This window comes from Henckelia pumila, chromosome 1 (assembly GCF_033568475.1).
Source record: "Henckelia pumila isolate YLH828 chromosome 1, ASM3356847v2, whole genome shotgun sequence".
NCBI classification, from domain to species: Eukaryota; Viridiplantae; Streptophyta; class Magnoliopsida; order Lamiales; family Gesneriaceae; genus Henckelia; species Henckelia pumila.
In genome coordinates, this window is record NC_133120.1 from 77,983,442 (window position 1) to 78,034,004 (window position 50,563).

A 50,563-nucleotide genomic window follows, 5' to 3' on the forward strand; every position below is an offset into this window, starting at 1 on the left:
AGTGCAAGAAATACAAGTATTATTGCACGAGATTCATGCAGAGGGCATGATTTTAAGGGAGCCCTTCCAAGTTGTTGCACTAATAGAGAAACTATCCCTGTTGTGGACGGATTTCAAGAATTATTTAAAGCACAAGAGAAAGAAAATGAGCCTGGAGGATCTGAATGTAGGATTAAAGATAGAAGAGGAAAATCGAAACACCGAGAAAAGCAACAACAAGTTGACAACAAAAGTGAATATCATGGATCAAGTGACAATAGGGGAAAGAAGAGAAAGTTCATGTCCGAAAAATAAAAGTATAAATCAAATCAAAAGAAGTTTCAAGAAAATTGCTAGAACTGCGAAAAACCAAACCATAAGGCAAAAAACTGTAGGCATCCAAAGAAAAAGAAGCAACAAAGCCAACATGATTCAAGAAAGGTCAGTACCGATTTATTTATCTGATTTAGATTTGACACCTTTTGTTTTTGAAGCAAACATGGTGAACATCCAAAATGATTGGTGAGTTGATAAGGGTGCTACCCGTCACATATACTCTGATAAAGAGATGTTCTCCACATACTCTTCAACTTCCAGGAGAAAGTTATTTATGGAAAACTCTGTCACATCGGACATTATGAGGTTGAAAGATGTACAAATCTTTTACAGTTAATTCACATAGACTTATGTGATTTAAAATTTATGCAAACAAGAGAAGGAAAAAGGTACTTTGTGATGTTTATAGATGATTGCACAAGATATTGTTATGTATATATTTTGAGAAGTAAAGACGAAGCACTCGAAGCGTTAGTTATAAAATCGATGTTGAAAATCAACTTGGTAAACACATAAGAATATGCGAAGTGATAGAAGTGGTGAATACGGAGCACCATTTGATGTATTTTGCTTTTCATCGAGCATCATTCATCAAACTTTTTCACCATACTCACCTCAATCAAACGGAGTTTCAGAAAGCAAAAATCAAACCATGAAGGAAATGATGAATGCATTGTTAATAAGTTCAGGCTTACCCCAAAACTTGTGGGGGGAAAGCGATATTATCGACTAATCACATTCTGAATAAGATATCCCACAAGAAGAGTGACAAGATACCGTATGATGTTTATTATTTAGTTTATTCATTTAAATGAAATTAACTATTTCGTTTACTTATTTAAAAAATTACTTGAGCTAATTGGATAGTTATTTAAATGATTTTAACTGTTAAACTTATTTATTTAAATATTTTGATTGTCCAATTTATTTATTTTAAATAACTTAATTTTAGCGATTAACCGCCTTAAATTATTTTAAATGTCTAGCTTATCTAATTAAACGTTTTTTTAACTGTCCGAGTCATTTTAAAGGTTTTATTCCGCTTGTGTATTTATTAATGACTTTTAATCGTGCGTCAAATTTGTTTAAATTATTTTAATCGCTCTGTTTATTATTTAAATATTTTATTTATCGATGTGACATCAAAATGTTTAAGTATTGAAAAATTTGCATTTTCAAACACGCTAAATAGAATTTAAGTATTTAATTCTTGAATTTTCAAATTGATTATTTGCGAAATTTGGGCTTAACACTTATAAAATACTACATATTATATTTTATGATTATGTTTCTTGACCACTTAAAAATATGTGTTGATCCGGCCCAAAGGGATTTTCACCCGGCCAAATTAGCATCGTCCCAATCTCTATTTTCCTAGCCCAAATCGCATCCCATTAAAAGATTTCCCCTCACTTCCCCTAGCCCATTCCATCGGCCCATTCTCCTTATCCTCTTCTCCAAGTATCAGTCGAGACCTTCTCATTTTTTCCTCCTCATTTCCCTCCGCGATCGGCCTCACCAGATTTCCCCTTCCATTCCCTTCAGCCGTTGGCTGCCACAACAGCTCCATCTTTTCCCGGCGAGGCTTTCCTTCAGGCGAGCTGCACGAGTTCTATCTCCCCTTTTTCCGGCTCGATTTTCAATTGGCCGAGCTCCACCATTTCTGACTTTTTTAGCGTGAGGCCAGATTTATGGGTTTTTTTGGCCACCAAGTGGATTATTATGCCGCGTGTTTGTATTTCTTTATCGCATTTTGAATTTTATGTGAATTTATGAAGTTGCTCGTTCTTTTCTGTAGCCGTTCGTTGCTCCTGTTTCTTTTCTTTGTTAGTTGCTCGGGGCCCTTTAGATTTCGTTGGAGATTCTGATGTGTGCTTATGGTTGTTATATAATGATCCTTGTGTTGAATGGGGCTGTTTTTGTGAGTCTCGGTCTTTTTGTTGCATTCTCTGTTTTGAGATTTCTTTTGCCGTGTGCTTGAGTATGCGTTGAATGAGTCTTGTTTGTTGATTGGATGGTGAAATAGGGGCTACCATGGGTGACAACGTAGCTCACATGGTAGCACCTAGGTTGTGAGAGATGGCTGGCAAGATTTGAGGCGAGGGGCTGTTGATTGGGTGTTGTAGGAGTTGGGTTTCCTGGGGCTGGAACAGGGTTGTTTTGAGCTGGGAATTGGCTTAGGACAGGGGGTGAGCGAGCTGGGAATTTAGTTTGGGAGCGAGGGGTCGGTCTCAAGGTTCGTGCGAGTCTAAGGGGCTGGCCTTGTGAGTTGTTAGGCTTGGGAGAGCCGTTCTAGTGGTTTGAATGGGGTCTTTGGGTGGTTATATGCTGGATTCTTAGTGGAGCATGGGTTGAAGGTTTATAAAGGGTCCTAGTAGGAAGAGCATGCACTGTTTTCTGCCAAAAAACAGGGCTGTCCGGGAATGGTGGTTTATGCCAGTGTTATACTCATGTTTTGGTTAAGGGCTCGGGTTTGGTAATAGCCTAGGATGCTAGGGAAATGACGTTTCAAGCGAGAACTAAGTTGGTTAAGTTTTGGTAGAGTTCTAGGCTATTGAATGTTAAGGTGCAGGGTTTTAGGTGTTAAGTGTTGCATCCCGGAAACATTGTTGCCAGAAATTATTGGATAAGATTTGAACCTCGAGGATGACTTCCTAGTTGAGTATAGAGTGCATGGGAACTATGTTTTCGCGCGAAAGACGTTTTGATTAAGAAATGTGTATGTTATAAGCATTTACAAGTGGATTGCTCGAGATTCGTCCTAAGTGTCAAAAAGGAGAGTCTAGATTCTTAGCTATGATTTGCCACCTAAATCATCATCCATGTCAACCATCTTACTTCATTCATTTGAGAATAGAGTAATCATTTTGTAAAGAAGTCTTTTTTTCTCGAGTTCAGTCTAAGTCTCCGAGTCAAGTCAAGAAAAGAAACTATTCCGAATAAGAAAAGTTGATTGTGCCAAAACGGGCAATGTCGGTTGGGGGATGTCTCAGCTCACTTTCCAAATGACGGGTAGTGTACGGCCGGGAGACATCCCGGAACCCCTACCAAATCGATGGGTAGTGTGCGGCCGGGAGAAATCTCGGAACCCCTACCAAATCAGTTATAAGGGGCAATGTCGCGTCGGGAGAGATCTCGGCGTCTTGCGAGCATAGTATACTGCAGCCATTGATCGATCAAAAACAAAGGGTTACAATCAATGATCTCATTTTACAGTTCAGTTTATAGTTCAGTTTATCAGTTTACAGTTCAGTTCATTAGTTCTCAGTTTAGTCTTTTTTAGTCCTCATGTTCGGTCTTGCTATGCTCTTTCAGTTTGAGTTTAGTTTCAGTCAGTTAGATTCAGTCATGCATGCAATGTTTTCAAGTACTCCTTTTTGCTAGAGATTCAGTTAGGAAAAGACAATGTATTTTCAGTATATGATATTTTTAATTGTGTGTGCATGTATATTTATTATTCGTTATTTCACCTCATATTTTTGTTGAGTCTATAGGCTCACTACATCTGCTTGGTGCAGGTGAGGATGATCACCCAGTGACTGAGGGGCAGGATCACCAGGGTTGACGGCATTCGGCGGAGCACACCCATGACCGTCGCTTCCATTTTTCTTTTCAGTACTGAGTTGTTTGTAATAAAGAATTATTTACACTTGTGTATTTTTCAGCTGTTTTAGCAGGATGAGATTCCATGCTTTATTAATTGACATGTAAACTCGTTATTCGCTTTTCTCCCTTTGTAGCTGGGATTATGCTCTTTCAGGTGTTTATGTTATCTTGTTACGTTTCTATCTCTGGGGAGTCTTTCTTTATAGTTTGAGCTGCTGTGTTGAGACAGGTCGGAATAGATATTTATAGATAGGTCATGGTGAAATTTTTTGTAAAATTTTCTATAATAATTCTATTATAATATTAATAAGATCCCGAAATTTTCTTTTTCTCATTTAATTAATTAAAGTAGAGGTTATGGTTGTTTCAGTTGGTATCAGAGAGACGGTCCTGCTTTGGGTTGTGCCTACTGCCGATTGCTGAAATTTAGGGGATCTGGCCTCAAAGTCTGTAAGTTTTAAGAAATTTTATATGTTAGGCGCATCTGAGTTATTACTTTAAATATTTTGATGTCACCTTCTTGTAAAAATATTTTCAAAAACTAGTGTTTTAATTTATGTAAATGTGTAGTTCAGTGTGAATTTTTCTTTGAAACTTCTTTTAGTAGTTTAAAGTATACCAATAAAAATTTTATTTTTTTTAGCATGCGACTTCAAGTTAAACGGAGTTGGTATACCAACATTCCTTTCAGTTTTAAATAGTACTTGGAAATTAATTGAGTTATTAGTGTTCAAATTTTTGATGAGATGGTAAGAGTTTGTCGAAAAATGTTAAACTTGAGTATTATGAGATATTAATTGTGTGTACTATTATGAGTTATTTTCTTATATTTGATTTTAATCGGTTACGACTAGGTGCATAGTTTTCTTAGAAATTGATAGACATATGTTTTGTCAGTTAAGTTTATGGATCGAAACTCGTGCGAATATTTGGGGTATGTGTTTTGTATTATTTATGAATAGCCTAAGTTTACTTTTGTTTAGGGGACAAATTGGATTTTGGATAATAGGGAATCGGTTACAAATGAGCCTTTCGATTATATGAACTATTATTCTGAACATTATTTTCTTTTCTTCTTTTGGTGCTTGTATCCATTGCAACATATGCTTTCGAATATCCGAAGTGTCTTTGCACTTTCTTTGTGCATTTATGGAATCATATGACATCAGTCAAAGTTGTATTTTGATATTTTGACCTTGGATCAACTTTTTAATAAAATCTTGTTTATATTTCACACTTCTTGAAATTTTTTTTGGTTCTAGAGACACATGTTGATGTGAGTAAGATTCACCTTGTCTTTTTTTGGTGATCTGTCTATGTTGTGGTTGACATCTGAATATGTCTTAGGACCATTGTTTCTCCTGATTATTGACTTGTGTTGAATTCTCTCGACTGAAGCCACGCTGATTGCCTTGGTTGTGCTTTGATTGTTTGGGCATGATGTCATCATCCATGGATGAGTGATCATGAGATTGGATATCTTGTTGACTCATATTCATTATTTTTGGAGTCTCCATTATTATTCATTCATCACTAGAATTGAATTATGAGTGAGTTGTTTTCATTTACCTAGATTTTTATTTTATTTTCATCTCGTGTGTTTGTAATGCTTGCGTTATTTCATTTCGTATTTTGCAGCGTTACTTGTATGTTTGTTTCCTTTCATGATCCATCATGATGTGAAATTGGGTGGATTATAGTTTCAATTATCATTTCGATTTTTTGAGTAGAGAATTGGCTCGTAACCGCATAGTAAGTGTTTAGACGGTTGGAATTTAGTATTAGTACTAGATAAAACCCTAAGTTATTGTTGTGCTCTGAGGAATGACGACTACTAATTATATTTATCTCTAGCGAGAAGACTGCGAGTTAATGAATTAATTGAATGGGTTGTTTCAACTTTAAATAGGATCGTTAAGAGTAAATAGACGACCTTGGTAAGCTGAATGAGTGATCAGCCTCGAGATAGGGGAAATAGAGTTGTCCCTATAATACTTTTGGGTACCTTACGTTAGTATCCCAAGATTTTACGAATGTCAATCGGTGAGACTAATGCACCAACTATGGGCATAGAATGATGAATAAAACATTTATGAAGTTTTCTGGATGAGCTGTATATTTACTTACCGATGAAATGCTAAGGTACTGTAGGAACAATTATAAAGCATTTACGATCGGGTTACAAACTCTTCGAGGTGTCTAATTGTATACCAAGTTCTTGGAATATGAATTCAGGTTGTACCATATTTTAATTTGGAAATTTTTGGAATTTTCAGACTTGCTGTCGAGTTGAGCTAGAGGTAGGAGATATGTCATCAGGTGATATGTAAGAATTATTTGGTACTTAGGGACGATCTAATTCCATAAACGGTTAATAGCTCATGGTATGCTTTGGCTTCAAGAGTAAATATGATTTACTTAGTCGTTGCGTCTGAGATAGAGAAATGTGGATAAATCTGCTGGGAGATTTTAACTAAAAATTTAACTTTCGATAGAACCAAAAATGCCAAAGGGACGAAAATATGAATTGGTAAATAAATAATTGAGATCTGTTTAGTTGTCTATTTGGATCCTGTATCTTATCGGATGATATCTTAGAACCGAATAAAATTTTAATGGTTATAATTTTCTCATTAAGGATTATATTAGATTTATTTATAGGAATGAGTCAATCAATTCTAAGTGAAAAGATCCACTTGTTCCACTTGAAGGTTTAACGGAACTAGAGTCGTGGCTTGAGGAAATTTTTAATCATCCTCAGAAGCGTTGTGAACTATAGTAACTAAGGAGGGGATGAACATAGTACAGGATCATTAAGCAAAGCAGACGTAGGCCTTTGGAATTTCAAAATGGTTATTAATTTGTTCTTGAAGGTATCATCGTTCAGTAATACTACTGATTTGGGCATAAAGGTAGATTAACTCATTTTGGCGGTCCATATGAGATTGTTGAGGAGATTAGTAATTTGTTTTATTATTTGGGCATGACGCAGAGTTGTTAGTGATACATGATGGGTTTCATGTGTCGATGTTGTGGAAGTATGAGTCAGATTCATCTCAAACCTTGAGGTCTAACAAGGTAGAATTTTATAGTCCCTTAGCTACTCTATTTAGAAAAGTTAGTGTTTAGTTGCTAATATTTTAAGAACTTGTGAATTTTTTAAGAGCTCGATTCTATACTATATGTGTTTAGCTTAATTAGTAAATAGACACTAAGCGTAGTTTCGTTGTGAGGAAGCTTTTAATTTTTGATTGTGGTCGACATAAATCATTTATTGGTTTTGGCGGACTCTATTGCTAGAAGTTGTGATTAGCGGTTTCAAGCTATCAAACTAAGGAAAGTATCAAGTATTTTAGGGGATTAAGTGGCGAACTGGAAACTCTTGATTACAGTGGAACAGTGATTAGAAATTTCTCCTAGGATACCTTCACTTGGGAATAAATTAGAATCGTGGTTATAAATTGCAGTAAGAGTTAGTCAGATCCTTGATGATATAGATATCAGTAAGCATTAGAGTGTGGGGGAAAAGCTAATTAGGGTCAACTCATGTGGGTGCCAGGTAAGAAAATTTAGTGTCGTTATGGTCTAAGTCATTCGAACCTAGTTAGTAAGTCTTGAATTTCGAGAACGAAATTTTATTTAAGTGGGAAAGGAATTGTAGTACCTAAAAATCTAATCTGCTGAATCGCATGCATTAGATTTTAATAAATATTAGGATTTATTATTTTTAAGTTTAATTGATTTAAACTCTTTATTTGAATTTCGTGTTAATAAAATATTAATTATTTATTTAAAGGACTTTATTTTACTAACTATTAAATTAAATTTTTTAATTGTTTAGGTTTATTAATTTAAATTATTTTATTATACTACTTATTGGTTTTAAAGATTTTAAAGGCTTAAGCCTGCTTATTTAAATGATGTTAATTATTTAGTTTATTCATTTAAATGAAATTAACTATTTCGTTTACTTATTTAAAAATTACTTGAGCTAATTGGATAGTTATTTAAATGATTTTAACTGTTAAGCTTATTTATTTAAATATTTTGATTGTCCAATTTATTTATTTTAAATAACTTAATTTTAGCGATTAGCCGCCTTAAATTATTTTAAATGTCTAGCTTATCTAATTAAATTTTTTTAAATTGTTCGAGTCATTTTAAAGGTTTTATTTCGCTTGTGTATTTATTAATGACTTTTAATCATGCGTCAAGTTTGTTTAAATTATTTTAATCGCTCTGTTTATTATTTAAATATTTTATTTATCGATGTGACATCAAAATGTTTAAGTATTGAAAAATTTTCATTTTCAAACACGGTAAATAAAATTTAAGTATTTAATTCTTGAATTTTCAAATTGATTATTTGCGAAATTTGTGCTTAACACTTATAAAATACTACATATTATATTTTATGTATTATGTTTCTTGACCACTTAAAAATATGTGTTGATCCGGCCCAAAGGGATTTTCACCCAGCCAAATTGCATCGTCCCAATCTCTATTTTCCTAGCCCAAATCACAGCCCATTAAAAGATTTCCCCTCACTTCCCCTAGCCCATTCCATCGGCCCATTCTCCTTATCCTCTTCTCCAAGTATCAGTCGAGACCTTCTCATTTTTTCCTCCCCATTTCCCTCCGCGATCGGCTTCACCAGTTTTCCCCTTCCATTCCCTTCAGCCGTCGGCCGCCACAGCAGCTCCATCTTTTTCCCGGCGAGGCTTTCCTTCAGGCGAGATGCACTAGTTCTATCTCCCCTTTTCCAGCTCGATTTTCAATCAACCGAGCTCCACCATTTCTGAATTTTTTAGTGTGAGGCACGATTTATGGGTTTCTTTGGCCACCAAGTGGATAGTTATGCCGCGTGTTTGTATTTCTTTATCGCATTTTGAATTTTATGTGAATTTATGAAGTTGCTCGTTCTTTTCTGTAGCCGTTCGATGCTTCTGTTTCTTTTCTTTGTTAGTTGCTCGGGCCTCTTTAGATTTCGTTGGAGATTCTGATGTGTGCTTATGGTTGTTATATAATGATCCTTGTGTTGAATGGGGCTGTTTTTGTGAGTCTCGGTCTTTTTGTTGCATTCTCTGTTTTGAGATTTCTTTTGCCGTATGCTTGAGTATGCGTTGAATGAGTCTTGTTTCTTGATTGGATGGTGAAATAGGGGCTACCATGAGTGAGAACGTAGCTCACATGGTAGCACCTATGTTGTGAGAGATGGCTGGCAATATTTGAGGCGAGGGGCTGTTGATCGGGTGTTGTAGGAGTTGGCTTTCCTAGGGGCTGGAACATGGCTGTTTTGAGCTGGGAATTGGCTTTGGACAGGGGCTAATCGAGCTGGGAATTTAGTTTGGAAGCGAGGGGTCGGTCTCAAGGTTCGTGCGAGTCTAATGGGCTGGCCTTGTGAGTTTTTAGGCTTGGGAAAGCCGTTCTAGTGGTTTGAATGAGGTCTTTGGGTGGTCAAGTTGTTAGGTTATAGGCTGGATTCTTAGTGGAGCATGGGTTGAAGGTTTATAAGGGTCCTAGTAGGAACAACATGCACTGTTTTCTGCCAAGAAACAGGGCTGTCCAGGTATGGTGGTTTATGCCAGTGTTATACTCATGTTTTGGTTAAGGTCTCGGGTTTGGTAATAGCCTAGGATGCTAGGGAAATGCCGTTTCAAGCGGGAACTAAGTCGGTTAAGTTTTGGTAGAGTTCTAGGCTATTGAATGTTAAGGTGCAGGGTTTTAGGTGTTTAGTGTTGCTGCCCGGAAACATTGTTGCCAGAAATTATTGGATAATATTTGAACCTCGAGGATGACTTTCTAGTTGAGTATAGAGTGCATGGGAACTATGTTTTCGTGTGGAAGGCGTTTTGATTAAGAAATGAGTATGTTATAAGCATTTACAAGTGGATTGCTTGAGATTCGTTCTAAGTGCCAAAAAGGAGAGTCTAGATTCTTAGTTATGGTTTGCCACCTAAATCACCATCCATGTCAACCATCTTACTTCATTCATTTGAGAATCGAGTAATCATTTTGTAAAGAAGTCTTTTTCTCGAGTTCATTCCAAGTCTCCGAGTCAAGTCAAGAAAAAAAAATATTTCTAATAAGGAAAGATGATTGTGCCAAGACGAGCAATGTCGGTTGGGGGATGCCTTAGCTCACTTTCCAAAAGACGGGTTGTGTGCTGCCGGAAGACATCCCGGAACCCCTACCAAATCAACGGGTAGTGTGCGGCCGGGAAAAATCTCGGAACCCCTACCAAATCAGTTATAAGGGGCATTGTCGCGTCGGGAGAGATCTTGGCGTCTTGTCAGCATAGTATAATGCAGCCATTGATCGATAAAAAACAAAGGGTTACAATCAATGATCTAAGTTTACAGTTCAGTTTACAGTTCAGTTTACAGTTCACAGTCAGTTCATCAGTTCATCAGTTTACAGTTCAGTTTATCAGTTTACAGTTTAGTTCATTAGTTCTCAGTTCAGTCTTTTTCAGTCCTCATGTTCGGTCTTGCTATGCTCTTTCAGTTTGAGTTTAGTTTCAGTCAGTTAGATTCAGTCATGCATGCAATGTTTTCAAGTACTCCTTTTTGCTAGAGATTCAGTTAGGAAAAGACAATGTATTTTCAGTATATGATATTTTTAATTGTGTGTGCATGTATATTTATTATTCGTTATTTCACCTCATATTTTTGTTGATTTTTTAGGCTCACCAAATCTGTTTGGTGCAGGTGATGATGATTACCCAGTGACTGAGGGGCAGGAACACCAGGGTTGACGGCATTCAGCGGAGCACACCCATGACCGTCGCTTCCCTTTTTCTTTTCAGTACTGAGTTGTTTGTAATAAAGAATTATTTACACTTGTGTATTTTTCAACTGTTTTAGCAGGATGAGATTCCATGCTTTATTAATTGACATGTAAACTCGTTATCCGCTTTTCTCCCCTTGTAGCTGGGATTATGCTCTTTCAGGTGTTTATGTTATCTTGTTACGTTTTTATCTTTGGGGAGTCTTTCTTTATAGTTTGAACTGTTGTGTTGAGACAGGCCGGAATAGATATTTACAGATAGGTCATGGTGAAATTTTTTGTAAAATTTTCTATAATAATTCTATTATAATATTAATAAGATCCTGAAATTTCCTTTTTCTCATTTAATTAATTAAAGTAGAGGTTAGGATCGTTTCAAAGTATATAGTTGATGGAACAGTTGAAAAATACAAGGTTAAATTGGTGGCTAAAGAAGGATGATAAATTATATTTGTAGACAGTTTATTATATAAATTTTTTTTATTTTGAAAATTAATTTTAAGATTTTCTCTAAAAATAACTGATTGCTTATTTATTTGTTTATTAATTACACAAGAAAGTTGGTTTATATTAGGTATGTGTTTAAATTTTAGAATGATTGGAAAACTTACTAAAGAATATGAAGGATAATATTGTCAATATAAAAAATAAAAAATAAAAAATTAAAGTGGAGTGTGATTAGCATTTTTTGGAGTGTAAACAACACTCTTTATATATATATATATATATATATATATATATAGAGTTCTTTTATGGTGCCCAACTCATATGCCCAACTCCATGCCCACCATGTACAATATGTGAGTTGACCAACACAATTGATGAGTTGACTTATCACATATTGTACATGGTGGGCATGGAGTTGGGCATATAGAGTTGGGCACCATAAAAGAACTCTATATATATATATATATAATTATTATAAATAACTCAATTGTTACATGGTTAAAAAAATCTATATTTTACCTCTAACTTAAATTGCTTTTAAATCTAATTACTTTTATTATATTCAATCAGTTACAAATTTTAATTTTAATTTTTAAAATTATTTTTTTAAAAATAAGATAATATTAATTTAAAAATCATATTATTTGTATTACAATTATTAATCAATAAAAATGTTTATATTCTCAAATATAATAATATTTATAAATATATAATAAGCTGATATTTTTTCTCCATCTATATCAAAGCATCAAAATTATATATTTCATATTAATAAATTACAACTCAATGAATAAATTATAATCATGGCTAAAATATAGTATCTTATATTGATAAAATATAATAAAAATAAATATATTTTGTATCTGTATATATAACTTAAAGTAAATGTTTTAAAACCAGGAACCTAATAAAAAAATGTTTAAATCGAGCGCAGAAATTTTCGGTCATCAAAATCACATAAATGGTGACAACGATGGAGATTTTTCACGTGCATCGGCACCATGCGATCGTTTTTATTTTATTTTTTTTAATTGTTTGTCTTTTCAGGATTTACAACTTTTATATTGAACAAATTTTTTGAATCATCAAGTAATCAAAAAGAACACGGTGAAAAACCAAAACGGTGATTAAAGTTGTTTCAATTGTCCGAAAACAATGTTCTAGAATCCGATGACATTATTTATTTTATTATATTGTATCACCGTGTTAAAATATTTTTTATTTGTATATATGAATTATTTATTGAGTTGTGAATTTGTTAATATATAATATAATATAATATTATAATATAATATAGATTATTTTTAGTGCAAATTGCTCAAAAATCCCCAATGCAAACATGTTTTGCTCTGCACTTCTTAGCCACTTTTTTGTATCACAATTTTTGTTAATTTGTATCACATCTTATATGGTTTTATACCATATCTTGTATTATTTTATATCACATTTTTTGACTAAGCACCCCAAAACAAAACACGTTTGAATTTTGAGGATTGTTGAGAAAATTGCCTTATTTCTACTGCCATCCCGCTTTGGGATGTCATTTCCTGCAACTATTTCGCACAACACAACGCGAGTCAGCTCCAACCCCCGATCGCCATTTTACTCAAAGGTTATCTATTTATTTTTTTCACTCTTTTCAATTTCAATAACTAAAACTAAAACTGAGATTATTTATATGCTCTAGTGTAATCACTGTGGTATATTTAGTAATTGAATTTGTAATTTGCATTCACCCATTTGATCTCTTTATCGATCCTTTGAATTTTACCCCAGCTCGAAACACTCTTTGTTTTTCATTCGCATTATTTGGAAATAAATATAAAATCATTGTAAAGGTCTGATTTTTCTGGTTATTTTTTACGGGTTTTGTTTCTGGATTTCAAGAATCAAGTCCCCTGATATAATTGGGGGAATCCATTTTCTTGATTATGTGGTTCAGCTGTTATTAGCTAACGATTTGCTGATTCCTTGTTTCTTGTTTGGGCCCAAAAAAAAAAAAGGAAAAAAGAAGAGGAATTGCCCCTCAACTGAATTTGTCACTGGGTGGGAGCTGTTGTAGGATTAAATTTTGAGATTCCATGGTTCCATGTAGATGCTCAAGTCCCTTATCTTTGCTTATGAGTAGTTAAATGAAATAATGATAGATATTGGTTGTATTTTCTTATTTGTTTACTTGTGTTTTTTGGCAAGATTTTCACTTGAAGATTATTTTTCTGCATGTATAAATTTACTTTTGCAAGATTGAAAATGGTAGAAAAAAATAATGGCTTATTGTAACTTTGTAAGCTTGGTGGGAAAGAGGTGTTTCAATTCTTGGAGATTGGCACTTGGTTCTTCTCCTCAATTAATGTGTTGAGCTTACTAGCATTGCGGTTCTGCGTGTTTATTTCTTCTTGGTGGTGATAAAGTGTGTGGATAGTTAAGAAAACAAAATTGTTTGGGAATCTACTAGATTTTGCATCTCTAACGAATTCTTGATTGCTCATTTGCATATTGGGGAAATCATATATTAGCAAACGGAGTCTAAATCATGAAAATGGGTCATCGAGAAGAGAAGCCCCATTGGAACGTATTTGATGGTGTGAAATCCATTTCCACTTCTCCTGAGGCACTTATGGCTGATATCAATTCCGCAATTACATCTCTTGAGCATGCTCGTGCTAGTTCTTTTTTAAAGTCACCAGTACCAACTTCAAAGGATAAAAACATCAGCAAGAAATCGATTTCTCCTCGGTATGATGCTCGAATGGCTGATGAAGCATACAAGGCAGGGTTGGCATCCATGGCTGCAGGGAAGCTGGACGATGCTGTCCACTCCTTGAACAACGCCCTCTCCAAGTGCCCACCAGACAAGACTTCGGCTGTTGCTAAGCTTCAGTCTCTTATTTCTCTTACATCGCAGCAGCTCCAAAAGTCTTCGAATTGATCCAAGTGGTACACACACGACTCAATTTTCAATTGATGTCATAATGATTTGCTGTCGTACGTCGGAGTAGATATTGTCTTTCTTTTTTCATCAAGAAATTTGTGAATGAGCATCATTCAAGTTTTGTACAAAAATAGGATTGCCATGTAATAATATGATATTTCTTGGTAAGAAATGCGTGAATATATCTGTGTGGCTGATGGATTTCCAATATGAAATTTCATCTTGTTTCGCAATTTTTTTAATCTACATTGCCCTAGTATGCTTCGTGTTTTTATCGTGATCAAGTGACTTCGTTTATCACTGCATTTCCTTTTCTTTTCTTCCGATAACAAATCATTTGATTGCCGAATTGTGAGAGGGAAAGCTCATGAATCGCTGTTAGTTTCAAACATAAAAAATAATAATATTCGAGAATTTAGTCTGTTTTTGTTCACAGGTTTGGAGGTGCATTTTGTTAAAGAGGAATTGAGTGGAATCATGCCAATCCTTGTGATACTTATTTATGATTCCCATTATCCCATTTCAATTTGTTCTACCAAGACATGCCACCATTATCGAATGTTTATTCATGAATTCAATAAGTTTTAGGATTAGGGAATACCTATCTGGGTAATAGAATTTTCTTTTCGAGACAATAAATTGTTTATTTCAATCTTCACGGATTTCTCGTGAATCTTAGCGTCAAATCTCGAGAGATTTCTCAAAGAATCACGGTTTCTGCGCAATTTTTCATCAACCACGCCGTCTCGCAATTTCAATGTGTCAAGCCAACGAGTTCGTTACCGGTCCGAATTACTTGTATGTTCGAGGCGGGATGGGGTCATGCATAGTCCCTGTTTACGTCTTGGATAGCAGCGTGGACAAGAATAAAGAAGCAATTTGCTCCGAACTCGACCAGACGATCGGTTTATTCAACATTGGATTTGAATATCTGCGGCAGAACATGCGAGTTATCGCTTAAAAATCCGTTTATACACAAACTTGTTGAGCAATTGTTGTAATAATAACTTTTTTTTGTACATGGGATAAGAACTTGGTTTTATCAGTGTCAAATCAAATGTAGCTCTTTGCCTTCCGTTGTTCTTTTGAGTTGCAGCTCCTGCTGTTTGCTTTTGATATCATTCTAAGGATAAGGTCGATGCTAGCATGTGTGTCCATATGCTAGATCTAACGGTCAGTATTTTTTGCTAGATCTAATGGCTAGTTCTGCACGTGAGATGTTCATGTCCTTTTAAGAGTAAAGTCGATGCTAGCATAAGGGCAGTGCTCATATGCTAGATCCAACGTCTCATCTTCACATCTCGCGTGCAGAAAAGATGAGCCGTTAAATACCTCATTGAACACTGCTCCAATGAGGTAGCATCCACCAATCTCCTTTTGAGGGCTAGCTTTAGTTCAGTAAAAGTACAGAGATCTAGAAGATTTTTGTTCTTGTGATATCATTTAGCTCAAACCTTTTTTTCCTTGCCTTTTACTCTTTGTGTATCTTAATGGCTTTTTTTTTGTACCGCTGGACAATTATTTTTTTAGTCATTTCCATTTTTGGCATTAATATGATATCTCCTTTTCCCCTTACTTTTGGGTTTTCGAGTAAGGGTTTTATCTATGTTAGTATATGGATATTGTCTATGTGTTAGATCTGACGGTTCTTTATTTTTGGCATATGAGATGTTCACATAAACATCTCGTGAACAAAAAATTGAGTCGTTGTAGTACTCGAATGAGATAACATCGACAGTCAAAAGATCCCTGAGTCAGTGAACCTTGTACATTGTTTTTGTTTATTATTTTAATTAATTGAACTATTCATTCGGTGAAAAAGGAAAAGAAAAAAACTAGATGGACGGAATTCATCAATACAAAGGGATACAAATACTCACGGATATATTCCATGTTTTAATAATTTCAAATTCCATTGTAAAGTTACGCAATCACGGACTATAGCTATGTTTTACTCGAATGTAGGTGCAATTAATATATATATGCATAACCCCACCCGTGTATATTTTGACAGTATTTTTCTAGTTAGGTGTCATATCCTTGTTACCCTTATTTTCAGGATTAAGGTTGGAAACTAAAAGCTGCCCAAGTTATATAGTAATAATTAAGCATGCGATAAATAATACAGCATAACTTGTATTCGTATGTGATATTTATTGTTCTTTCATGGGCAACTATATGTTAATATAATTGTGAGTTATGGCTTGTTTGACTGTAAATTTCAATTGGCTTATTATTTTAATAGCAAGAATTTGACCAAAGTAATATGAATAAATGCAAGTATAATGTCATCTCGTAAACCTTTATGTCTACATTTTTTTACCTTTGTCTTCACCCCAAAGAATTGCAAAGAATGTGGGATAGGATGAGAGGCCACTGTCACAAGAAGGGATTTAAAGTAGAACAAAGCAAATTCCTCCAGAGGCTGCCAAGTTTCCCTTGTCCATAATGAGCATATTTTATCGAGAGGAAGAGACTTCAAATCCCTCCAACAAATGCAAATGCATTGCTTCTGCACTCAAGGATGCATTCGTCAAGTGCCATTCTTCTCGAGGGAAGTTCTCTGTTTCGAGCCTCGAGACAGACGAAACAACTGGTGATTTCGATGAAGAAGATGAAGTAACTCATTTCGTCTCTATCTTTTTTAACATTCACCTTCAGCCAAATTTGCTCTCTTTCAATTCGGCCCGTAATTACTTCAAAAAATATTCATGTATTTTTTATATTTGAAGCTCAAACTCTCTGAATGAATGTAATATAGTATTAGTTATGTTTCTTCTCTCTTGTTTGATGGAGAGTTGAAACAAACTTAACCATTTATTTTCTTGAAATCATTTGACAAATTGTAAGCAGGTGTTTGTTTCAGCAATCGTCAGTAAGTACATGGAGTCAAAATGCAAGAGAAAGTCTACCATTGGATTGGATAACATTTACTGGGCTATGTCCCCAAGAGCACTGCAGATACATGGCAATAGCAATGGTGGAGAAGACACGGCCGACGAATTTTACTCCATCGGGAGTCGGTTATCTCGGTGTTCAAGTGCTACAAGCTTTGAGACCTTCGTTTCTGTCAAGAAATGGCTTTCAAGAAGCTCGAGTTTAAATCAGACCAATTTATGCGATTTTGGTAACAGATCCATGATTATGGAGTTTTGTCACTACGAGGGCTGGCCGTTTGGACTTTGCCGGAAAGCACTGCTGCTACCTCCACTGCCGAAATCTCCGGCAGATTCCTGGTCGTGGAGGAAGAGCGTAAGAACGGTGAGGATACATGGATGAAAGGATGTGTTTCAAATGGTTTTTTGACGTTATAACTTGTATGGAAGAAGAAAATATGATGAAATAAAAACAGAATCATCCGTAGATACAAGTTTTGAATGTAATTGGAAAAGGATGCTAAATATTGTTATCACAGCTAGCAGAACTCTTTTCTTTCCTTTTATGTTTTTATGCAGAATCATCCATTCAATAAGCATATTATTGAATTTAAACCATTCAACAATGTTGTCACCATATTTTGATTATTGGTTAGTCTCATGTAATACAGTCTCACGACTATTTCTCACAAAATTACAGTTTCACAAGAGTTTTCGTGTTGATTATTATACTACACATACAACCATAAAGAACAACAAAATTAACGATCACTCCTTAATAATCACCATGGTATAATTGCACCAAGTTGCGATTCATGAAAATTAAATACATATTCTAAGTTTTCATATCAACTGGACCCAATACTTTATGCAAAAGCAATAACACTGTCACAACTCTGTTATTTTTTTTTCTTTAACCGTACAATTCTGTGATTTAAAACCACATACCAATCACCACTCACATTGTTTAAATAATGGTGCCACATAGATAGCTAAATATGATACATGTGAAATTATTGCTCCCAGATAATCCTGTTTGAAATTAAAGATTCAGTAAAATGCTTATCACATTCACATCACAGAAACTTAAGATTTAAGAAGAATGCCAATATCAAAAAACCCAACCTCTCCAAGTCAGCCATTATTAAATTAGAGTAACTCTGTTTCATGAAAAATTTCAACAACAAAATACCACAAGCAGGGCATGATGAGAAACTTCCTTGGAACATGAATTTTGTAGACAATGTCCTTTAAGTCGAGCAAGACTTTGTAGCTTTTTTTCCAAATTTATGCTCTATGCTCTATATAAGAACCCGAGATTCCAGAAGTCCCGAGCACGGTAACCTGCAAAAACAGAACACAATACACTTAAAGAAGATGCAAGATTTTAATCAGTCATAAAAACAGTGGCAGCCTTGCTGCAAATGTGGAAGTACAAGCCAGTGGATACCAAAGATCTCGAAGAAAGTATTCCATTTAACAGAGAGTTATTTCGAAATACTATGAGGTTATACTACAATGGACAATCATCTGGCTGGTGAAGATAAAAGTCAAAGCAACAAGCGAATCTAAACAAGTATAATCAAATAACATGTGCATCAACGGTCAAAGATTAGCCATCACATTTGCAGTGTGTGAACAATGGATTTGAACAAAAAATCATACCTTTCCCCAGTCAGCATCAAGGCCACTGCACCTCATTTTCAAGTATATCATCTTTGTTCCCAACTCAGTCTCAACTTTCTTCTTCAAATAGTTCTCTTCTGGCCCAAATGAGGCCAAATATGCAGAATATCTGTCAAAAAGTATTTGCATTGCCTTTGCATGCTCTTCTGGCAGGGGCTTCACATTCTATGAAAACACTAATAGTCAGACAGCCACTATATGAAATCTGGTGAAACATATACTACCAAAATCCCATCCACATTTTCATTACCTCGCCACTCGCACCAATTATGTCATCCATTTCCATTTTCAGTGTCATGACAATTCCGGTAAACTCCTCAACTGCCTCAGCAGATCTGAACACATTTTTTAGAACCTCTTGGGAAGCCTTATCCTCGGTACTCTTTGACAAAGCCCTCTGTACGTCCTCAACCACTGCAGGAGGAATCTCATCCCAGTCCGTGGCCATTAAGTCTTTCAATGCACATTTGATATCGTGGTCCTCTATAACTGGTATATGAGTAGCATCTTCACCGAAATATCGTATACCCCCAGAGCGAAAAGCAAATGGACGCGGGAAATCTACAAGGTAATGTAAAGACATGAGATTTCAAAAGTTAACTATGGAGTGAGCATTTGCCATCGTACTAAAAGTTGTAACTGGTGGGCGGTGGCAAACACGCAATGCAAATTTTTAAACTGTACATTAGGGCCTCCTTAGGCAGAGCATTACATCCACGTTTCTGTAGTAGTAATTCCAAACACATGTATAAGTGAAAGAAAGCATTCAATATAGATAGAGGCACCTAGGTAGTCAGTAAACCAGCACGGAGAAAGATACATTTTATGGCACAAAATGACGATGTCGATTTGCTAACAAAGGCACCAACAGGTATTGTAAGATAAATTTATAACAACAATAAAATTAGAAAGCTATAATTCGCCTCATTTGGGAAACTCAAAATGACAAAGGGACCACTCCCATCAGCTTACATTTATCCAAATCATTCAGTATAGGAATGGATGATCATGTCCCATCAACAAGTGCATTATCCAAAAAAATTGGTCCTATAGTTGTTGAGAAAAACAATCTCTTTTTTAACAAAATAAACTTCGTAAAAAATTTGATTTGTTTGGCGAAAACAGAAATCGACCGAGCAATCTGAGCTATTCTAAGAGAAGCAATGATTAAATTCCGAAGTATCAAATAAGACGTGTAGACAACAATCATTTTCCGTCAATTCATGGAAATTTAGTTCAGATTATTCATACACCAGCTCATCGTATCACGTTCATAAATATTTTGAGATTTAAATCGTGTCAGAAGATTATTTAGCCAACGAACATATGTAAAGTCCATGGTAAAGATAACAAAACAGCACAACAATATACATAAATCGAGAATAATTACTCTACTTTCGAGCAAAAAATCACAATTTCAACAAAGAAAAATAATTTACCGGATGGGGGGGTTTTGGGAGAAGAGGCCGGGACCGAAGAAGAAGAGAAATGGAGGTGGCGGATGTGGTTGTTGACGACGGCGGAGGAGGAGAAAGCTTGGGATCTGCGGCAAATTGAACGACAGAGCGATCTCAACATCATCGCTTTCACCATTTTTCTCAAGAATTTTCTGATGTTTTTCCCCAATTGAATCGTATTACACTCAGCTTTCTGTGAGTGGGATTATTAATATTAATATTAATATTAATATTATTATTATTATTATTATTATTATTATTATTATTAATAATTCATTATCAAACTTTAACCATATCATGTTACATTTTTTTTTTTTGAAAGATATCATGTTACATTTTCTTCACAGGACGAATGGAATGAAGTGTTCGAGCTGACGGTAATTTATAATTCTTTATTAAACTTTGATGATATCAACTTAAATTTACATATTAGCTCTGATATTTCAACTAAAGTCGAAAAATTGCTTCAAATTGGATATTCGAGTTGGTGAAGTAGTGAACACTTGACAAATAGTTAGAAGTTTATTCTCCTAAGTACTCAGTAAATATTTTCTTGGACGAGTCTGTAGGCACAAGGTTCACGCAGTGCAGTTTACCTAGCGTGATTTGCAAATTATTGTGTTAGTTTGGTGTTTATTCAGTACACAACTAAGATAGCTGCTGAGGGTTCAATCGTAAAAAATAAAAAAAAATATGAAAAACTTTTGGGCGAGCCTGTACACAACATTTGTCCAATGCAATTTACTTTTCTACATGATTTGTAAGCTTATCGCATTATCTCAGAGGTTTACTCAGCGTGCACAAAAAATAACAACTGTGAGTCCATCGTAATATATATATATATACACATATAAACTGACTCCAATGAGGAGTTCGAGTTGATGAAATATGTGAGCGTTTGATTAATTATTATACATTCAAGTAAGTGACGGCATTGTCCCAGGACGAGCAAAGCTCATGCCCAGGGTGGGGCCCAAATTTATTTGAAAACATAATTATATATATATTATAATTATTAAAAGAATACTAATGCACAGCCTACAATAAAATCTGTCGTCGAAGTCTACATGTTCAATCTTCGCTATATTCGTCATCCCTCATTCGGTATTGCTTTTCAACGACGATCGCTTCTCATCGTTCCTCCATGATCATCGAAGTTCCTAGCATCAAGTTCTTAGCTTATGGGTGATTTTTAAAGTTGCTCAATTTAATTTTGATTTCATGTTAGATGCTAATATTTATTGTTAATTTCGTGTGGGATTGAAAATTCGTACGAATTACAAAACTTAAGTTTGAAAATGAGAGTTTTTTTGTTAATAGCTAAATTAAATTAGCATTTGAATGGTGAGTTTTGATAGTTAATTGTGATTTTGTTTTGGATATTTTCATAATTCCGAATATGAAAGATAATTTTGTATAGTTCAGTTATATTTGATTTTTCCAAGTTAATGTAAGAGGTATCATGTTTTTAAGCTTTGTCCATGTCCTTATTTTCCTTAGAAGCCTATGTTCAAGTCCCTTGATCCATTTTCTCAGATGATCCAGTCACACATATGACTTTTCCAAGACATTTTTTTGGCTAACATGGTTCGAAATATATTATGTTAGCTTGGAAGTTTACTCAATACATATCGAAAATAATAAATATTATTCAAAGAATGAAAAATTGATAACGATAAAAAAACATAAGAAAACTTCTAATAGGAATCTATGTGAAAGACCACGAGAAAAGCTTCAAAATTTTATTTTCTAAAAATCAAATTTATCAAAAAAATCATAACTAGTAATTAATAATTATGATTTCAGCGATTCATGTAATCCTTATTTTATAATATGATTACGATTTAGAACGGTCTTAAGTTTGCTTTGTAATCACCTTAACTAGGGCTGTCATAAGGGCATGCCCGGCCCCGTCACGACCCACAGCCCGTTTGGGTTGGCCTGTTTAGGCCCTCCTTCAAACGGGCAATAAAAACTCCAAGAGAGCAATAAAAACCCCGCCCTTCCCGCTGCGGGTTGCGGGCTAAGCGGGCCAACCCACCAAATTTGAAAAAAATATATAAAATAAAATTCAAAAAACAACATTAGTATTTGGAATTGAAAAATATATATCAACAATGTTACACAATAACAAATAATAAAGGTTGCAATAAAACAAATCATATAAAATTTTGATATTAATTATTATATTTTGGATAAAAAATCACATTCCCAAATAATATGAATAATATAAATAGATATTTAATCATAATAATATAATAATGTAAGATATTAAAAATACATTAAATAGTAAATACTAGTTTTAAAATTTTAAAATCACATTTTTTTTAAAAAAAAGAGTTTTTATGGCCATAATAAAAAAATTATTATTTTTAAAAAACTGGTTGCCCCGCCCCGCCTCAACTCGTGGCCCGTTTAGGGCAACCTCCAAATAGACCAGTAAAACTATAACCGACAGGCCCGATCCGTTTTGACGGCTTTAATTTAGACCCCACAGACTGGGCTTATGAAAGTCCAACTCTTTTTTAAGGATCCCAACTAGATAAAATGATAGACAATAAAATATTGGTGGATTGGGTAGGATCCGTCCCGTAATTAATAATTATGATTTCAGCGATTCATGTAATCCTTATTTTATAATATGATTACGATTTAGGACGGTCTTAAGTTTGCTTTGTAATCACTTTGACTAGGGCTGTCATAAGGGCAGGCCCGGCCCCGTCACGACCCACAGCCCGTTTGAGTTGGCCTATTTAGGCCCTCCTCCAAACGGGCAATAAAAACACTAAGAGAGCAATAAAAACCCCGCCCTCCCCGCTGCGGGTTGCGGGCTAAGCGGGCCAACCCTCCAAATTTGAAAAAAATATAAAAAAATAAAAAATTCAAAAAACAACATTAGTATTTGGAATTGAAAAATATATATATCAACAATGTTACACAATAACAAATAATAAAGGTTGCAATAAAATAAATCATATAAAATTTGATATTAATTATTATATTTTGGATTAAAAAATCACATTTCCAAATAATATGAATAATATAAATAGATATTTAACCATAATAAAATAATAATGTAAGATATTAAAAATAAATTAAATATTAAATACTAGTTTTAAATTTTAAAATCACATTATTTAAAAATAAGAGTTTTTATGGCCATAATTAAAAAAAATATTTTTTTTTAAAATAACTGGCTGTCCCGCCCTGCCTCAACTCATGGCCTGTTTAGGGCCACCTCCAAACAGACCAGTAAAACTATAATCAACAAGCCCAATCCGTTTTGACGGCTTTAATCTAGACCCCACGGACTGGGCTTATGAAAGCCCAACTCTTTTTTAAGGATCCCAACTTGATAAAATGATAGACAATAAAATATTGATGGATTGGGTAGGATCCGTCCCGTAATTCTCTATCCAATTATCGTTTCGATAAGAATGAGGGAATTATTTTTTTTCGATCCCTTACCGACATATGTTGAGATCAGAATATTCAGGATCCCATCGGGTATAGAGGGAATATCCCGATAAAATTTTTTATAAATTTTGTCAAAAAAATTGTTTTATTGTTTTTTAAAATACTATTTAAAATTTTATATGTATAAAGAAAAAAATAAATATTCAATTATAAACATATAATATTAAAATATTCGAGATAATGCTTCAAGATTTTTTCGAAAACTTAAAAAAAATTATTTTTTTAATAATAATTTTAAAAAAACTATTTAGAAAATTATATTTTTAAATAGGAACAAAGCATTCAACTAGAAACATATAAGTGCATAACAAGATCAATACATATATTCATGATTCAACCAGTCCAGTCGAAGATCAAACAGTCCATTTACAACCTATTGAAGAACTAGTTCACATGAACAGTTCAGAATCAAGACTGTTCAAGAAAGTAGTCAATCGGAAAACTGGTGCATAAAGGCCAACTGCCTGATATAATTAAATTACCCTACTGCTTGAACATCTACAGAAAATGGAAAAATTATTTCAAATAAAGGAGCTGTTATGTGACCCGTAAATTTCTATCAAAAAATGTGGAACTTCATTTAAAGTCCTCATAAAGACATACTGAAGATTAAGAGGCAATGAAGACAAGCATTAAAGCATATCAAGTCAAACGTTGGAAGATATATGCATATATAGTTGAAGAATCTAAACATGATAAGAAGATAGATGCAATAAGAGAAATACACAGAAAGATACAAGCTGTGAAGCTATTAAAAAATATTCTTTGAGCACTTTAAAAGAATCTTCTTACTTGCTCATTTTGCCCACTCATCAAGATATATATAATCTCTAAGGATCATCAAGGGCTAAGAGATAACTTTCAACTGCCTATTGTTCAAAAGGAGTTGCTACATTGTTTGAATCTAAGGATTCATTCAACCAATTATACTTCACGTGTATTTTGGTATTAGGATGTGTTGTCTTAACTTGGTTTTGTATACTAGGAGTTTCGATCTAGACAAGGGTAAGTCCTACGATTGGAGTGAATGTATTACAAGATGTTGTAATAACCAAAGTCTTCTAGTGAATCCTTCCTTCGTGAAAGAAGGGGTGCATAGTAGCAGTTAAGTCTTCGAACACCCATAAACATATCTCTGCAATTTACATTCTAGTCAAACCACTATATATATATATATATATATATATATATATATATATATATATATATATATATATATTTGTTCAATCTGTTAGTTGGTCTGTCTCCGCACATATATTTGTTGACCAATTAATATTGACACACGAAAAAGATTAGAGTCAAGTTGCTAATAACAACTGAGCTCACATTTGAATAAACATATCTTAAACTGCTCGGCGAGATATATATTGAGCAATCCAATCAAGTGTTATCGATCCTTCCCATCAGCTTATAAATTAAATTAGCATTTGAATGGTGAGTTTTGATAGTTAATTGTGATTTTTTTGTGCGGATATTTTCATAATTTTGAATATGAAAGATACTGACAGAATGGGTTGCGGTGTTGAAAACTACTTTCTTGATAGGATCGTTTTGGGTGTGATTTCCCAAACTGAATTGCAGTGTAGTAGTTGACTCCTAATCTTCCAAATCGAGTTCAGTTGTGGTTGGTCAACTGAACTGTTTTCTTCACGCGTGTCGATGTTAATTGGCAAACAAATATTATGTGCGAAAAGATGCCAAATAACATATTAGAACTTATAATCAAATATCTTGATTTGAGCAGTGAGTGAGTGAGAGTGCTCGACTGACAATAAAAGACGCAAGTATTTGTGTCTTGATGTTCGGAGCAAAATCTCTTACATCACCCCTTCTTCGGTAAATGAAATCCTACTTGTACAGGCATTATCTCAAACCAGATTGAAGGGTTGAGATTTATCAATACATGTGAGGTCTACGATTATCAATACATGAGGGGTCTACGATTATTTCAGTGGATCCCACAAATATTGATAAATATTCAACCTTAAATACATCATTGGAGTAGTGTCTGTATAGGTAGGATGAAATGATCCCCCTTCTTCCACCTCGGAATGATTCACTCTAGAAGACTTTGACTATTACAACACTTTGTAACAGCTTGCTCCAAGACTAGGACTTACACTCAACTGCCTATCTCAGAACTCCTATACTCAAGAACTCAGCCCTCGACTGATTCTTGTTACAAAGAGTTTGTAGAACCTCAACTGATAAATACAACTACAATACATGTATTACAACTCAACACTTAAGCACAATGTGATCCAACTAATCTAATTCACTAGTATGTGTGCTTGTGTTCTTCGGATCTTGATATATTCTTTGAAGTTAAGTTTGAAGTTTCTCGACTGAATGTATGTGGGTAAACTGAAAGTGTTCAGTTTACCTTTAATAGATAGAATATATGTGAGAGTTCTTTTCTAAGGATCCAGATGTTTTTTCAAGCACCCCTTATCATGTATTTATACTTGGTGGGCAATGGATCTTTTAAATTCAAATTGAGGTTGTTAGCTTATTTTTTCCTTGTACATTCTGTAACATGATAGTAAACTATTGTGCTCTGGCTTTGCGGCATCAGCAATGCACAAAAAAGTCTATCCACAAGAGTTAGATTGATTCAGTCTTGATCACGCAATTTCTAGGATAGTTTAGTGGCTCAATTGTTCAGTCTGGGTAATTCGGTTGAGATTTGTTGAAGCTGTTTGGCTCTTTGAACAGTTTGTTCATGAGAGAGACTGATTCAGTTTAGCCTAAACTGAATACAGTTTACCAAGTGAACTTAGTTGACTGACTTGACTGCTCGATGACTTCAGTTTGGCTCTGGTCAAAGTTAATTCAGTTTGGCCTATTTTGGTTTGGCTCTGAAGCTTATCCAGTCTACGTCTTTTGCCTGACTTAAGTTTTGCTTAAGAGAAGTTGGTCTCTGAATCAAAATCATGTATGTTCCGACAATTTCTCTTTTTGTTTAGACTGTTATGTCAACACCAAAACTTTGAATGTTCCAACATATACTTTTGTATAGCTCAATAATATTTGATTTTTCAAGTTAATGTATGAGGTATCATGTTTTTAAGCTTTGTCCATGTCCTTATTTTCCTTAGATGTTTGAGTCTCTTGATCCACTTTATCAGATGATCCAGTCACACATATGACTCTTCCAATATAGTTTTCTTGGCTAACGTGGTTTGAAGGATATTATGTTATCTTGGAAGTTTACTTAGTACATACCGAAAAAGCGAAAATAAATATGGTTCAAAAGGTGAAAAATTGACAATGATAAAGAACATAAAAAAAACTTTTAATACGAATCTTTGTGAAAGACCACGATAAAAGCTTCAAAATTTTATTTTTTAAAAATAAATTTTATCTAATAAACCATAACTAGTAATTAATAATTATGATTTCAGCGATTCCAGTAATTTTTATTTTATAATAGAGCAAAATGCACAACGTCCCCTCATGAAATTTAAAAAGAGCACGTTTGTATCTTGAAAAAAATAAATAGGCTTTACGTCTCCAATTTTTTTTTTCCAAAAATAGCACACATGCCCCAAATTAACTAAATGTGAAAAATGAGCCATATATGACAATTTTACCCTTCTATTATATTGAATATTTGAACTACCCGTCAATCTTATTTGCCCTAATTTTTTCAAGAGAAGAATTACAGCAGAGCATCCTACGGAGGGTTAACGAGAAAGATACATTCTTTTGAAAAAGCGCAACCAACCTCCTTGCATCAGTCTATGTAGAATTTGTCTATCTTTCCTTAATGTTTTTAGTGTATTATTTCTTAATTTATTTTTCAGAAATTTTGTATAAAGTGATTGTGGAATCTTTCAAATATGTTGTTCTTTCTCTCTTTTTGGTAAAAAGCTAGACCAATAATTTTTTTTCAGCTATCCATCTCTTCTACCTTCTTTATTAGGATTGTTGAATATCTGAAATTATCTTTAGATAATTAGTTACTCATATAGGCTTTTTGAATTTTAAAGTGCACTGGACTATTTTTGTTTTTTTGTATCGGATAAAATTTCTAGATACTCAGATTGTGTGTTTCAATTTTATTCATTCAATAAATTGGTAAGTGTCTTTCGTTTGTTTTTTTAGATTGGTAAGTATTTTGGTTGTTAATTCATATTTCTTGCTTTCTCAGGAGTTGATGGATTTGTTAATCGATGTTGATGTTTGGTAGGATGGCCGGTTTTGAACTTTTTCCGAAATTGAAGTACGTCGGAGGGAATAAGTATGAAGTTAAGTATTTGAATTTGGACATGTTAAATTTCTCTGATTTGTATGAGTTGTACAAATTATGTGGGGGGATATGTTAAATGTTAGATTTTTCTTTAGGTTGCCTGGAATTGTGATTGAAAAAGGTCTTATTGAGATTAAAATGGATGTCGATATAACACTGTTGTATGAGTGTTACAAAAATGAAGATAAATTGACTTTGTGGATTGAGGAGGCAATGGCAAAGCCTTTACAGATTCTAGATCTAGAAGGTAACAACATACCTGTTAGGAAATTTAGAGAACCTATAAGAGATAAACATGTAGGTGATGTTCCTGTAGATGATGCTATTAGAAGTGATGAACCAGAAATCATTGGGTTTGGTGATTTAAGTGACTTTGATGATGATTCTGATGAATCCTACAAAGAATATGGAGATTCAATTTCATCTAATGATGATAATTCAGATTTAGTTAGCGAAAGATCTATTGATGAAAGAGTTTTTGATGATGGAAAGACAAAGAGTAAGAGTAATAGTAAAGCAGTGAATATTGATGATGGATGGTGCAGTGACCCAATTGATGATGATGATGATGATGATGATAAGATTTTAAGTGTATGCGGATCTGATGATGATGCTCCAAAACATCCTATTTATAAAGAGGGGCAAGACATGACTAATTTCAAATTAATGGTAGGTATGAAATTCAAATCTGCAAGAGAATTTAAATTGTGTTGTCTGATATTAATGTTAAAGGAGGGGGGGGGGGGGTTGAAGTTTTGTTTTATAAAAATGAAAAAAGTAGGATAACAGCTGTGTGCAAGGAAGAAAAATGTGAGTGGAAGATTCATGATTCATTAGTAATGGGTGGACCAACTTTTCAGATCAAAAAATTGAAAGTAGGCGTACATGTTCTAAAGTAGCAACTAATTGGCTTGAAAATTACAAGTATTTGGCCAAAAAAATTGAACAAGTTGTGAGAGAAAATCCTAATGTTAAGATAGATCAATTGATTAATTACATTAGCAGGGAATGTGGTGTAAACGTTAGCAAGTGAAAAGCAGTGAGAGCTAAGAAATATGTTCTTCAGAGTATCAGTGGGGTTGATAATGTGCAGTATGAGATCCTTAGAGATTATTGTGAAACCGTGTTGAAGTATAATCCCTGTAGCCAAATTATAATCAGGACCAGAGAAAATTGTGTTGCACCAACATTTGGAAAACTGTATTATTCTTTGTCTGGATTGAAAATGAAATTTTTAACCAGTTTTAGACCAATTATATGTCTTGATGGTTGCTTCCTTAAGACTGTACATAGGGGTCAGTTACTTGCAGCAATTGGAAGAGATGGTAATGATGGTATGGTGCCAATAGCAATTGCAATTGTTGAGGTTGAGAATAGAGATACTTGGACTTGATTTCTTAGTGAACTGCTGGAGGAAATAAAAGGATTGGGTGAAAACAAGTGAACATTTATAAGTGATAGACAAAAGGGATTAATAGAGGCACTAAAATATTTGGTTCCTGATTTCGAGCATAGGTTCTGCCTAAGACATATGTATCAGAATTTTAAGAAAAAATTTAGTAGTTTAGAACTAAAGGATTTGTTCTGGAAAGCTGAACAATTGAGAATAAAAATGAGTTCAATTTAGTGATGAATGAGATTTTCCCGAGTAGATCCAAAGGTTGATTCTGTCCTTGAAACAGTCCACGAGTGACTTCTAAAAGTCCCAACTGTTCATTGGGCAAGAAGCCACTTCACAACTCATTGCAAATCTAATGTACTGGTGGAAAACATATCCAAATCATTCAACAGTTTCATGTTGGAAGATAGAGAAAATCCAATTATCACAATGCTAGAGGGCATTAGTTGATGAGAAAAACACAAGAAAGAAAGGCTGGGATGGAAAAATACCCGGGCAAAATATGTTCCAAAATCTTGAAGAAGATTGAGAAATGTCAAGACATATCCAGGAGTTGTTTTCCCATCTACTCACGAGATCTTGAATATCAAGTTCAATATGTGACTGCCTATGGTGTTGTGAGGCGGTATGTTGTTAATTTAAGGAGTAAAACATGCGCATGTGGCATGTTTCAGTTGTGTGGGTATCCATGTTGTCATGCATGTGCTGAAATAGCTCATAATAGACAAAAATGAAGATTTTGTGGACATTTGCTACACAAAGGTTGAATATTTGAAAGGATACACACACTTTATTCATGCAGTTCCGAGATAAATATAATACTACAAGTCAGAGTCACAACCATTAAACTCACCACCGTTTAAAAGAAATGGGGAAGACCTAAGATAAAAAGAAGGAAAGGTGTAGATGAAGGCAGATGAGTTTCTGTTAAATAAGGACTAAATCACAGATGTTCTAGATGCTTAGAATTTGGTCACAACAAGGCTACGTACATCAAACCTATTAATCCAAAATCAAAGTTGCACAAGGTCAGTAAGTTATGTTTTTATTTTGAGAATAAAATTATGTGTATTCTTACTCATTTGATTCTCTCTGTAGGCAACTGGTGATGGCTGTAAAGCTAATGAAAATGTAGTGACTCTGCATTGAATCACCTACTAACTGACAACTAATAACATGCATTAAGCTTAATAAAAGAAATAATACTAATCAGAGAAAAACGTGTGAAAACATAATCCATAATTTAAAAGTTTCAAGCTTATTTATCAGTAGTGATACAACCATATCGAAACAACTAAAAAGTAAACATTATATAGCTATATCGAATCCTGCTGTATAAAATATCCCCTGTAGGCTCCTGCTCCCTAGTCCTGCCTCGAAATACCAGCTCCGTCCATCCTACGACCAGCCCCATAGAATGGGGTGTCCAAGATAATAACTAGGACGTGAGCGCTAACATCCAGTACATAAACATTAGTAAACATATGTATATAATGCATGCAACATGATGACTGGTAAAGAGTCATCTGAAAAGTCATGCTCAGTACTGGTGCCACATGAGTGTTGCCACCGCACGGATCAACCTCTGGGTGCAACCACACTCGTTTAGTACACCAGAGTAGTCAGACATACATGTTCCCACCGTCGCGGTACTCTCAGTGACAGACTATCGAGTATAAAGCTGAGCGGCTCTATAATCAGGTATATCAAGGTATAGTCTCAACGTGTATGTGCACATGATATATGAGTATAGAAAGCGGTAAAACATACATCATGCCACATAAAAATGCCAAATAAATGCAACATATAAATATGTATACTCACTGGCAATCTCAGTCAATGTGTACGTACCTCTAGGCTAGTTCAAGTCTAGTAAGATCCTAGGTTCCAAGCCTATATTCAAAAGTTCACTGTATCACTACACAAGTTCTATAAGTCTTAACTAAGCTAATAAGTTCTCCCAAAACTTAAATAGATTCCCGGACCATACCTTCATCCGTAGTAAGCCCTTTGGAGTCGCTTGTCCTGAATGACTATAACAACGCCTTGATTATTTCAGAACCTCACTATTAACCGATAGGGTCCTAAAGTGTATAACTCACACTATAAAACTGATCAAAGAAGGAACTCAGGAATTAGTAATCAGAAATGAATCTGAAGACCCCTATTTATAGAGAAAAATCCTCCAGAGATCGGAACCTCCATTCTCGGGATCGGAGCTTCCGATCCGTGCATGCGTGACACGTGGCGATCGGAACTTTCGATCCGGTGATCGGAGCTTTCAATTTTCTCTACGTGCAACAATTGTCAAAACTCGTGGCTGAGTCATCGAACATTGCTGGCAGCTGGAGATCGGAACTTCCGTTCCTGGATCGGAGCTTTCGATCGTGCCTTAGTTCCGAAGTAAGCAAACCCTTTCCGGTGCTTCCGATCAGCAGAGTTCGGAACTTTCGATCTGGGTTCGGAGCTTCCGATCCTGTCCATGCTTGGAAGTCCAATTCTTAATTCTGAAGTCTGATTGAACCCTGGAATAGGCTAATTACTAACTCTTAATCATATTTAACATATTATTATCTTAAAATGGGTTCTGGGTTACTATAGAAAATGATAATGAGATGCATTCCACACAAGAAAGTAGTACTTCTAGACCAGTTAAACAAGCCAAGACAAAACATAAAGTATCTTTAAAGGTTAAATATTTTAGCAATCAGTAGAATTAAATAATTTTTTCAAAGCAAATATGTTGTGTTTGCAGAATTTGAATGCAAGTACAAGGGCTGGAGCAAGCATGAATGGTGTGGGAAGCACATTTGCAATCACAACTATTGTTAGTGCTAATGTAGATCATGTTGGTGATGCTATGACTATACCATTTGGAAGCACGACCAAAACTAGAGCTATTGCAAATACAAATGAGATTTCGTGTCAAAACACAACTACAACAAGTGCTAATGCAGATTGTGTTGGTACAAACTCAAGGAACGACAAGACAAAGAAGAAAAACTAAAGTATTTTGTATAGATTTTGAAATAGGAAGATCTTTGTGGGATTTATTTTGTTAGATTGGACCGGTATCATACTTTTGTTTGTATTGACGTGAATTTGACTTAGCTCATTGGACTTTGTGGGAAAAATGAAAGTTGGACTTGTATTGACCTAATTTTGGCTTTATGATATTAATTGCTAAAAAAAGCCTTACTCACAATGTTTGTTTGATTTTGGTTTCTTTACTGTTTAAAAAAGTTATTTTTTTTTGTTTATGATTGATTCTCTTTAGATTTATTATTATATTTTTGTCATATTTTTTGTGTTTGGCCATACATGAAGTTGTTAGATGCTACTCTTGATTGTTTAAAGAAGTTACAATATGCTACTTTTAATTGGTTTTTAATTGTTTAAATGATTTGTGGTATGCTACTCTTGATCAATGCACCTGTTCTTGAATATTACTCTTTATAATTGTTCTTTTTTTAAAAAAAAATTATTCTATGTAATAATATTACACATAAAAAAACAATTACATAGATTAGTTTTATTTGAAATTGCAATTAATCATTCGATACAAAAAAACAAGTTCAACAATATTTGCAATATGCTTGACCGAGCCAAACTTAAAACAAACCATCAAATACTTTCACTTATTTAACAGAGACTACAATCAATAAAACCAAGTGCAACAAACAAGGAACCCAACCAATGTGCACATATCCATCACCGACATGAGATCCACCAGATCTTGTCCCAACTTCCATGCAATTTTCATCGCCAAATTCTTTGTGTTTGTCTTTGTTTTCATCATTTTTGGGGGTGCTCTGGGATTGATCTCTTGTATTCTGACTTTTTGTATCTTCTCCCACCCAAGTAACCATGAAGCATAGTCTGGTTTGCACCAACAAAAAAAAAACACACTGATTGTTAAAGCAACAATAATACATCATACCTTTTGAATTTTTTTTTCTCAGAAGTAAATAACAACCCTAATATCAGCCACTCTTTGACAGGTACATGAAGGTGTAGGAGGGAATCTTAAATCAATGTTAGGCTTCACATGTGTTCTCCCGCTTCTGTTTGAAGACTCCATTTCGATCTTGTTTTTGTGCTTCCATAGGCTGCTGCAAGTTTTGTTCTGTTAAATAAAGAAGGGTACATGTGCTATTTTTGAAAAAACATTGGAGACAGAAAGCCCAACTTTTCTTTAAGGATCCCAACTTGATAAAATGATAGAATAAAATAAGGGTGGGATTGGGTAGCATATGTCATGTAATTCCTCTATCAAATTTTCTTTTCGATAAGAATCAGGGACCTATTTTTTCTCCCGATTTAGTACCCCGAATATTCGAGATCCCGTCGGGTATAGAGGGAATATCCTGATGAATTTTTTTATATTCAAAATTTTGTCCAAAAAAATTGTTTTATTGTTTTTAAAAAAATACTATTTAGAAATTTTACATGCCCAAAAAAAATTCAATTATAAACATATAATATTAAAATATTCGCAATAATGCTTCAAGATTTTTACGAGAACTAAAAAAAAATTATTACTAATTTTTAATAATTTTTTTTAAAAAAAAAATTAGAAACTCATATTTTTAATAGTAACAAAACTTTCAACTACAAGCATATAAGTGCATAACAAGATCACTACATATATTCATGATTAAATTTGATAATTATAAAACTCGAAATATCGTACGCAATAACTGAGATCAAATATATTTTTTTCACGAAATGTGTTGTTCATGCACAACCCAATTTCACATAAAAAGTTGTGATTAACATATGAAAATACTGTATTTTAACATTTGTGTCAAAGAAGAACAAGAGTTTTGCACCGGATAATTATTATTTATAAAATATTGGGGTTAAAAGTTATATTCAAATTACGAGTTAACAGATAAATTTTATTAAATAGATGAAAGAAAAATTGCATATCTTATTCTACATATTTGTTGTAATTAAATAATTATAAATATAAATAATCAAATTATTATTTTTTAAAAATATATATTTAAAAATAAAATATTATTTCGTGATTCTAATATTCGATCATTTCAATAATACATATGCAAAATAAGTCCATATCTTTATGTATGTGATGAAACCCAATAAACTTGTACCCCAATATATTAATAAAATTATTAATAAATTTTATTAAAAATATTAATTTGGGTTGGGTCGGTTGTCCCGTCGAAAAAATAATTTGTTCCGATCCCTATCTCGATATTATTCGTGAAAGAAAAATCTCGACAATTCGGATCAGAAAAACTTATGTTGTAATTTTTAATTTTTGGGGCAAAAATGAGATGAGATGAGATGAGATTCGAGAAAGATTGAGATTTTGAGAAATTTTTCCAACCATACAATAAAATACATCTTTCCTTAGATTTGTAGTACATATAGGTAGTGTTTGAGAGAGCTTCTAAGAAGCACTTCTTAGTTTTTCATTAACAAAAATTTGAAATTTTGTGAAATTTTATTGACGAAAAGCTAAAAAGTGCTTCCTAGAAGCTCTCCCAAACACTATCATATAAATGTGATTTGGACAACAAAATACACCTTTCCTAAAATCAGGTTTGAATAATTGAATTTTTCGGGCACAAATGAATGCATATTATAAGTTTGACCTTTTTATTGTTCTGATAACTGTGTAGTGTTATAAAAAAAATTGAGCATATGTTGATATTACTTGATGTATACCTAAAATTATCGAACTTGAATGGAATTCAATCCTATTCAAATATTCACTGGATCCAGATATATACGAGCTCACATAATACTCGAAAATTTGGAAATCACGATGAAATAATGAGAGAATTAGGGTAAGTACGTTAAATACTCAGAATAAGAAGAAATAAAAAAACAATTTTTCTTTTGAAAACATGAAAGATACGAATAACCACGCTGTTATCCATATAAATATCAAATTAATAGTTATTTTACTCTATAAATAAAATGTAGTATCATATAAAATAAGTTATACCAAACTCTTTATTAATTATTAAAGTACATTATTCATTATTAAAATCTAATTATACATCACTAATTTTTAAATAATTATTTCGTTATATGCGATCCCTAATTATTCCCAATATAAAAAAAAACGCAATGATTGGAGGATGCCAAAATTACAAAGTCAAATTGCTTACACTGTCACTTGGATCTTTTATATACATACATATATATATATATATTATTGATAAGCCAACTAATACTAACGAGTCATGAATGCAATGTCTTGTTTTTATAAAGATAATTTGCTTGTTTCTTTATTATTATTGTTCGATGATGATAACACCAATACTCTTATGTGACGATCAGCTAAACTCAATACTAACGTCAGAGTCTATACAATCTACGCTAATCAGATAAATCGTATTGAACAAAATATGTGCGACAATTTCATCTGAAAATGTTGATATATATGAACATCAAACTCATAAGAATTGATCAACCGTACATTCATCTATTTCATCAACTTGGACACTATTATATTTAGTGACTTTTTTTTTTTTTTTTATGAGAGAGAGGCAATAGATTAGGGGATGGCAAGTGACAATTTGCATAACCTTATAATATTACAAAATGAATACATGGTGAACGAAGAATAAATGATTGCAAAATTCTAGTTTCGGAGTTATCGAGTTGTGAGTTGGTTTTTAATTTGTGAATCTATCACGAATCATATTGTTCATGTCTTAATTGTGAGTTGGTTTTTAATTTATGAATCTATCACGAATTATATTGTTCATGTCTTAATGGTCACCGCTTTTAATATATATTGAGACGAGAGTTTATAAAAACCATGATTCTATTATATAAGATATAGTTGCTTTATTTCCTAATAACTGTCTTCATGAAACTTGAATTTGATATATTAGAAGAATTGAGTTATATATATAGAGCTCAAACCACGGATATTGGCAAATATACAAACTTTTGGTATCGGAGATGATTGATTTCTTTCTGGTAACTTTATATGTTATCTTCTATCAGTTAATTATTCATCGGGTGGATCTTGATCATGTAATGAACATATTATACAGTAGGTCACATGTCAATTACGTGATGTAATATTTCCCATACAAAATATGAAATTTGTTTTAAAAAAATTAAAAGTAAAATTAGAAATAGAAAAGTAAAGAAAATATTTGCCTCCAATCTTCTTCGCTAGCCCATTTGCAATATTTTTTACCTAAAAAAAAAATTAATAAACAAAAGTAATGAACCAAACTTTGACCATGGAAAAATAGGGTTTTAATGGCATGCTTTAATTGTAACGGAGCTTCAATCTATAGTTCCTGTCCATTTAGATCATTTGATAAATCATCTGATTCCGTTGACTGTCGGTTTTAGTCACATTCGGTGGGATTACAAATATTTTGTTTTCTTCGAAAAATCATTATTTTAAAAGATAAAGTAGGATTTTATATTACACACAAGATTTCTTTCTCATTTAATAAAAGATTGCATCTCCCATTTACAATGATTTATTATCTGGAAATTTAATTAACTAAGGTGAGGAAATCAGTTAGTACGTATATATATCTGTCTATAGTCAACCCCATTTAAATGCGAGTTTCTTCCTAATACAACAAGAAACCAATGTACATTAATAATGGTGATAATGTAATTTGTTATTCTATCAATAAATAGAAAGATGTTATATTTAAAATGAAACTTGCAAGATATTTTTATAATTTCAAATGTATATAATATAAAACCGTATACATAATTTTCATTGTATATATAACATAAGTTTTAAAAATTTTATACGATTTCACAAGTCAATTTTTTTATACATATATCTTATTTGAGTCATCAATGAAAAAATATTACTTTTATTTTTTACTGTAAATATAGACAGAATTGACTCGTCTCATGAATCAAGATCGGTGAGAATGCCTCACAAAAAACTTACCCAATAAATATTAGGGAAAAATTGTTTTTTTGGTCTTGTATATTTGTCACTTTGCGATTTCGGTCCTCTATATTTTCATAATTCAGTTTTAGTATGTTATCTTTGTTTTTTTTTGGCAATTTTAGTCATTTTTCTGATATGACGTTGATGTGACACCAATGCAGTGCTGACGTGGAGCTGACGTGTATAGTGTCACGTAAGAATTTTCGAAGAAAAATGACTAAAATTATCAAAAATCGAAACATTTAGTACTAAAACTTAAATGATCGAAATCGCAAATTGAAAAACGTACAAGAACAAACTAAATATTCTAGTGATTATATTTTTGTATTTTGTTATAAAAATAAATAAATAAAAAAAAAGCCTAATCCTCTCTATTTATGTTCACATTTTTCTAACTCGTTTGCAAAGTTTACGTTTCTTCTTCCCGTCTAATTAAGCTCAGTCTCCATTGCAGAAACGAACACGAAAGAGATCGGATTACAGATGGAAACCTCCATCAATGCAAAGGTTGTTGTTCATGATGTTCCCCCTTACCTCAAAGTCTACGAAGATGGAAGCGTCGAAAGGTTTTTAGGAGTAGAAACCGTCCCACCAACACTCCACTCCGACACCGGTGTCTCCTCCAAGGATGTCCTGATCCTACCGGAACGCGGCGTCTCAGCCCGCCTCTACCGCCCCGATCCCCCGGCCGACCACCACAAGAAACACCCTTTGGTCGTCTACTTCCACGGCGGAGCTTTCTGCATATCATCCCCCGCCGATCCCAAGTACCACGACATGCTGAGCAAACTAGTGAAAGAGGCTCAAATCGTCCTTGTTTCCGTCGATTACCGAAGAGCCCCCGAAATCCCTCTTCCCGCGGCGTACGAGGATTCGTGGGAAGCGCTTCAATGGGTCGCCTCACACATCGGAAATGGCGGCGAAGCTTGGCTGAAAGAGAGCGCTGATTTCGACAGAGTGTACTTAGCAGGGGACAGCGCAGGGGCCAATATCTCCCATCACCTAGCGATCAAGGCTGGGTTAGAATCAAAGAATCCGAGCTTGGGAAAGCTGATGAAGATCGTGGGGATCTTGATGGTGCACCCATATTTCTGGGGAAAGGATCCGATTGGAGTGGAAGCAGAGAATCCCATGTTCAAATCGGTGGTGGACAAGTGGTGGGAATTCATCTGTCCGTCGGATCTCGGCTGCGACGACCCGTGGATCAACCCGTTTGCGATCGGAGCTCCGAGTCTGGAGGGATTGGCTTGCGGCAAGATTCTTGTTTGCGTGGCGGCGAATGATGTTTTGAGGGAAAGAGGAAGATTGTACCACCAATCATTGGTGAAGAGTGCATGGAAAGGGGAAGCTCTGTTTCTTGAAACACAAGGGGAAGATCATGTCTTTCATGTCATCGATTCTGGTTCCGAGAAAGCTATGGAACTTATCAAGAAATGTGCTGAATTCTTTAACGAGGATTAGTGTGGAATTTGAGTCAAAGATTAATCTTCCTTCTGGGGATGGTACAGCAAACAAAAGATTACCCAAAAAAAGAAATAAAAAATAATATTATGTTTGGTTGTTTTTGTTATGTTTCATTGTTTTTGTTTCCTGTCTGTAATTGTTGAAGCTTACTTTTGTATTTCGGCTACTTGACTATTTATTTAAAAAAAATATATAGAAGTTTGTTGTGAATTTGTTTAACGTGTCAATTTTATAAACGTATTACTTTTTATTTTAAGTATGATTGAGTTTAACCCATCTCACCAATATAGATATACTATTTGAGGATAAATAAAGTAAAATCTTCTCTAGAAAAGTTTCACAAATGATGCTGTAATTTAATACAATGAAATATCATGGCCATGATCTAGAGTTATAAATTAGTCTATGTACATGCCGTTTGGAAAATATAATTAATTAATTAACTTGAGAAAAAAGAATAGTTTTTTTTGAAAGAGATCAATATATTTACAATTTAATAAAAAAAAATAATGGTGATCAATTCCAAATCTTCATAATTGAACAAGCAATAATTGTTGCACGTCTGCCCACTAATTGCAGCCAATTGAATGCCAACAAAGGCTCTATCCTTTATTAAGTAATGACAAAACTTATGAAGACCAGAAGATTAAAAATTACACATCTTTCTGGTAAAGTGAGAGGCCAAGTACTCCATGCGACCCCAACGTAGGAGCCAAGAAAGATATGAGAGAATTTTTTTTTTTTTTTTAAAGATATGAGAAATTGGAGATCCTACGTGGTATGTGAAATTTGACAAGCACTTGATCCATTTTTCCAGTGATTTATACTATCCAAAGGTCGGTCACTTTGATGCTGCCATTGGGGTAGCTGCCTCAACGTATTTGGATAGATCAGAGCACATCAGCAGATCAAATCACCATATGGCTAGTTTTTGGATTTTAATTAAGTTAAGTATAAGCTAACAAATATTTTGGATTTTAAGAAACACACAAAAGTGATTTTTAAGCCAAAATCTAACAATCACTTTTTTTAGTGATTACAAACACTCCCTGACATTCAGGGACTTTAAATTTAAGAATTATTAAAAAAAAAAAATTACGTGGATCTACACATTGCGTTACATCTCAAACTAAGAGTTAAAACACTACATTTTTTTTAAAATCAGTTAAAACACTACTTATTATATGACAACACGAACAAATTTCACATGAAGGCAAAGACTCATTCTATGCTGCATCGGGTGAATTTCACCCGGTGCAGCATCCACCGTTCATCAGTCCGGGCCCCACACAATTTTATGTGTGGAGCCCAGCCCCTGTATGTGGGGCCGGGCCATGGACGGCCCAGATCCACCTGGTGAAATTCACCCGGTGGAGCCAAGCATCACCCGAGGGCAAAAGATAAATGCATTTGGAAGAAGTTTTACTCTGAGCCGACATGAAATCATATGAGATCCATTGATCCGGTGACTATTGCCCCAATCAAGTATAACACACCCAATGAAACATATCGTCTGTTTTTGGAATGTACTCCAAATGGCTATGTTAGCCTCTATAGGTGATCTCGGACAGTATTAAAATGTGCATTGCGTGTCATCACGTATAAATTTTACGATATTGGTCAAAATTTAGAGTTATTTGCACCGCCCCTATGAAATAATGTAAATGCACATTTCTCTCCTTTAAAATTTTAATATGCATCTTCAACTCTGACCTTTTAAAAAATTAGCACACTCGTCCCTTCAGATGAGTGATTGTTGCGCATGCGCCCCTCATGCGACTGAAAAAAGATTTTGATATTTTTTTTTTGCACCAAATACCCCTGTGAAATATTAAAAATGCATATTTGACCCTTGTGAAAATAATTTTTAAATCTATTCAACTCATAATACACAATTTTTAATAAAATCCAATTATAATATTTAGCAAACATTTTTTGTTTTATTAATTTTTATTTTTATTTTAAATGTATTATCATTAATTAATTATTTTCTAAAAATATTATTACTTTATCTTGTTATCATTATTTTATTAAACTCACTTCGTATTTCCAACTTTTTCATTAAACATGCATTCATAAACAAGTATTTAAATAATTTCAAGCACCAAAATATTGAACTAAACTGATAAGTTCAAACATATTGCTTTTTCGATTTAAAACTATATATTATTGAACCAAAATTTAAATTTTTCGAGAATATGCATTGCACAATTTGTAATAAATAATAAAAATAACATGCTTATATAATTCTAAATTGAAAAGGTAACATTCATGAACTTATCATTTGGTTCAATATTTTGATATTTTTAGATATTTAAAAATCTTTATTTATGAATTATGTTTAATGGTGAAGTTGAAAACACGAAGTTATTTGATAAAATAATGATAACGAGATAAAGTAATAATTTTTTAGAAATAAATTAATTAAAAATTATAAATAAAAAATAAAAATAAAAATAAATAAAATTAAAAATGTTTGGTACTTATCATGACTTATCATTTTGATTTAATATTTTGGTACTTTTAGGTATTTAAATTTCGTTTATGGATGCATTTTTAATAAAAAAGTTGAAAACAAGAAGAAAGTTTAATAAGATAATGATAACAAGATAAAATAATAATATTTTTTAGAAAACAATTATATATTCATAATAAATTTAAAATTAAAAATAAAATTAATAAAACGAAAAATGTTTGCTAAATATTTTATTATTAGATTTTAATAAAAATGGTGTATTATATGTTGAATAGATTTAAAAATTATTTTCACAGGGGTCAAATATGCATTTTTAATATTTAATAGGGGTATTTGGTGCAAAAAAAAATATCAAAAATTTTGCCCATTCGCATGAAGAACACGTGCACAACAATAACTTATTTGAAGGGACGAGTGTGCTAATTTTTTAAAAAATCACGGTTGAAGACGCCTATTAATATTTCACAAAAGAGAAGTATACATTTTCAATATTTCACAAAGATGATTGGTGCAAATAACTCTCAAAATTTAATTCCGAGCGGCATTTGAAAGATTTTCGATATACTTAATTATAACATTCAATAGATTTCCAATCCCAAAGTATTTTCAAAGTATTTCGAATCCCAAAGTATTTTCAAAAAAAAAAAAAAAGTCTCTTCAAAAAAAAAAAAAAACACACAAAAATTACATATAGGCGGCGAACCGCAAGTGCCATTGCAAAACTACAGATTGAATCCTGCAAGTACGAGTTTATCTAGATAGAATGGGGGAAAATCGTGGTCAAGGACAACTTAAAATAAAGACTCAGAACAGTTGCTCTCTCACAGGATACAAAAGAGCTGATCAAGAATAGGAGACAGAGCAAAGAGCAGTTCATTCATCGACATTTTCCCTCATCTCACAACTCCCAAATCTAGAAGACAACAGTGTCGAGCATCGTCCCCAGCGTCTGAACAATATTTGAAGACATCAGGTTTGACACATGTTCTTCGAGATGTTTCTTTGCATCTTGTCTTCCCACATTAGCAATGGCTAGCTTTTCAGGTGGCAACTCATCTTCTTCCTGAACCGCTTTGTTATATTTACTTGCTAGATTAAGCATCTCCTGTACAGTTAGAAACAAAAAATTTGTGAGTTAGTACAGGAGAGTGGAACCATAAAACAAGGGTGAAATGTCATGCTAAGATGCCGATACCAGGCAGCATTTTGATAATCTGGAAATCATAATCAAATTGTAACTCTCAAGTGTTGATACCGTCAATATGTCGATTAAGAATAAAAAACTCAACGTCGTCGTATTGGTTCTACCACCAAAACCTCGTAAATCTTATTCCAAGGTGACAAAGAAAGATACTACTTAATTATTGCATGTCTTACGTTCACAAAATCACACAACACAAGTAAGACATTTGCTCAACACATAGTGAAAACATCGGTCGATCTGGTATTTTAGCCAAGAAATTATCATTTTCAGATTTCCTGTAAAAGCCAGCCCGAAAGTAGATATATTAGGGTGTCTAATCTGGTGACTGAACTTAAAAGCCTTAATCCAATAACCACTATATTTCTAAAATTACTTGATTCATGGTTATCAGTTTGATGTTAAAAAAAGAAAATGGATAGAAAAGATCATGAGAGTGCCTGGACTGTCTGCTCATTCGTTTTGGAGTGAGCATCAAACCGCTGAAGGGTCAATCCATCTGTCCATTTCTTCTTGTGAAGATTCAGGAGCATCTTTTCCTCCAATTCATTCTTTCTATAATTTATGGCTATGGAGTAATAATGCCTGTTCAAACCATGAATCAGAGCCTGCAATAAAAGCAACTCATTAGAAAGAAACAGAGTAGAAACACAGAAATAAAATAAACCAAAAGCTTGCTCCATTACTTGGATAGATGGTTTATTAAGATGGCCCAAATTGGAAGTTGTCTGTCGCGGCTCTTGACCCAGCATCATGGTTTGGGGGTTAATCAATCGAAAGGCATCTATTACCACCTTTCCTTTCACACTCTGAATTGGATCCACCACCACTGCAACTGCCCTTTGGTTTAAAGCTTCAAAACTCTAAGTGATACAACAGAAAAAGGAAATGTTTGAATGCTCAAAGATATGCGAACTAAATGAAAAATAGGCTCATCAATTAGTCATCTTACATAAGCAAGGAAACATTTTATACTTTTGTGTCCCAAATACCATAGCAAAAAATACTGAAGGCGAAAAGTCACCAGCAAAATATAATATCCCATCATACACAGATAAGGCCAGAGGACAATCAGCACAATGCAAGAATCTCATAAAGTACGAATAACGGGTCATGCTTAAATGACTATCCAACATCTTTAGAAAGCATGATCACAAACAGCATGTGCATATGAATAATATCGCATCATTCATCACCAAACTCCATATGACTAGTCCATGCAGCAACAAACAAAAGAAGAGCATATACCTGCTGTGTGTTAATGTCAACACCAGAAAGCCAACACCCAAAACCAGGATGCGAATGGTACCAACCGACCACCATCTCAGGCCTGCAACAAGGGAAGGTGAATGTTCGAATTTACTCATTACAAACAAAAAGTACAATGCAAAATCTAAATGAATCTTCTAAAAGTAGTCCAGAAACCTTTAACATTGAACCAAAAGATGAATAATATGTTACAATTTTTCCAGAATCCTATATGAAATGTAAATCAAAGTGGATACTGGATACTTTGAAATGATTATACATTCATCAAAACAAACCAAGTTAAACACCAGTATCCATCCATATCAATCAGTTTTATTGGTAATAAATCCTTCATTGAGGTCAATAAAAAATCAAAACAGAACATTGACATTGGAAAATGAGCAAAGCACATCAAACTTTGGCACCTATACTGTTATCATGCCAATGAACCCCTTTGCAGTCAAAGAAATGCTTCAATGTGGATCCAAAAAATCAAAAACACATCATCGATCATTGACAGTTGACACATTTACGACGAAGTAGGAGGTAGTCTTGTCAAGAAAATAGTAAACGCCTATCACTAAAAAGTATTGGGATTACAATTTGATGATGTCATCAGGTTGACTTATAGCACTCTAATATGTCGACAAAAATGTTACTTTTGCTCATAAAAAGATAAAACTAGACTTTGGCTAAAAACCATTTGTAACAATCATATTATTTCACACCTATTGAAAACGCTCTAATGCAAGAAAATATATGGTTTGTATTTGGAAGACTCGGATAATAAAATTCTCAATCGGATACGATTTCTCTATATTGGATCAATCCAAGCCACGATGGTGATGATGTTAGTCATGCTGCTCTTAGTTGGTAGTACTAGAGCATCTAAATTCAAGTAAAAGTGGCCGCATGCCCACAGGTAAGCAACTGGATCCTTCCCAAAGAAAGAACTGAACAGGGTTGCTGAACAAGAGGTGGAATTAGCTGTAAAGAAAACTACTTTTGGGCTCCTATTTAGTGAATCAAAATAAACAATTCTGAAGCAAGAACCGAGCAGTGTGGCTAATTAATCAATCCTATTAACAAATTTTCCCATTTCATCTTCCATTGTCAGTGAACTGGGATCCAAATGCATTTGTGAACCAAAATGCTGATCACTTGATAACTTATTATACGCATTTTTCTTCTTATTCTCCAGACCCAACAAAAGTTGGTAAGTTCTGATAACCTACAGCTTAAAGTAGTTTTCTTCCATTTCTAAAACAACCTAGTCTCCTTCCAATTGCCAAAACAGAGCAACGTTCCATCATAACAGACAGTGAGAGTTTGTGATATCATTATTTTGTTAACCTTCCAGTTTGCTTGAGCATGTCCAGCATATTAGTTTGAAACACATGATCCACTGCTTCGACGCTAACCCCAGTTCCACTTTGGGGCATTGCAAAAACGTCAACAACACGCACCGTATACTCATCCACAAACTCACCCAGCATCAGCCCCATCACCTCCATCGGAACCCCTGCCCTACCTATAATCAACGAAAAGCATCACCAAAAGACCTCGATAGCATCGATACACAGAAAATCTTGAATGATTCGGTAGAATTAATCATTGTTCAAAGTAAAATAGAAAGATTTACCCTACTTGTCCATTCTGCCGGCGGTAAATGCATAATAAATAGTTATTCGTAAAAAACCCTACAATTTGAAGGGAAAAAAAATGATAAATAGAACCTTAAATTTACCGTGTTTGAGCATTTTGAGAAGCGCCAGCGATGAGATGTAGACTTGCTCGGATGAATCGAGTGTGGGTGAGTCCGGCGGCGGATGACCCAGGGCTCCGCCGGCGCCGGCAAACATTCTTTGAAGTCTCTCCATTCCTGACATCTCGTCAATCGCTAGTCTTTCCCCTTCTCTGTTTTCTTTAGGCCTGCTGAGAAGGCTTGGAATCAAATGCCAACACGCAGAAGAAGAAAATACCCAATTTCGAAAAAGGACCTATAATTTAACCTGATTTCATTTGAGCACATTATTAAATTAATAATACACCAAACCAAACAATGTCACTAAAACGAACTGATTTTAAATTTAAGAAGAATTATGATTCAATTACATTACACTTTTTCCATAAAATTAATGAATAATATATATATATATATATATATAATGTTTGGTTAAACGTTTAAGATCAAATTATATCAATATGAGTTTTTTGCACATAATGTTTAATTAGCATGGATGTAATGTGTCATCTTCCTATATTAGTCGTTCCACTTAATAGCCTTGGGTCAATTTTTTTTAAAAAAATTTGATCCTTTCCTGTTTAATCCAATCCACTGGGGAGGGTCATATTTTTTTGAATTGACCCAAGTCTCTTCCCCTAAATATTCCTAACAAGAAAAATTATGAGCTCGTTTGGTTAGAGAAGCTGGAGGCCAAAAACACTTATTTTTTAAAAAATAAAAGCACTTTTCCTAAAATAATGCGTTTGGTTACAAAAATCATTTAAAAAAAACACTTTAAAACGTGCTTTTTAAAAAAGCTAGAATTTCTAGCGGGCTTTGTTTTTAATTATATTTAAAAATTTAAATAAAAGCACTTTTTCAACATTTATCCAAACACTAAAATGACTTATGTTTTTTTAAATAAAAGTACTTAAAAAGGCTAAACTTATTTAATCATTTTTTAAGCTTTCAGCTTTTGTATTCAAACTGGTGACATGTGTCCCTCTCGTAGCTCTTGGATTAATGTGAGGTATTACCCATTGAATATTAATATATTATCGAAAATCCTAATTTAATACATGGCGTAGATAGAGAAATAATATTTTAAAAAATTTAGCATACAATAGTGAGATTAAGTAGAACTGCATTAATATTTGTTGTATACACACAAACTTTTATTCGATTCAATCCATGAAAAATTATTATCTTTATACTAAAAATATTACTTTTTATTGTATATATAAATTTATTCAATCTGTCTCACGGATATAAGACCTACTTGTGTGTGTGTATTGTTGGGGGTGCAATAATTATCTCTACTGGTAGAGCAATCGAGCCATCACTACAAAAAAAAAAAACGGCAATTTGATAACCGTGGCAAATAAAATAAACGTGGCAATTTGTCATGGTTTAACTAAAATCGTTGCAATAATTTGCCACGTTTAAATTCAAACGTGGCAAATTACCACGGTCCGTGGCAAATTGCCATGGTTTTTTGAAACCGTGGCAAAAGATTTTAGTTAAATCGTAGCAATATTGCCACGGTTAGCATTAACCCTGGCAAAATAAATTAATTCATTAAATTGTAATTATAAATTAATTATATGTAAATTTAGTTTATGATATATGTCTTACATATGTTCCGTAAAATATCGTATCTTGTGTCTGTAATAAAATTATATCAGATTTAATAATAAAAATAATTAATTAATTAAAGTTGCAATTGTTTACCTTGAACCGTGGTAATATTGCCAAGGTTCTAGCAAAACCGTAGCAATATTGTCACGGTTAGCATTAACAGTGGCAAAATAAATTAATTCATTAAATTTTAACTATAAATTAATTATATGTAAATTTATCTTATTAATTAATTAAAGTTAGGTAAATCGTATATTGCCACGGTTAGCATTAACACTTAGTGGCAAAATTAAATAATTCGTTAAATTATTTAATATAATAAATTAAATTATATTTTTCCACGGTTGGTGAAACCGTGTCAAAAGTGTCACGGTTTTGGGAAAACCGTGGTAAAAGATTATATAATCTCTCCCCGATCCCCTTTTTCTTCGTCCTCTTCTTCTTCCTCCCTCCATTTCTGCCGAAACCCTGCACTCCGCCGTCACTCCCCGCCTCTTTCCGTCGATCTATTCCTTAAAATAATATGATATTAGAAATCTACGTGTTGTAGGCTTCATTTTCTTGTAGTTTTTTCATTTTTTCGTTGCCCAATTTCACGTGTATTCCGTCAACCCGCCGCCTCCACCGCCCGCCGTCAGGACGCCGCTGCCGTTTCTTCTGCTGAGTCGGTTTATTTTTTAAATTTGTTTTATGTATTAATTTGTGTTTGGTAATTTATTAATTAAATGGGTTTTTTTGTGTTTGTAAGGTGTTTTTGTAGTCCTGCCTATGGGTGGTTCGGTACGGTATACCGCATACCGTACCAAATACCGGAAATTTCGATACTGAAATTTCCGATACCGATACCGTACCGAAAATTTCGGTATACCGGCATGTCGGTATATCGAAATTTTGGTATGACATAAATCCATACCGATACCGTACCGAATATCGAAATTCGGTATGGTATCGGTATGATACCGTGTATACCGATTTTTTATACTTTTTTTTTAAAAAAAAATATCGGTATACACGGTATCATACCGATACCGTGTATACCAATTTTTTTCCGGTATACCGAAATACTGAAAATTCGAAAATCTTATACCGTTAATGATACCGAAAATTTCGGTACGGTATCATATCGTGACGAAATTTAAAATATTTTCGGGTTTTTTCGGTAGGGTAAAGGCGGTATGACGACATTTCGTTTTTTTTTTTGCCAGTCATAGTCCTGTCGCCGCCGCCGTCGCCCTGCCGCCGCCGCCGTTCCTCCTCCTCCGCCGCCCTCTCAAGTGTTTGAGTAAATTTAGGGAAAATTATTTTTTTAGTCCTGTATGTTTGTCACTTTGTGATTTTGATCCTCTATATTTTCAGATTTCAGTTTTAGTCCGCAATTTTTATTTTTTTGGCAATTTTAGTCTTTTTTTCTGATGTGGCGATGATGTGGCACCAATGCAGTGCTGATGTGGAGCTGACGTGTATAATGCCACATAAGAATTTTGAATAAAAAAAGACTGAAATTGTCAAAAATCGAAACATGCAGGACTAAAACTAAAATATTAAAAAATAGAGGAACGAAATCGCAAAGCGACAAACATAAAGGATCAAAATTACCGTTTTTTTGTAAATTTACAACATTTTATTATAATTATTTGATGTTATTTTGTATTAATTGTTTAATTATGGATTAGTAAAAAATATAATTAGAAATAATGATTTTTCAAATTTGTGATTGTATTAATTATATTATTTTACTACTATTAAAAATTTATTATTGATTAATAATATATATAAATAAACGTTTTTAATATAAAACATTAAAATATTTCTACGGTTTAAGTTAAACCGTGGCAAAAGTTTCCACGGTTTATCCTACCCGTGGAAAATTATTGCAACGGTTGTGCATTGCCACACTTTTTTCGTAAACCATGGTAATAGATTGCCACGGTTTTTTTAAACCGTGACAAAGTTTGCCACGGTTGATGTCAACCGTGGCAAATGAATGCGACGATGAGTTTTGGGCGGTTTGTCAGAACCTTGGCAAAATTGTGGCAAACTCAATTTTGCCACGGTTTTATGACGTTAGAACCGTGGCAAATGCCAGATTTTTCAGAACCATGGCAAAACCGTGGCAAATAATTTTTAATAAGCATGGATGTAATGTGTGATCTTCCTATATTAGTAATTCCACTTAATAGCCTTGGGTCAATTTTTTTTTAAAAAAAATTTGATCCCTTCCTGTGTAATCGAATACACTGGGAGGGTCATATTTTTTTTAAAAAAAAATTGACCCAAGTCTCTTCCCCTAAATCTTCCTAACAAGAAAAAATCATGAGCTCGTTTGGTTAGAGAAGATGGAGGCCAAAAACACTTGTTTTTAAAAAAATAAAAGCAATTTTCCTAAAAGTATTGTCTTTGGTTACAAAAGTCATTTTAAAAAAACACTTTAAAAAGTGCTTTTTTAAAAAACTAGAATTTCTAGCTTTTTGGGCTTTGTTTTTAATTATATTTAAAAATTTAAATAAAAGCACTTTTCAACACTTATCCAAACAATAAAATGACTTCTGTTTTTTTTAAATAAAAGTACTTAAAAAGCTGAACTTATTTAATCATTTTTAAGCTTCCAGCTTCTGTATCCAAACTGGTGTCATGTGTCCATCTCGTAGCTCTTGGATTAATGTGTGGTATTACCCATTTACTATTAATATATATATATATATATATATATATATATATATATATATATTATCGAAGATCCTAATTTAACACATGACGTAGATAGAGAAAGAATATTTTAAAAAATTTAGCATACAATAGTGAGATTAATTAGAACTGCATTAATATTTGTTGTATACACACAAACTTCTATTCGACTCAATCCATGAAAAATTATTATCTTTTTACTGAAAATATTACTTTTTATTGTATATATAAATTGGTTCAATCCGTCTCACGGATATAAGACCTACTTGTGTGTGTGTGTGTGTATTGTTGGGGTACAATAATTGTCTCTGCTGGTAGAACGATTGAACCATGATGCTTAGACTGCTGTGGGGTTTAAAAGATTTGAGTTGCACCATTAGCACCAACTATAACTTTTGGTAAAGCGGCAAGTGCTCGGTCTTATAATTGGTATCAGTGCCTAGGTCATGATTTCGATTTCCATTGATTGCTAAGAGTATAATTATTGAGAGGGAGATTATTGAGGGTGCAATAATTGTCCTCGGTCCTACAATAAATTATTGGGCTTTGGCCCAATTTCTTTTCTTTTTTTCCCAGCCCATGTCTTAGGCCCTTGATATATCCTCTCTCTAGCCCTAGTTTCAGGAGTGCTTTGTATTCTTTTTGTTGAGTGAGAAAGAGTGTGGCCGAGAGAAAATAAGAGAGCCAGAGATAGTGAGAGAGCGAGAGATTGACAATTGCTTGGTGTGCTTCCTTCTTCGTGTCTTTGCCTTTCTCTTTGCTTCGTGCTACTTTGCTTCATTCTCGTTTGGTCTTGTTCTGTACGGGACTTTCCTACTGGGGTGGTAAGGGCTGTGAGCGAGAAGATTAGAGAAGGGAGCGAGAGTGGTTGAAGGCAGTTTGGTGTTTCATTCTTCGGTAACTGCGTGTCTCTGCTCTTCTTCATTCTTTGTGCAGTTTATGTGTGTTATCTTCTTTATCGGTCTCGA

The 50,563-nt window shown here is 33.8% G+C and overlaps 4 protein-coding genes and 1 long non-coding RNA gene across 5 annotated transcripts; 3 read left to right on the forward strand and 2 right to left on the reverse strand.

Annotated features, from left to right (window-relative positions):
- Positions 1–12,667: 12,667 nt before the first annotated feature.
- Positions 12,668–14,318, forward strand: LOC140875653 (uncharacterized). Its single transcript, XR_012148548.1, has 2 exons — positions 12,668–12,769; positions 13,674–14,318. It is a non-coding gene; the product is annotated as an uncharacterized lncRNA (long non-coding RNA).
- Positions 14,319–16,537: 2,219 nt separating this feature from the next.
- On the forward strand, positions 16,538–17,368 carry LOC140865839 (uncharacterized). The gene is made up of 2 exons (XM_073270638.1): positions 16,538–16,708; positions 16,943–17,368. Exons 1-2 carry the CDS (start codon positions 16,538–16,540, stop codon positions 17,366–17,368), a joined length of 597 nt encoding a protein of 198 aa, XP_073126739.1.
- A 560-nt stretch (positions 17,369–17,928) lies between these two features.
- On the reverse strand, positions 17,929–20,293 carry LOC140875096 (succinate dehydrogenase subunit 5, mitochondrial). The gene is made up of 4 exons (XM_073278640.1): positions 20,091–20,293; positions 18,902–19,212; positions 18,631–18,816; positions 17,929–18,309 (listed from the first exon to the last, which is right to left on the reverse strand). The coding sequence occupies exons 1-4, from the start codon at positions 20,242–20,244 to the stop codon at positions 18,253–18,255; spliced, it is 708 nt and encodes a 235-aa protein (XP_073134741.1). The 5' UTR covers positions 20,245–20,293; the 3' UTR covers positions 17,929–18,252.
- Positions 20,294–37,538: 17,245 nt separating this feature from the next.
- Positions 37,539–38,633, forward strand: LOC140875609 (probable carboxylesterase 2). The gene has a single exon (XM_073279333.1). It carries the CDS (start codon positions 37,641–37,643, stop codon positions 38,616–38,618), a length of 978 nt encoding a protein of 325 aa, XP_073135434.1. The 5' UTR covers positions 37,539–37,640; the 3' UTR covers positions 38,619–38,633.
- A 3,150-nt stretch (positions 38,634–41,783) lies between these two features.
- Positions 41,784–45,534, reverse strand: LOC140888635 (26S proteasome non-ATPase regulatory subunit 14 homolog). The gene is made up of 6 exons (XM_073296335.1): positions 45,294–45,534; positions 44,900–45,077; positions 43,547–43,628; positions 42,985–43,161; positions 42,739–42,906; positions 41,784–42,202 (listed from the first exon to the last, which is right to left on the reverse strand). The coding sequence occupies exons 1-6, from the start codon at positions 45,433–45,435 to the stop codon at positions 42,011–42,013; spliced, it is 939 nt and encodes a 312-aa protein (XP_073152436.1). The 5' UTR covers positions 45,436–45,534; the 3' UTR covers positions 41,784–42,010.
- Between the last annotated feature and the right edge of the window lie 5,029 nt (positions 45,535–50,563).

Bases quoted from the DNA above. Each gene is read 5' to 3' on its own strand.
- LOC140865839 (XM_073270638.1), top strand. From the start codon at position 16,538: ATGAGCATATTTTATCGAGAGGAAGAGACTTCAAATCCCTCCAACAAA. The intron at 16,709-16,942 runs GTAACTCATTTC...AATTGTAAGCAG, and splicing joins ATTTCGATGAAGAAGATGAA to GTGTTTGTTTCAGCAATCGT.
- LOC140875096 (XM_073278640.1), bottom strand. From the start codon at position 20,244: ATGGTGAAAGCGATGATGTTGAGATCGCTCTGTCGTTCAATTTGCCGC. The intron at 18,817-18,901 runs GTAATGAAAATG...GTGTTTTCATAG, and splicing joins TAATTGGTGCGAGTGGCGAG to AATGTGAAGCCCCTGCCAGA. The intron at 18,310-18,630 runs GTATGATTTTTT...CTGTTTTTGCAG, and splicing joins TTGATGCTGACTGGGGAAAG to GTTACCGTGCTCGGGACTTC.
- LOC140875609 (XM_073279333.1), top strand. From the start codon at position 37,641: ATGGAAACCTCCATCAATGCAAAGGTTGTTGTTCATGATGTTCCCCCT.
- LOC140888635 (XM_073296335.1), bottom strand. From the start codon at position 45,435: ATGTCAGGAATGGAGAGACTTCAAAGAATGTTTGCCGGCGCCGGCGGA. The intron at 45,078-45,293 runs GTAAATTTAAGG...CGTTGATTATAG, and splicing joins TCTCAAAATGCTCAAACACG to GTAGGGCAGGGGTTCCGATG. The intron at 42,203-42,738 runs GCACTCTCATGA...CTAACTGTACAG, and splicing joins CGAATGAGCAGACAGTCCAG to GAGATGCTTAATCTAGCAAG.